This window comes from Ranitomeya imitator, chromosome 2, assembly GCF_032444005.1.
Source record: "Ranitomeya imitator isolate aRanImi1 chromosome 2, aRanImi1.pri, whole genome shotgun sequence".
Lineage (NCBI taxonomy): Eukaryota > Metazoa > Chordata > Amphibia > Anura > Dendrobatidae > Ranitomeya > Ranitomeya imitator.
In genome coordinates this window covers 791,125,626-791,178,606 of record NC_091283.1, presented here as the reverse complement: position 1 = coordinate 791,178,606, position 52,981 = coordinate 791,125,626, and the positions used below count along the sequence as shown (strand labels likewise).

Sequence of the window (52,981 nt, the reverse complement as noted above, 5' to 3'; positions counted from 1 at the left end):
CGAGAAGGACCTTCGTGACGTCACGGCAGGTCCTGGTCGCATAGCAAACCCGAGACCGGACGGCCGCGTGCAGCGCTGAGAGGTGAGTATATCATTATTTTTTATTTTAATTCTTTTTTTTTTACACAAATATGGTTCCCGGGGCCTGGAGGAGAGTCTCCTCTCCTCCACCCCGGGTACCACCCGCACATTATCCGCTTACTTCCCGCATGGTGGGCACAGCCCCATGCGGGAAGTAAGCGGATCAATGCATTTCTATGTGTGCAGAATCGCTGCGATTCTGCACAAAGAAGTGACATGCTGCGGGTTGTAAACTGCTGCGTTCCCGCGCGGTTTTTCCCGCAGCATGTGCACAGCGGTTTGCGGTTTCCATAGGGTTTACATGTTACTGTAAACGCTATGGAAACTGCAGCGGACCTGCAGCTGCAAAATCGCCGCAGTTCCGCGGTAAAAACCGCAAAGTGTGAACATGGCCTTAAAAGAAGTAGGTAGTGAGGAGGCAATAAATAAATACAGAAAATTAAATAAAGTCTGTAAAACGCAAATCAAGGCAGCAAAGATTGAGACAGAGAGACTCATTGCCAGAGAGAGTAAAAATAATCCCAAAATATTCTTTAACTACATAAATAGTAAGAAACTAAAAAATGATAGTGTCGGCCCCCTTAAAAATAGTCTGAGTAAAATGGTGGATGAGGAGGAGGAAAAAGCCAATAAGCTAAATGACTTTTTTTCATCAGTATTTACAAAAGAAAATCCCATGGGAGACAAAATGATCAGTGATAACAAAAATTCCCAATTAAATGTCACCTGCTTAACCCAGCAGGAAGTGCGGCAGCGTCTAAAAATCACTAAAATTGACAAATCTCCGGGCCCGAATGGGATACACCCTCGAGTACTGCAGGAACTAAGTACAGTCATTGATAGACCATTATTTTTAATCTTCAAAGAGTCCATAATAACAGGACTGGTGTATAGCAAATGTGGTGCATATATTCAAAAAGGGGACAAAAACTGAACTCGGAAATTATAGGCCAGTAAGCTTAACCTCTACTGTGGGTAAAATCCTGGAGGGCATTCTAAGGGACGCTATACTGGAGTATCTGAAGAGGAATAACCTCATGACCCAGTATCAGCACGGGTTTACTAGGGACTGTTCATGTCAGACTAATCTGATCAATTTCTATGAAGAGGTAAGTTCTGGACTGGACCAAGGGAACCCAGTGGATGTAGTGTATATGGACTTTTCAAAAGCTTTTGATACGGTGCCACACAAAAGGTTGATATACATAAAATAAGAATAATGGGGATAGGGGAAAATATGTGTAAGTGGGTTGAGAGCTGGCTCAGGGATAGGAAACAAAGGGTGGTTATTAATGGAACACACTCGGACTGGGTCGCGGTTAGCAGTGGGGTACCACAGGGGTCAGTATTGGGCCATCTTCTTTTTAACATTTATTAATGATCTTGTAGGGGTATTCAGAGGGGAATTTCAGTATTTGCAGATGACACTAAACTCTGCAGGGTAATCAATACAGAGGAGGACAATTTTATATTACAGGATGATTTATGTAAACTAGAAGCTTGGGCTGATAAATGGCAAATGAGCTTTAATGGGGATAAATGTAAGGTCATGCACTTGGGTAGAAGTAATAAGATGTATAATTATGTGCTTAATTCTAAAACTCTGGGAAAAACGGTCAATGAAAAAGACCTGGGTGTATGGGTGGATGACAAACTCATATTCAGTGGCCAGTGTCAGGCAGCTGCTACTAAGGCAAATAAAATAATGGAATGCATTAAAAGAGGCATAGATGCTCATGAGGAGAACATAATTTTACCTCTATACAAGTCACTTGTGCGACCACACTTAGAATACTGTGCACAGTTCTGGTCTCCGGTGTATAAGAAAGACATAGCTGAACTAGAGCGGGTGCAGAGAAGAGCGACCAAGGTTATTAGAGGACTGGGGGGTCTGCAATACCAAGATAGGTTATTACACTTGGGGCTATTTAGTTTGGAAAAACGAAGACTAAGGGGTGATCTTATGTTAATGTATAAATATATGAGGGGACAGTACAAAGACCTTTCTGATGATCTTTTTAATCATAGACCTGAGACAGGGACAAGGGGGCATCCTCTGCGTCTGGAGGAAAGAAGGTTTAGGCATAATAACAGACGCGGGTTCTTTACTGTAAGAGCAGTGAGACTATGGAACTCTCTGCCGTATGATGTTGTAATGAGTGATTCGTTACTTAAATTTAAGAGGGGACTGGATACATTTCTGGAAAAGTATAATGTTACAGGGTATATACACTAGATCCCTTGATAGGGCGTTGATCCAGGGAACTAGTCTGATTGCCGTATGTGGAGTCGGGAAGGAATTTTTTTCCCCAAAGTGGAGCTTACTATTTACCACATGGGTTTTTTTTTGCCTTCCTCTGGATCAACATGTTAGGGCATGTTAGGTTAGGCCATGGGTTGAACTAGATGGACTTAAAGTCTTCCTTCAACATTAATAACTATGTAACCAGGAGCTGCAGCAGACCACATAGAAGACGGGCTGTAACATTTCCAATTACAGGAGGCTTTATTCTTACCTGAAGTATGCTTTCTGGTTCTGTGATGTCTTTATCCTTTAACAAAAAGCTACAGTTAAATCAGACTGATCAAACAAAGCACAGGAGAGCAAATTGAATCTAAGCAACAAAAAAAAGAAGATTGAAAACAGATTTTTCCTTTATAAGCTTTTCAAGGATTTGAAAAATTGGTGCGTTTTTGTGTGACAATTTTCCTATAAAAGGGAATTTGTCAACAGGTTTTTGCTACCTCATCTGAGAGCAGCATAATGCTGGAAAAGAGACCCTGAAGCCAACGATGTGCCTCTTAGTTCACTGGGTGCAGAAGTTGTGAAGCAGAGTTCTTACATGTAGCAGAGCTCAGAAAGCTGCCCCCATCCACACCATAGTTCTCTATGTACATTGTCAATTGACAGTAAGCTGCTCATCAGAGGAGGGCGCGTGGTCGGTCTAGAAAGCATGTGAGCACCAGTCCAGACAATGATAATGTCCTGGTGATAAAACTATAATCGTAAGTAAACTAATAGCCTAACAAGTGACATTGCTAAATTTAGTGTTGCATCCCCTTTTTGTGCGGTCCTCCGATCACATAGCAAAAACTTGTTGACAGATTCCCTTTAAACAAAGTGATTTCTTGAAAAAGCTAATAACTAATGATATCAGTTTAACTGATATAATACAAAAGTTGTTTTTTTCTATTAACATCATAAAAGTAAAAAGTGAACAGAGCCCTATGGACCGGATCTTAGAAAGCACATGATGTAAGACCAACCTCAGACCAGATGCGCAGCCACAATTGTCGGGAGACCTCCTCGAGGAACTCTGGATGTGACATATCCACAGCTGTCACAAACCGCATGGCTGAAAGGCTCCCTGTAGAGAGGACCCAAAAATGTGAAATAGCTTAACTTTTGCAAGAAGAAAAATAATGTTTTATTTTAAAGGGAATCTGTCACCCCAAAATTCGGCTATAAGCTGTGGCCACCGCCATCAGGGGCTTATCTACAGCATTCTGTAATGCTGTAGATAAGCCCCCGATGTATCCTGAAAGATAATAATAATAATAATCTTTATTTTTATATAGCGCTAACATATTCCGCAGCGCTTTACAGTTTGCACACATTATCATCACTGTCCCCGATTGGGCTCACAATCTAGAATTCCTATCAGTATGTCTTTGGCATGTGGGAGGAAACCGGAGTGCCCGGAGGAAACCCACGCAAACACGGAGAGAACATACAAACTCTTTGCAGATGTTGTCCTGGGTGGGATTAGAACCCAGGACCCCAGCGCTGCAAGGCTGCAGTGCTAACCACTGCGCCACCGTGCTGGTCCCGGTTCTATTCGGGTCCGATGGGTGTCACGGTCCTTCCCATCTTCAGGCGATGACGTCCTCTTCTTTGCTTCCTGCCGCGGCTGCTGCGCAGACGTACTTTATCTGCCCTCTCTGACCTTTCCCGGCAACTGCGCCCTGCAGTACTTTGCTCTGCCCTCAACAGGGCAGACAAAATACGCCTGCGCCGGAGCAGGAAGAAAAGAAGAGGACGTCATCGTATGAAGATAGGAGGCCCCTGACCGCAACGCCCATTGGATCCAAACAGAACCAGGACCGTCCCTGGTGAGTATAATATAACCTGTTTTTCTTATCTTGCAAGATACATCGGGGGCTTATCTACAGCATTACAGAATGCTGTAGATAAGCCCCTGATGGCGGTGGCCGCAGCTTATAGGCGAATTTTGGGATGACAGATTCCCTTTAAGTGGATTGCTGAAGCGCAGTATATTGCATCAGTATAGGAGTTTTTTTTGTTTGTTTTTTTAAAGCATCACACCAGTGTTTTTTTTTTCTCAGCGCTGGAGTGGTGCAACTAATCTAAGGTCCCTGACCCTAGTATTATACTCACCACAAGCCATCTTCACCTGTTATCGGACCTACTCCGGTCCTGCAATGCCATCTTGTGACCACAACTTCTGATTAACCGAGAGTCAGAAATAATGGTCACAAGCTCTCAGTGCAGGTTCGTGAGAGCCAGAACAAAGCTCTCATAGACTCACATTGTAAAGTGACCTTCAGCTGATCCAGCAGGTCACAACCTGCTAGACACCGACCTGAGCGGCACTGGTCAAAGGTGTAGACAGCAGAACGGAAGCACAATACTGGGGTCAAGGGCCTTACATTAGAAGCACCACTCCATCGCTACAATAAAAAAAAAAAAAAAAAAAGCGGGGATGGTGCTTTAACCCCTTAGTGACAGAGCCAATTTGGTACTTAAAGGGAACCTGTCACCCCGTTTTTGAAAGATGAGATATAAATAGTGTGAAATAGGGGCAGAGCTGGGCTTTACATTAGTGTCCTTTTGGTGCCTTTATTCCCCCGGGATGCTGCTGAAATACCTTTGTGAAGTGTCCGTTTTGTCCTGTCAGTCAAGTTGGTCAGGTCGAATGGGCGTTGTAAAATAGCGGTTCCTCCCCCACCTCATGCGATTCCCTGCGAAGTTTAGTTCCGCCGTTGGCGTTATGTTTAGCGCTTGCGCAGTGAATTTGCCTCCGGCAATCTGTGGGCAAAGCATAATTGACATCATTGCGCATGCGCGGGCCTTCACTTTAGCCGGGGTGCCCCGGAAGTTGTCATATCGGCAAAGTGTTATTCTGGATGCCGTATCTCATCCCACACTGCGAGCGTAAGGCAGGCGAGCGATCTTGGCACAAAACTTACGCTCGCAGTGTGGGATGAGATACGGCATCCAGAATAACACTTTGCCGATATGACAACTTCCGGGGCACCCCGGCTAAAGTGAAGGCCCGCGCATGCGCAATGATGTCAATTATGCTTTGCCCACAGATGGGCAAAACATAATGCGCAGGCGCCGGAGGCAAATTCACTGCGCAGGCGCTAAGAAAAAGCGCGATCTGTGCTATTCACAGATCGCGTTTACGAAAGACAAGCCGAGAATCAGGGGGAGGAACCGCTATTTTACAACGCCCATTCGACCTGACCAACTTGACTGACAGGACAAAACGGACACTTCACAAAGGTATTTCAGCAGCATCCCGGGGGAATAAAGGCACCAAAAGGACACTAATGTAAAGCCCAGCTCTGCCCCTATTTCACACTATTTATATCTCATCTTTCAAAAACGGGGTGACAGGTTCCCTTTAATGACTGAGCCAATTTTTGCAATTCTGACCACTGTCACTTTATGAGGTTATAACTCTGGAACGCTTCAACGGATCCCGCTGATTCTGAGATTGTTTTTTCGTGACATATTGTACTTCATGTTAGTGGTAACATTTCTTCGATATTACTTGCGATTATTTATGAAAAAAACGGAAATATGGTGAAAATTTTTAACATTTTGCAATTTTCAAACTTTGTATTTTTATGCCCTTAAATCAGAGAGATATGTCACGAAAAATAGTTAATAAATAACATTTCCCACATGTCTACTTTACATCAGCACAATTTTGGAAACAAAATTTTTTTTTGTTAGGGAGTTATAAGGGTTAAAAGTTGACCAGCAATTTCTCATTTTTACAACACCATTTTTTTTTAGGGACCACATCACATTTGAAGTCATTTTGAGGGGTCTATATGATAGAAAATAATGAAGTGTGACACCATTCTAAAAACTACACCCCTCAAGGTTCTCAAACCCACATTCAAGAAGTTTATTAACCCTTTACGTGCTTCACAGGAACTGAAACAATGTGGAAGGAAAAAATGAACATTTAACTTTTTTTTGCAAACATCTTAATTCAGAACCGTTTTTTTTATTTTCACAAGTGTAAAAACAGAAATGTAACCATAAATTTTGTTATGCAATTTCTCCTGAACACGCCAATACCCCATATGTGGGGGTAAACCACTTTTTGGGCGCACCGCAGAACTTAGAAGTGAAGGAGCGCCGTTTGACTTTTTCAATGCAGAATTGGCTGGAATTGAGATCGGACGCCATGTCACGTTTAGAGAGCCCCTGATGTGCCTAAACAGTGGAAACCCCCCACAAGTGACACCATTTTGGAAACTAGACCCCTTAAGGAACTTATCTAGATGTGTGGTGAGCACTTTGAACCCCCAAGTGCTTCACAGAAGTTTATAACGTAGAGCCGTGAAAATAAAAAAATCGCTTTTGTTTACACAAAAATGATCTTTTCGCCCACAAATTCTTATTTTCACAAGGGTAACAGGAGAAATTAGACCACAAAAGTTGTTGTGCGATTTCTCCTGAATACGTTGATACCCCATATGTGAGGGTAAACCACTGTTTGGGCGCACCGCAGAGCTTGGAAGTGAAGGAGCGCCGTTTTACTTTTTCAATGTAGAATTGGCTGGAATTGAGATCGGACGCCATGTCACGTTTAGAGAGCCCCTGATGTGCCTAAACAGTAGAAACCCCCCACAAGTGACCCCATTTTGGAAACTAGACCCCTTAAGGAACTTATCTAGATGTGTGGTGAGCACTTTGAACCCCCATGTGCTTCACAGAAGTTTATAATGTAGAGCCGTGAAAAAAAAAAAAAAAAAAAAAAATCGCATTTTTTCTACAAAAATGATCTTTTTGCCCACAAATTTTTATTTTCACAAGGGTAACAGGAGAAATTAGACCACTAAAGTTGTTGTGCAATTTCTCCTGAGTACGTCGATACCCAATATGTGGGGGTAAACCACTGTTTGGGCGCACCGCAGAGCTTTGAAGAGAAAGAGTGCCGTTTTACTTTTTCAATGTAGAATTGGCTGGAATTGAGATCGGACGCCATGTCGCGTTTGCAAAGCCCCTGATGTGCCTAAACAGTAGAAATCCCCCACAAGTGACCCCATTTTGGAAACTAGACCCCCCATGGAACTTATCTAGATGTGTGGTGAGAACTTTGAATGCCCAAGTGCTTCACAGAAGTTTATAATGCAGAGTCGTGAAAATAAAAAATATTTTTTTTTTCACAAAAAGATATTGTAGCCTCCAAGTTTTTATTTTCACAAGGGTAACAAGAGAAATTGGACCCCAAAAGTTGTTGTCCAATTTGTCCTGAGTATGCTGGTACCCCATATGTGGGGGTAAACCACTGTTTGGGCGCACGGCAGAGCTCGGAAGGAAGGAGCGCCGTTTTGGAATGCAGACTTTGATAGAATGGTCTGCGGGCATTATGTTGCGTTTGCAGAGCCCCTGATGTACCTAACCAGTAGAAACCCTCCACAAGTGACCCCATTTTGGAAACTAGACCCCCCAAGGAACTTATCTAGATGTGTGGTGAGAACTTTGAATGCCCAAGTGCTTCACAGAAGTTTAGAATGCAGAGTCGTGAAAATAAAAAATATTTTTTTTTTTCACAAAAAAGATATTGTAGCCCCCAAGGTTTTATTTTCACAAGGGTAACAGGAGAAATTGGACCACTAAAGTTGTTGTCCAATTTATCCTGAGTATGCTGATGCCCCATATGTGGGGGTAACCCACTGTTTGGGCGCACGGCAGAGCTCAGAAGGGAGGGAGCACCATTTGACTTTTTGAGCGCAAAATTGGCTATCGTGTTTGGAGACCCCCTGATGTACCTAAACAGTGGAAACCCCCCAATTCTAGCTCCAACCCTAACCCCAACACACCCCTAACCCTAATCCCAACCTGATCTATAATCCTAATCACTAACCCTAACCATAATCACAACCCTTACCCCAAAACAACCCTAATGTCAACCCTAACCATAACCCTAAATCCAACACACCCCTAATCCTAATCTCAACCCTAACCTCAAACCTAACTCTAATCCCAATACACCCCTAATCCCAAACCTAACCCTAATGCCAACCCTAACCCTAATAACAACCCTAATCCAAACCCTAACCCTAATCCCAACTCTAACCCTAACTTTAGCCCCAACCGTAGCCCTAACTTTAGCCCCAACCCTAAGGTTACTTTCACACTTGCGTTGTTTGGCATCTGTCGCAATCTGTCGTTTTGGACAAGAAACGGATCCTGCAAATGTGCCCGCAGGATGCGTTTTTGTCCATAGACTTGTATTGCCGACGGATCGTGACGGATGGCCACACGTCGCGTCCGTCGTGCACTGGATCAGTGTTTTGGCGGACCGTCAGCACAAAAAAAGTTCAATGTAACGTTTTTTTGTACGTCGCATCCGCCATTTCTGACCGCGCATGCGTGGCCGTAACTCCGCCCCCTCCTCCCCAGGACATAGATTGGGCAGCGGATGCGTTGAAAAACTTCATCCGCTGCCCACGTTGTGCACAATTTTCACAACGTGCGTCGGTATGTCGGGCCGATGCATTGCGACGGCCCCGTACCGACGTAAGTGTGAAAGAAGCCTAACCCTAAATTTAGCGCCAACCCTAACCCTAAATTTAGCCCCAACCCTAAATTTAGCCCTAACCCTAGCCCTAATCGTAGCCCTAACCCTAATTTTAGCCCCAACTGCTCTTCTCCTGCCGGCCGGCACATGGAGACAGATGGCGGGCGCACTGCGCATGCGCCCGCCATTTTCTTTTGCCGGCGGCCAGGAGGAGCAGCAGGAGGACCCAGGGACACAGGTGAGTATGGCAGGGTCCCTGAATCCCCCTATTTCTCTGTCCTCTGATATGCGATCACATCAGAGGACAGAGAATTACACTTTGACTTTTTTTTTTTTTTTTTTGCGGTCGCCGGTAAACAGTTAATTACCGGCGATCGCAAAACAGGGGTCGGTAAAACTGACCCCGATCATGCTCTTTGGGGTCTCGGCTACCCCTGGCAGCCGAGACCCCAAAGATTCTCGCGGGGCCGGCCGGCGCACTGCGCCCGCCATTTTGAAGATGGCGGCGCCCACCGGGAGCCACGAGGAGCACCGGGGGAGATAGGTGAGTATCGGGGGGCTACCTGGGACCCCTTTTCTCTGTCCTCCGATGTGCGATCACATCAGAGGACAGAGAAATTAAAAAGAGATCGCGTTTTTTTTTTTTGCGATCGCCGGTAAACGGTTAATTACCGGCAATCGCAAATGCGGGGTGGGTTAAAAAACCCCCGAATCATGTTCTCTGGGGTCTCGGCTACCCCCAGCAGCCGAGACCCTGGAGAAAATCCGACTCTGGGGGGGGCGCTATTTACTTTTTCCACAGCGCCGTTAATTAACGGCGCTGTGGTTTAAGTACCCTTAGCGGCCGCCGTTAAAAGGCGTATCGGCGGTCGCTAAGGGGTTAATAACACTTATTGTTTATGTAATTCTCGCATATGCAAAACTAATATATTTACCTAACTACTTTTATACGTAGGGGAAAGACAAAGTTCTTGTCATAGTATATACAGGTTTCTGGACATCAATCTTACACCAAAAATCGTACCCCCATTTAGAGAGGACGTCTGACATGTCAGAAATATGACTAAAGTTATCTACTATGCCTCTTCAGCAATTTTGGGCTCAATTTAGGAGATGTCAAGTCAGACTTTTATTAGAGTTTTATTACGCACCTGACTGCCTCTCCTGTATGGATCTGGTGCTAAACAACTTACTGTCCCCTTTCCTGTATTGCTAAAAACAGGAATCCGACCGAGCAAAGGACACCCTTTACCCCATGGAACCTATGCCAGAATGCTACAGGATACTATTCCATTTCATATTAATAATGAAGCAAACATCATAACAGGAAAAAAAAATCTAATGAGAATCCATTATGACTGCAATCAAATGATGAGACCTTCATTTTGCACCACACGGCAATAACCGTGGGAGTGAAGTACCGTAAAACTAACCTTTCTTAATAACAACGTTAAAGAAATCACTTGGCAGTCGTAACGGAACTTGATAAAACTCTGCCATTCTTTCTAAGTCCTGAAACATGTACGCTCCTTTATTTGGAACCAAGGCAGGTGCGGAGTTACCTGTTTGGGAATAAGAAAACAAACTCATGTCTGGTATTTTGATATATCATCACAATTTAGTTTGATTGTCAATGTCTCTGACTGGGCAGTTTAGCAGCGTCATCAGCTTTCATCACCAGGGACGCTCGTCCTAGCGCGCCAGCCATTCATGAATGTGACGGGTCTGCCAGGGCAGGAGCTGCTGGTCTAGGTCATATAGATTTTCCGTTGTGATGGGCATTTGGGCATGATTAGGATACCCTCCTAACTGATCTAGTGCCCCTTTAAAATTAGGCCTAGGACAAGATCTAATCCAATCCAGGATGGGAAAAACGTTGATAATTTCACACGACAAAGCCCAATCCCAACTGGCTCCAGATTTAAATGGAGCTTCGATAAGGTCACGGGTATGAACCACTTTTTTTTTTTTTTAAACACATATTGATGCAGTTTTTTGAGCCAAAGGCAAAAATGGATCCAGCAAGGTGAGAATCCATTTTCAATTTGACTCCAAAACATCAAAAACTGCATAGATGTTTCCCCTTTTCGCTATAAAAAAACAATTTGGAAAACCACCGTAGAAAGGAAAAAAGGGAGTATAAAACTGAAGGCCTCGCCAGTCAGGACCACTGCGCCAGTCAGGACCACTGCCCAATAAAGGAGTAGTTGTGTCGGGTACTTGTTCACTCCATGGTCTATACTTTCCAGAATAACTTACCAGATGCACTGACTAGTCCTCCAAGGAACCCAGGGCGAAGACTAATGTCTACATTCCATATGTTTTTGTAACGTAACAGTACCTGTACAAAAAACCCACACATTAGAATAAACCAATTGTACACTTTTTTTTTTATTGCAATTTTACTTTTTGCAGCATTATCCATTCAGTATGAATAAGGTTTTAACGATATTCTGAACATAAGTATAATTATAGTAGCAGTAAATTCTATTTTCTATATTTTACTAATCTTCCCATAAATCCCCCCCAAAAACAACACACCTTTAAAAAAAGTATATCGCCACGATCTAAGACTCAGAGCATTTATAGTTTTCTGTTGGAGGAGATTCCTCATACATAAAAGACTTCAATACCTTTGCATTGCACCAAATTACACCTGAGGTCATGATGCTGAAGACCATTTTATTAGACCTTGCAATTACTAGGGCCATTGTTAGGTCATCAGCCGCTGTGGCAGATGGAGCCCCCTTCTTCTAACTGCATAGGGGCCACTATTGGCGGAAGAGCACATGTGGTATAAGGACATCAGTCCTCATTCAGCATCTATTCAGGGCATCGGACACCTCATCTCATGCTGACGGGCACAGAGACAGTATGGCAGCAGGTGCAAGAAAGCACGGATTCCTAGTAAGGAGTCATAATAATCTGTGAGCTGTCTCTGTTGGGCGCCATATGTAGAGAAATATTCACATTTCTTATACAAAAACTAATAACCTCAGCATGAAGGCGCATGGAGGTCCAGGTCTCATGTAATTATGGAAGCCCAATCACGGCTCTATAGACAGTGGAGCTGTAATACAGCAGTGTGCAGGAGCCATCACACATCTCCGAGGGATGATGCTTCTTTTCACCATTACATTACCCCAAAACATCAGGCAACGTGTGTCCAGCTTTTGATCGGAGCCTTTGACAGACACGTAAGATGAGCACAAATAACACTGCACACAAATAACTGCACTCCACAGCAGTAATACTCGAACACCACAGTGTTCCAACAGAAGTGAAACAAGTACCAGTCTCATAAATGTGACAATTTATAATCCATTTCCAAATAAGCAGAGTCTTATTACAGAGTGTAATAAGAGGAACAGCACTATAAGCAATTCACCAATGTATTGTTTACCAGATTGGGTAGAATTAAATATCACCGTCACCGGGTTTCCAGCCTCCTTCACCCACTCGTGCTGTCACATACAGCTATCACCATGTTTCCAGGGAGGCGCTGCAGCACCCACAGTTATAAGAAAGCAAAAATAATAAGGGTAAAGGGCACAGAGAGGGCAATAGTCCCCGCACCAAGCGTGGTGTGCTGGGCGCGGACGACAGACCCCGCACCAAGCGTGGTGTGGGGGGGAGCGGACAGGGGGGCGGCAGAACCCGCGCGTCGCAGGGACGACAGAACCCGCGCGGCGCAGGGACAGCAGAACCCGCGCTACGCGTTGCGGCAGGGACGACAGAACCCGCGCTACGCGTTGCGGCAGGGACGACAGAACCCGTGCGGCGCAGGGACGGCAGAACCAGCGCTACGCGTTGCGACAGGGATGACAGAACCCGCGCTACGCGTTGCGGCAGGGACGACAGAATCCGCGCTACGCGTTGCAGCAGGGACGGCAGAACCCACGCGTCGCAGGGACGGCAGAACCCGCGCTACGCGTTGCGGCAGGGACGGCAGAACCCGCGCTACGCGTTGCGGCAGGGACGGCAGAACCCGTGCTACGCTTTGCGGCAGGGACAACAGAACCCGCGCTACGCGTTGCGGCAGGGATGGCAGAACCCGCACGGCGCAGGGACGGCAGAACCCACGCTACGCGTTGCGGCAGGGACGACAGAACCCGCGCTACGCATTGCGGCAGGGACGACAGAACCTGCACGGCGCAGCGACGACAGAACCCGCGCTACGCGTTGCAGCAGGGACGACAGAACCCGCGTGTCGCAAGGACGGCAGAACCCGCGCGTCGCAGGGACGGCAGAACACGCGCTACGTGTTGCGGCAGGGACGGCAGAACCCGCGCGGCGCAGGGACAGCAGAACCGGCGCTACGCGTTGCGGCAGGGACGACAGAACCCGCACGGCGCAGCGACAACAGAACCCGCGCTACGCGTTGCAGCAGGGACGACAGAACCCGCGCGTCGCAGGGACGGCAGAACCCGCGCTACGCGTTGCAGCAGGGACGACACAACCCGCGCGTCGCAGGGACGGCAGAACCCGCGCTACGCGTTGCGGCAGGGATGGCAGAACCCGCACGGCGCAGGGATGGCAGAACCCGCGCTACGTGTTGCGGCAGGGATGACAGAACCCGCGCTACGCGTTGCGGCAGGGACGCCAGAATCCGCGCTACGCGTTGCGGCAGCGACGACAGAACCCGCGCTACGCGTTGCGGCAGGGACGCCAGAACCCGCGCTACGCGTTGCGGCAGGGACGGCAGAACCCGCCCTACGCGTTGCGGCAGGGACGGCAGAACCCGCCCTACGCGTTGCGGCAGGGACGGCAGAACCCGCCCTACGCGTTGCGGCAGGGACGGCAGAACCCGCCCTACGCGTGGCGCAGGGACGGCAGAACCCGCGCTACGCGTTGTGGCAGCGACGACAGAACCCGCGCTACGCGTTGCGGTAGGGACGCCAGAACCCGCGCGGCGCAGAGACGCCAGAACCCGCGCTACACGTTGCGGCAGGGAGGGCAGAACCCGTGCTACGCTTTGCGGCAGGGACGACAGAACCCGCGCTACGCGTTGCGGCAGGGATGGCAGAACCCGCACGGCGCAGGGACGGCAGAACCCACGCTACGCGTTGCGGCAGGGACTACAGAACCCGCGCTACGCATTGCGGCAGGGACGACAGAACCTGCACGGCACAGCGACGACAGAACCCGCGCTACGCGTTGCAGCAGGGACGACAGAACCCGCGTGTCGCAAGGACGGCAGAACACGCGCTACGCGTTGCGGCAGAACCCGCGCGGCGCAGAGACAGCAGAACCGGCGCTACGCGTTGCGGCAGGGACGACAGAACCCGCACGGCGCAGCGACAACAGAACCCGCGCTACGCGTTGCAGCAGGGACGACACAACCCGCGCGTCGCAGGGACAGCAGAACCGGCGCTACGCGTTGTGGCAGCGACGACAGAACCCGCGCTACGCGTTGCGGTAGGGACGCCAGAACCCGCGCGGCGCAGAGACGCCAGAACCCGCGCTACGCGTTGTGGCAGCGACGCCAGAACCCGCGCTACGCGTTGCGGCAGCGACGCCAGAACCCGCGCGGCACAGAAACGCCAGAACCCGCGCTACGCGTTGCGGCAGCGACGCCAGAACCCGCGCTACGCGTTGCGGCAGCGACGCCAGAACCCGCGCTACGCGTTGCGGCAGCGACGCCAGAACCCGCGCTACGCGTTGCGGCAGAACCCGCGCTACGCGTGGCGCAGGGACGGCAGAACCCGCGCTACGCGTGGCGCAGGGACGGCAGAACCCGCGCTACGCGTGGCGGCAGGGACGGCAGAACCCGCGCTACGCGTTGCGGCAGGGACGGCAGAACCCGCGCTACGCGTTGCGGCAGGGACGGCAGAACCCGCGCTACGCGTTGCGGCAGGGACGGCAGAACCCGCGCTACGCGTTGCGGCAGGGACGGCAGAACCCGCGCTACGCGTTGCGGCAGCGACGCCAGAACCCGCGCTACGCGTTGCGGCAGCGACGCCAGAACCCGCGCTACGCGTTGCGGCAGCGACGCCAGAACCCGCGCTACGCGTTGCGGCAGCGACGCCAGAACCCGCGCTACGCGTTGCGGCAGCGACGCCAGAACCCGCGCTACGCGTTGCGGCAGCGACGCCAGAACCCGCGCTACGCGTTGCGGCAGCGACGCCAGAACCCGCGCTACGCGTTGCGGCAGCGACGCCAGAACCCGCGCGGCGCAGACGCCAGAACCCGCGCTACGCGTTGCGGCAGCGACGCCAGAACCCGCGCTACGCGTTGCGGCAGAACCCGCGCTACGCGTGGCGCAGGGACGGCAGAACCCGCGCTACGCGTGGCGCAGGGACGGCAGAACCCGCGCTACGCGTGGCGCAGGGACGGCAGAACCCGCGCTACGCGTGGCGCAGGGACGGCAGAACCCGCGCTACGCGTGGCGCAGGGACGGCAGAACCCGCGCTACGCGTGGCGCAGGGACGGCAGAACCCGCGCTACGCGTGGCGCAGGGACGGCAGAACCCGCGCTACGCGTGGCGCAGGGACGGCAGAACCCGCGCTACGCGTGGCGCAGGGACGGCAGAACCCGCGCTACGCGTGGCGCAGGGACGGCAGAACCCGCGCTACGCGTGGCGCAGGGACGGCAGAACCCGCGCTACGCATTGCGGCAGGGACGACAGAACCTGCACGGCGCAGCGACGACAGAACCCGCGCTACGCGTTGCAGCAGGGACGACAGAACCCGCGTGTCGCAAGGACGGCAGAACCCGCGCGTCGCAGGGACGGCAGAACACGCGCTACGTGTTGCGGCAGGGACGGCAGAACCCGCGCGGCGCAGGGACAGCAGAACCGGCGCTACGCGTTGCGGCAGGGACGACAGAACCCGCACGGCGCAGCGACAACAGAACCCGCGCTACGCGTTGCAGCAGGGACGACAGAACCCGCGCGTCGCAGGGACGGCAGAACCCGCGCTACGCGTTGCAGCAGGGACGACACAACCCGCGCGTCGCAGGGACGGCAGAACCCGCGCTACGCGTTGCGGCAGGGATGGCAGAACCCGCACGGCGCAGGGATGGCAGAACCCGCGCTACGTGTTGCGGCAGGGATGACAGAACCCGCGCTACGCGTTGCGGCAGGGACGCCAGAATCCGCGCTACGCGTTGCGGCAGCGACGACAGAACCCGCGCTACGCGTTGCGGCAGGGACGCCAGAACCCGCGCTACGCGTTGCGGCAGGGACGGCAGAACCCGCCTACGCGTTGCGGCAGGGACGGCAGAACCCGCCCTACGCGTTGCGGCAGGGACGGCAGAACCCGCCCTACGCGTGGCGCAGGGACGGCAGAACCCGCGCTACGCGTTGTGGCAGCGACGACAGAACCCGCGCTACGCGTTGCGGTAGGGACGCCAGAACCCGCGCGGCGCAGAGACGCCAGAACCCGCGCTACACGTTGCGGCAGGGAGGGCAGAACCCGTGCTACGCTTTGCGGCAGGGACGACAGAACCCGCGCTACGCGTTGCGGCAGGGATGGCAGAACCCGCACGGCGCAGGGACGGCAGAACCCACGCTACGCGTTGCGGCAGGGACTACAGAACCCGCGCTACGCATTGCGGCAGGGACGACAGAACCTGCACGGCGCAGCGACGACAGAACCCGCGCTACGCGTTGCAGCAGGGACGACAGAACCCGCGTGTCGCAAGGACGGCAGAACACGCGCTACGCGTTGCGGCAGAACCCGCGCGGCGCAGAGACAGCAGAACCGGCGCTACGCGTTGCGGCAGGGACGACAGAACCCGCACGGCGCAGCGACAACAGAACCCGCGCTACGCGTTGCAGCAGGGACGACACAACCCGCGCGTCGCAGGGACAGCAGAACCGGCGCTACGCGTTGTGGCAGCGACGACAGAACCCGCGCTACGCGTTGCGGTAGGGACGCCAGAACCCGCGCGGCGCAGAGACGCCAGAACCCGCGCTACGCGTTGCGGCAGCGACGCCAGAACCCGCGCTACGCGTTGCGGCAGCGACGCCAGAACCCGCGCGGCACAGAAACGCCAGAACCCGCGCTACGCGTTGCGGCAGCGACGCCAGAACCCGCGCCACGCGTTGCGGCAGCGACGCCAGAACCCGCGCCACGCGTTGCGGCAGCGACGCCAGAACCCGCGCTACGCGTTGCGGCAGAACCCGCGCTACGCGTGGCGCAGGGACGGCAGAACCCGCGCTACGCGTGGCGCAGGGACGGCAGAACCCGCGCTACGCGTGGCGCAGGGACGGCAGAACCCGCGCTACGCGTGGCGCAGGGACGGCAGAACCCGCGCTACGCGTGGCGCAGGGACGGCAGAACCCGCGCTACGCGTTGCGGCAGGGACGGCAGAACCCGCGCTACGCGTTGCGGCAGGGACGGCAGAACCCGCGCTACGCGTTGCGGCAGGGACGGCAGAACCCGCGCTACGCGTTGCGGCAGGGACGCCAGAACCCGCGCTACGCGTTGCGGCAGCGACGCCAGAACCCGCGCTACGCGTTGCGGCAGCGACGCCAGAACCCGCGCTACGCGTTGCGGCAGCGACGCCAGAACCCGCGCGGCGCAGACGCCAGAACCCGCGCTACGCGTTGCGGCAGCGACGCCAGAACCCGCGCTACGCGTTGCGGCAGAACCCGCGCTACGCGTGGCGCAGGGACGGCAGAACCCGCGCTACGCGTTGCGGCAGGGACGGCAGAACCCGCGCTACGCGTTGCGGCAGGGACGGCAGAACCCGCGCTACGCGTTGCGGCAGGGACGGCAGAACCCGCGCTACGCGTTGCGGCAGGGACGGCAGAACCCGCGCTACGCGTTGCGGCAGGGACGGCAGAACCCGCGCTACGCGTTGCGGCAGGGACGGCAGAACCCGCGCTACGCGTTGCGGCAGGGACGGCAGAACCCGCGCTACGCGTTGCGGCAGGGACGGCAGAACCCGCGCTACGCGTTGCGGCAGGGACGGCAGAACCCGCGCTACGCGTTGCGGCAGGGACGGCAGAACCCGCGCTACGCGTTGCGGCAGGGACGGCAGAACCCGCGCTACGCGTTGCGGCAGGGACGGCAGAACCCGCGCTACGCGTTGCGGCAGGGACGGCAGAACCCGCGCTACGCGTTGCGGCAGGGACGGCAGAACCCGCGCTACGCGTTGCGGCAGGGACGGCAGAACCCGCGCTACGCGTTGCGGCAGGGACGGCAGAACCCGCGCTACGCGTTGCGGCAGGGACGGCAGAACCCGCGCTACGCGTTGCGGCAGGGACGGCAGAACCCGCGCTACGCGTTGCGGCAGGGACGGCAGAACCCGCGCTACGCGTTGCGGCAGAACCCGCGCTACGCGTTGCGGCAGGGACGGCAGAACCCGCGCTACGCGTTGCGGCAGGGACGGCAGAACCCGCGCTACGCGTGGGGCAGGGACGGCAGAACCCGCGCTACGCGTGGCGCAGGGACGGCAGAACCCGCGCTACGCGTGGCGCAGGGACGGCAGAACCCGCGCTACGCGTGGCGCAGGGACGGCAGAACCCGCGCTACGCGTGGCGCAGGGACGGCAGAACCCGCGCTACGCGTGGCGCAGGGACGGCAGAACCCGCGCTACGCGTGGCGCGTGAAGGAAACTGGTAATTAGACTGAAGCTTTTTGCCACAGAATCTTGATTGCAGGTCACTGGGGTGGATGGCAGCACAGACAGGGAAGGCTCCTTTAAGAAATACCGTACTTTATACAAGTTACACTCTGTGTGTCCCATTTTTGATGAAAGCCGCTGCTTGCACATCACCATGTGAAGAGTTCTCCCAAGACGTGTCATGTGCTGCAGTTATACAAAACCTCTCACCTCGAAGCCCAGCCAGGAATAGGGGGAGACCACATCGTAGAACAGCTCCAGCACCTTCCTCCTAGACATGTCTGCTGCTTACCCTGCAAGGAGCATTGTGGGAAGAGAGACTTGTCCTCCCGCCTCTTGTATTTGTCTGACCTTCTGAGGTCTGCAGATAGTGAGGACCACCACTGCCATCTGCTGGCAACGTTCACTATTACACAAGCTCGCGGCAGATGGAGGTCACAAGTTTGGAGTTGTGTTTATAGGGAACCTGTCAGCAGAAAAATCGCCATTAACGCTGTGGGGGGAAAAAAAACAAATTGCGCCCCAGGCCCTGACTGACACTATCTGCATTGGGGCTCAGCTGTCAGCAAGGGACAGTGATGCGGTATGGGCACGTGGCAGGGCTGTGTGTGTCTATATGGGCAGTGGCAGGGCTGCGTATGTCTATATGGGCAGTGGCAGGGCTGTGTGTGTCTATATGGGCACGTGGCAGGGCTGTGTATGTCTATATGGGCACGTGGCAGGGCTGTGTATGTCTATATGGGCACGTGGCAGGGCTGTGTATGTCTATATGGGCACGTGGCAGGGCTGTGTATGTCTATATGGGCACGTGGCAGGGCTGTGTATGTCTATATGGGCACGTGGCAGGGCTGTGTATGTCTATATGGGCACGTGGCAGGGCTGTGTATGTCTATATGGGCACGTGGCAGGGCTGTGTGTGTCTATATGGGTATGTAGCAGGGCTGTGTGTGTCTATATGGGTATGTGGCAGGGCTGTGTATGTCTATATGAGCACATGGCAGGGCTGTGTGTGTCTATATGGGCACGTGGCAGGGCTGTGTGTGTCTATATGGGTATGTGGCAGGGCTGTGTGTGTCTATATGGGCATGTGGCAGGGCTGTGTATGTCTATATGGGTATGTGGCAGGGCTGTGTATGTCTATATGGGCACGTGGCAGGGCTGTGTATGTCTATATGGGCATGTGGCAGGGCTGTGTGTGTCTATATGGGTATGTGGCAGGGCTGTGTATGTCTATATGGGCATGTGGCAGGGCTGTGTATGTCTATATGGGTATGTGGCAGGGCTGTGTATGTCTATATGGGCACGTGGCAGGGCTGTGTATGTCTATATGGGCATGTGGCAGGGCTGTGTGTGTCTATATGGGTATGTGGCAGGGCTGTGTATGTCTATATGGGCACGTGGCAGGGCTGTGTGTGTCTATATGGGTATGTGGCAGGGCTGTGTATGTCTATATGGGCAGTGGCAGGGCTGTGTATGTCTATATGGGCATGTGGCAGGGCTGTGTGTGTCTATATGGGCAGTGGCAGGGCTGTGTGTGTCTATATGGGCACGTGGCAGGGCTGTGTGTGTCTATATGGGCATGTGGCAGGGCTGTGTGTGTCTATATGGGCACGTGGCAGGGCTGTGTGTGTCTATATGGGCACGTGGCAGGGCTGTGCATGTCTATATGGGTATGTAGCAGGGCTGTTTATGTCTATTCAAGAGACAACTGGTTGGAGCTAAGTGAAGTACACAAAAGCTCCAAAGAAATGTGAACCTAGGAGAAGGCAGTCAGGCTTGTGCTGGGAGAAGTGAGTAACAACACCCCATCTGTTAAACTTCTTTGACCAAGTCACAATATTCTGCTACATTTACCATTGATACGGTTGCTTTGGTAAATTTAGGTTATGTTCACATGTTGCAGAAAAGTTCTGCTGCAGATTTGGTCCCAAATCCACAACAAATCAGCATACAGAATCAGATTTGGCTGCGGATTTCACCCTACTCCATATACTATGCATTGAATAAGGTGAAATCTGCAATGAACATCTACCAATTAATGAACAAGCAAATCCGCACCATGCTTTCATTTTGCAGTGGATTTTTTTCCACTACGCGTGACTAGGATTTTTCAGAAGAAACCACTTACCTATATTTTACTGTAAACTGATTTGGATTTGTGATGTGGAATCCGCACCGCAGATCAGCAAAAAAAAAACCTGTGAAGCGTGAACTTCGTCTTATGTGCAGCTCCATGGAAGATAATGGCAGGAGTTTAATTACTATTATTATTCATAAGTTATACTGTAATGCTGGAGATACCAGGGATGGTTAAGGTTTGCTTTACGCTACATTTGACATCTGCCAGATCCTTATTGCTGATCTCGCACGAGATGGTTTCTGTGCAATAAGCAGCTAATGCTAAGCAACAAGATACGGTAAATACATCTCGGGATTTACTGACCAAGAGGTTCTCCAGGTCCTGCACTCTGGAAAATTATCAGTTTCCTAGATATGATGTGCATAGTAACCATCAGCCCTGGTGATCTCTTAAGCCATATTTACACGGTCAGTATTTTACATCAGTATTTTTAAGCCAAAACCATAATGGATCAAGAATAGGAAAAGTATAACAGAAACAAATCACCACTTCTGTATTTATCACCCACACTTGGGTGATAAATTGTAGCGACCATTGGAGGATAGTCATTACCATATTGTGGGCATGTCTTGTCATTTAAAGATTTCTTGTTTTTTTTTTTATATTGTTTTTACTTTCTTGTATGTGTTGCTTTTCAATAAAATGCATTCTTATTGGTGATCCCTATTTGTCAGCATGCATCTTTCCTCTAGCTTCTTACTCATGTTATTTGCAAACATGCTTTAGGCCGGCTTCATACATCAGTGCCTCTGGTACGTGTAGTGAGAGCTTTCTCACGTACCGGAGACAATGACACACGTAGACACATTCAAATGAATGAGTTTATGAACATGTCAGCGGGTTTTCCCATTTTTTACGGACAGCACGTACCTTAATACGTCCCGCACACGGAGAACAGTGTACACTCTCCTCCGTGTGCTGTTCCTTCCCCTGCTTGTGGTGCTGAAGCCGGCTGTCATCCATTCTCCCCTGCTCGGCCGAAAGCAGCGCAAGCAGGGGAGAAGGAATCAAAGAAAACCTGACGTGCGGTCCCCCCTAAATTTTCCAACCAACCCAGTAAAAGACACAGGTGCGGGCTGCTATTCTCAGGCTGGTAAGGGGCCATGGCTATGGGCCCCCCCAGCCTTAAAACAGCAGCCCGCAGCTGCACAGAAAAGGCGCATTTATTAGATGTGTCAATTCTGGAGCTTTGCCTGGTTCTTCCCACTGCCCTGTGGCATTGGCATATGGTGTAATAAGGGGTTAATGTCACCTTGCTATTGTAAGGTGACATTAAGCCGGCTTAGTAATGGAGAGGTGTCAATAAGACACCTATCCATTACTAATCCTACCGTTGTGAAAGAATTAATAAAACACATACACACTTAGAAAAAAGTACTTTATTGAAATAAAGAAACACATGTTTTATTACCTTTATTGTACCCTCAATCCAACCGAACCTCTCGTTGTCCTGTAATAAATAAAAAAAAAAAAGCAACAATATCCCATACCTGTCCGCTGTAAAGTCAAGTCCCATGGTGTAAATCGATCTCAAGGGGTTAAATCCATTTACAACCAGGAGCGCTGCTAATGCGAGTGCTCACGGCTGTAAAAGACTGGGGAATGAATGAAATTCAGGGGGCGAAGCTTCGGTGACTGTGTAGTGTGGGAACGTTTCTGAATACTTTCCCACGCTATAGAGTTCATATGAGTTCATGCCGCCAGGGGGCGCAGCTTCGATGACAGCACTGCAAGTCCCCGAAGCTACGTTACCTGCATTTCATTCATTCCCCAGTCTTTTACAGCTGGGAGCGCTCGCATTATCAGCGCTCCTGGTTGTAAATGGATTTAACCCCTTGAGATGGATTTACAGTGTGGGCCTTGACTATAGGGTGGACAGGTATGGGATATTGTTGCTTTTTTGGAGGGATTTTATTACAGGAGAACGAGGGCTTCGGTTGGATTGAGCTTACAATAAAGGTAATAAAACATGTGTTTCTTTATTACGTACTTTTTTCTAAGTGTGTGTTTTATTAACTCTTTCACAACTGTGGTATTAGTAATAAATTACTAAGACGGCTTAATGTCACCTTACAATAGCAATGTGACATTAACCCCTTATTACACCATATGCCAGTGCCACAGGGCAGTGGGAAGAACGGGGCAAAGCTCCAGAATTGGCGCATCTAATAGGTGCGCCTTTTCCGGGGAGCTGCAGGCTGCTGTTTTAAGACTGGAGGGGCCCATAGCCATGGCCCTTTGCCAGCCTGAGAATAGCAGCCCGCACCTGTGAGTTTTGCCAGGTTGGTTGGAAAATATAGTGGGACCGCACTTCGGGTTTTCTTTGATCCCGTCCCCTGCCCACACTGCTTTCGGCAGAGCAGGGGAGAATGGATGACAGCGGGCTTCAGCACTCAGCACCACAAGCAGGGGAACAGTGCTTACTGTAGCGCTGTTTCTCCCGCAGCGGTCCGTGAGGTCCTGATGCTTCCCAGCGGCAGTAAATGTGGCCCTGATGCGGCACACAGCTGCCACACGGATGTACTACGTGAGCACACGGACTCGGATATCTCCGGTACCGATTTTTCCGGTACAGGAAATATCTGGATGTGTGAAACCGCCCTTAGATGATTGCACTTTCTTATTATTGGGTGGTGCCCTCTTTTCTAAATAGGTCCTTTCAGTCAAATAACAGCGTGAGCCTGCAGCTGTGATCGTAGGTAAGAATTTTACCTCCGGTCACTGGCTTCGAGCTGATGGGGCTACAGCTCCCATCATCCTACGCCTGCTACCGATAACAGCGAGAGCAGGCGGTGGCTGATGGGAGTATAGGACTAGTAATGGATAGGTGTCTTATGGACGCCCCTCCACCAGACAATAAAAAGGTGACATCAACCCCACAAATATAAACCCCACTTGCCACCGCTACAGGGCAAGTGGGAAGAGCTGGGCAAAACACCAGAATTGGTGCATCTAATAGATGCGCCTTTTGTGGGCAGCTGGGGGGGCAATATTCATGGCCCCTTACTAGCCTGAGAATACCAGCCTCCAGCTGTCTGCTTTAGCTTGGCTGGTTGTCAAAAAATGGGGGGAGACCCTACACCATTTTTTTACATTATTTAAATAACATAAAAAAATTGCATGGGGCCCCTCTATTCTTGGTAACCTATCTTGCTAACGCTGACAGCTGAGGGTTGTAGCCCCCAGCTCTGAGTTTTGCCTGGCTGGTTATCAAAAATACAGGGGAACCCACGCTATTTTTTTAAATTACTTATTTAGAGCGCAGGCGCCGGCTAATGAATACTCCCATCAGCCACCACCTACTCTCACTGTTATTAGTGGCAGCAGGCGTAGACTGATGGAGCAGTAGTCCCATCAGCTGACGCCAGTGACCGCAGGCAACTTTTTACCTCCGATCACAGCTGTGATAAGAAGCAGTGTTTGCCGTGCTGTCATGCAAATGACCGTGCAATAAACACTCAGTGTTCATGGGGCCGAAACCTGAACAGTTACACGGACTTCCTGGTGAAGTCCATGTTCGGTGTCTGTGCCAGAACAGTAGGTGTTCAGTACAAACGCCTAACTTTAATGTTCGTGCTCGCCCATCTCTAATTAGAATCACGTATGGTTTTATGAAGGAAAAAAAAAAAAAAAATGATGGCAGCAAAACCTCAGCACAATGCAAAGTGTGACGTTAGAGTGTTAACTACAATTATTTAGACAGAATTTATTAAATAAGGCAGAAACGGTGAAAATTATCAGTTCTTCGCCCAAAATGGCCCAGAACTGTCATAACATCTAAGAGACTCCAACTTAAATACAATTTATGTATGAGATCGCTTAGTGACTCCTGCTACAGTATTCTGTTTCTGACAAGGTTGTCAAAGCCTTGATTTTTGTGGCACAGGTCCCAGCCATTTTTCACCTGAAAGACAGGACAGAAGACAAGAAAAGTGTTTTCAGTATTGGGGAGGGTTCACACTGCATCTTTTCTCACCATTTTCTTGCGGAAAGCAAGAGCCACAAAAAAGGCTAAACTTTAAAAGAAGAAATGTACACTCTTCAGGGGTCTTCTGTCAGGAAGACACTTAATTTTTACAGCTGAAGTCAATAGAACAGCTAAAAAACGGACGGAAGGTTTTTTTTTTTTTACAGTTTTTTTTTTGCCGCAAAGAAGCTAGCACTTTCTTTATTGCTTAAGGGAACACCAAAAAAGAGCATTCAGTAAAATTCTGAAAGACAAAAGCTGAAAAAAAGCTAGAGTAAAAAATGCTGGAAAAAAACAATTAGGAAACATCCAAATAAACAGTAGCAAAAGACGCTTCAGGATTACAAAACCATCAGAAAAAAAAAGATTTTCCTGAAGCATCCTCTGCTAGAAAAGGGACATGTTTGACCACTGGAAAAAGTAGTTGGAAGACACTTCTAATCTGCCATCATAATAAAGCATACATTAATGCTTAAAGAAGCTCTCCTACCATCAAAGTTTCTATCTTCTTAATATATTGCAGCCATCATATTATATAGCACTGTGTACTTACAACGGTTTTCCTTTCTACACAGCTTATTCTTCTATTTTCCATTAGGTCTATGACATCAAGTGATTAAAAACTGACCAGCTGAATCCTTCTAAGCTCTATGTAGAAACAGGGAACCTCTTTTCCCTGCATGAGTCGTCATGAGAACTACAAATCTACATTACTGCAAAGTCTCTGGCAGCTCAGTTTCCTCCCTTCTTCAAATCCTGACCCAGCTGTTCTGCTCCCTCCCTGCCAAGGACTTTGCAGTAATGTAGGATTGTAGTTCTAATGATTACTCGTACAGAGAAACGATGCTTCCTGTTTCATCATACAGCCAGTCAGTTTTTAATCATGTGATGCCATAGACCTAATGGAAAAGAGAACAATTAACAGGGTAGAAGGTGCAAAATCAGCAATTGTGAGTAGATAGTGCTTTATAATATCACGCGGCCGGCCAGTGGGTTTGGTCTCACTCCATACAAGTGTACGGAGCGAGGCCGCACCCACCGACTGGGAGTAATTATTAAGTATACATACCCTCCAGTCCCCGCTTACAAACCGATGAATCCTTGCAGCGCACAGAGTGTGCTCTGGGGGAATTCATAAGTATGCAGTCACACCGAGTAAAATTTTGATGGGAGTGCTACTTTAAGGCCGGGGTGACACTTGCGAGTGCAATGCGAGAAACTCGCATCAATACCCGGCACTGCCGCCGGCACTCGGGACCGGAGTGTGCGGCTGCATGTATTTCTATGCAGCTTTGCAGCGAGAGACTCGCGTGAGTTTCTCGTATTGCACTTGCAAGTGTCACCCCGGCCTAAGCAGAAGTGAGAGGTGCTGGATAATCCTTTTAAGTTCTTATGCAAACTGTGAATCAAGAGCGTTTTTCAAGATTATTTACAATGAAATAACTTGTGCGTATGGTTAGTTTTTACTTATTACACATAGAAAAATACAAAGTAAAAGTGCAATATCAGACATGCAAGAGACCAGTCAGCTATTGCCCCACATAACTGTACAGTATATTATATTTAATTAAATTACACATTCACTACAAAATGTTATCTGCACTGATATACTGACCCAGCAGATGAGCTAAAAGTTCAAACCGATCAGATCCAAAAAACAACTCCGGCTTTCCATCTATATGAGCCACTATGGAGGGCATTCCGAAAACCTGCACAGCAACAGAAAAAAGAATTACCGTAAGTAAATCAACAAGGATAGGGAGTTATGGAATGTCTTCCCTTCATTACCACCAAGTCAAGATAAGCTCAAAATCCCCATGGAAGGGGAGTTGCTTTTTTTTTTCTGGGATGTTTTGCAGGTTTTTTTTAAAGTTTAACCATTTCACCCTCCAAGGCTGTTTTAGGGTATGTGCACACGTTGCGGATTTGCCTGCGGATCCGCTGCGGACTGGCCGCTGCGGATTCGCAGCAGTTTTCCATCAGGTTTACAGTACCATGTAAACCTATGGAAAACCAAATCCGCAGTGCCTATGCTGCGGAAAATTCCACGCGGAAACGCTGCGGTTCATTTTCCACAGCATGTCACTTCTTTGTGCTGATTCCTGTTGTGAATTCTGTGGCTGAATTCACTCCTGTGGTCACAAGTGGTACTGCAGCTTCTGAGCTTCCTCCCTCAGGTGTTCTGGTGAGCTCGTTGGCTGCTTTGTTATTTAACTCCACCTGATTCTGTCTTCCTTGCTCCTTGTCAATGTTCCAGTGTTGGATCTGAGCTTCTGGATCTTTCCTGTGGCCTGCTGCTCTGCTTAGATAAGTGCTTCTTTGCTTTTGTTGCTACTTTTTCTGTCCAGCTTGTCATTTCGTTTTGCTGGAAGCTCTGAGACGCAAAGGGTGTACCGCCGTGCCGTTAGTTCGGCACGGTGGGTCTTTTTGCCCCCTTTGCGTGGTTTTTTGCTTTAGGGTTTTTTGTAGACTGCAAAGTTCTCTTTGCTATCCTCGCTCTATCTAGAATATCGGGCCTCACTTTGCTGAATCTATTTCATCCCTACGTTTGTCTTTTCATCTTGCTAACAGTCATTATATGTGGGGGGCTGCCTTTTCCTTTGGGGTATTTCTCTGAGGCAAGTCAGGCTTGTTTTTCTATCTTCAGGCTAGTCAGCTCCTCAGGCTGTGCCGAGTTGCATAGGTAGTGTCAGGCGCAATCCACAGCTGCCTTTAGTTGTGTTTAGGATAGGTTCAGGTATTGCGGTCTACAGAGATTCCACGTCTCAGAGCTCGTTCTATTGTTTTTGGGTTGTCAGATCACTGTATGTGCTCTGATTGCTGGCACACTGTGTCACTGGATTGCCTACATAACAGTACAAGGAGCCAACCTAATGATTCTCAATAGAGGGAAAAAAGAAGTTCTGACATCATTTTTTTTTCTCAGCTCTGTGTTCAGTCTTTTTTTTCCCCTAGACATTTGGGTGTTTCAGGACACAGGTGTGGACATGGATATTCAGGGTCTGTGCTCTTCAATGGATAATCTCGTTACACATGTACAAAGGATTCAAGATACTATTGATCAGAAATCTATGTTATAACCAAGAATTCCTATTCCTGATTTGTTTTTTGGTGATAGAACTAAGTTTCTTAATTTCAAAAATAATTGTAAGCTATTTCTGGCCTTGAAACCTCATTCTTCTGGTAATCCTATTCAACAGGTTTTGATTATTATTTCTTTTTTGCGCGGCGACCCTCAGGACTGGGCATTTTCTCTTGCGCCAGGAGACCCTGCATTGAGTAATGTCAATGCGTTTTTCCTGGCGCTCGGATTACTTTACGATGAGCCTAATTCAGTGGATCACGCTGAGAAAAATTTGCTGGCTTTGTGCCAGGGTCAGGATGATATAGAAGTATATTGTCAGAAATTTAGGAAGTGGTCAGTACTCACTCTGTGGAATGAATCTGAGCTGGCAGCTTTGTTCAGAAAGGGTCTCTCTGAGGCTCTTAAGGATGTCATGGTGGGATTTCCTATGCCTGCTGGTTTGAATGAGTCTATGTCTTTGGCCATTCAGATCGGTCGACGCTTGCGCGAGCGTAAATCTGTGCACCATTTGGCGGTATTGTCTAAGAGTAAACCTGAGCCTATGCAGTGCGATAGGACTATGACCAGAGTTGAACGGCAAGAACACAGACGTCTGAATGGTCTGTGTTTCTACTGTGGTGATTCCACTCATGCTATTTCTGATTGTCCTAAGCGCACTAAGCGGTTCGATAGGTCTGCCGTCATTGGTACTGTACAATCCAAATTCCTTCTGTCCATTACCTTGATATGCTCTTTGTCAACGTATTCTGTCATTGCGTTTGTGGATTCAGGCGCTGCCCTGAATCTGATGGATTTGGATTATGCTAAACGTTGTGGGTTTTTCTTGGAGCCTTTGCGGTGTCCCATTCCGTTGAGAGGAATTGATGCTACACCTTTGGCCAAGAATAAACCTCAGTACTGGACCCAGCTGACCATGTGCATGGCTCCTGCACATCAGGAAGTTATTCGCTTTCTGGTGCTACATAATCTGCATGATGTGGTCGTGTTGGGGTTGCCATGGCTCAAACCCATAATCAAGTATTGGATTGGAACTCTATGTCGGTATCCAGCTGGGGTTGTCAGGGGGTACATGGTGATGTTCCATTTTTGTCTATTTCGTCATCCACTCCTTCTGAGGTCCCAGAGTTCTTGTCTGATTATCAGGATGTATTTGAAGAGCCCAAGTCCGATGCCCTACCTCCGCATAGGGATTGTGATTGTGCTATCAATTTGATTCCTGGTAGTAAATTCCCTAAAGGTCGATTATTTAATTTATCCGTGCCTGAACACGCCGCTATGCGCAGTTATGTGAAGGAATCCCTGGAGAAGGGACATATTCGCCCATCGTCATCACCACTGGGAGCAGGGTTCTTTTTTGTAGCCAAGAAGGATGGTTCGCTGAGACCGTGTATTGATTACCGCCTTCTTAATAAGATCACTGTTAAATTTCAGTATCCCTTGCCATTGTTATCTGACTTGTTTGCTCGGATTAAGGGGGCTAGTTGGTTCACTAAGATAGATCTTCGTGGTGCGTATAATCTGGTGAGAATCAGGCAAGGAGATGAATGGAAAACTGCATTTAATACGCCCGAGGGTCATTTTGAGTATCTAGTGATGCCGTTCGGACTTGCCAATGCTCCATCTGTGTTTCAGTCTTTTATGCATGACATCTTCCGTGAGTATCTGGATAAATTCCTGATTGTTTACTTGGATGACATTTTGATCTTCTCAAATGATTGGGACTCTCATGTGAAGCAGGTCAGAATGGTTTTCCAGGTCCTGCGTGCTAATTCTTTGTTTGTGAAGGGATCAAAGTGTCTCTTCGGTGTGCAGAAAGTTTCATTTTTGGGGTTCATCTTTTCCCCTTCTACTATCGAGATGGATCCGGTTAAGGTCCAAGCCATCCAGGATTGGACTCAGCCGACATCTCTGGAAAGTCTGCAAAAATTCCTGGGCTTTGCTAATTTTTATCGTCGCTTCATCTGTAATTTTTCTAGCATTGCCAAACCATTGACCGATTTGACCAAGAAGGGTGCTGATTTGGTTAATTGGTCTTCTGCTGCTGTGGAAGCTTTTCAGGATTTGAAGCATCGTTTTTGTTCTGCCTCTGTGTTGTGTCAACCAGATGTTTCTCTTCCGTTCCAGGTCGAGGTTGATGCTTCTGAGATTGGAACAGGGGCGGTTTTGTCACAGAGAGGTTCTGGTTGCTCAGTGTTGAAACCATGTGCTTTCTTTTCCAGGAAGTTTTCGGCTGCTGAGCGTAATTATGATGTGGGCAACCGAGAGTTGCTAGCCATGAAGTGGGCATTCGAGGAATGGCGTCATTGGCTTGAAGGAGCTAAGCATCGCGTGGTGGTATTGACTGATCAGAAGAACCTTACTTATCTCGAGTCTGCCAAGCGCTTGAATCCTAGACAGGCCCGTTGGTCGTTATTTTTTGCCCGCTTCGATTTTGTGATTTCGTACCTTCCGGGCTCTAAAAATGTGAAGGCGGATGCTCTGTCTAGGAGTTTTGTGCCCGACTCTCCGGGTTCATCTGAGCCGGCGAGTATCCTCAAGGAAGGAGTCATTGTGTCTGCCATCTCCCCTGATTTGAGGCGATTGTTGCAAAAATTTCAGGCGAATAAACCTGATCGTTGTCCGGCGGAGAAACTGTTCGTCCCTGATAGGTGGACTAGTAAAGTTATCTCTGAACTTCATTGTTCGGTGTTGGCTGGTCATCCTGGAATCTTTGGTACCAGAGAGTTAGTGGCTAGATCCTTCTGGTGGCCATCTCTGTCACGGGATGTACGTACTTTTGTGCAGTCCTGTGGGATTTGTGCTAGGGCTAAGCCCTGCTGTTCACGTGCCAGTGGGTTGCTTTTGCCCTTGCCGGTCCCAAAGAGGCCTTGGACACATATTTCGATGGATTTCATTTCTGACCTTCCCGTTTCTCAAAAGATGTCAGTCATTTGGGTGGTCTGTGATCGCTTTTCTAAAATGGTCCATCTGGTGCCCTTGGTTAAATTGCCTTCCTCCTCTGATTTGGTGCCTTTGTTCTTCCAGCATGTGCTTCGTTTGCATGGCATTCCTGAGAATATTGTTTCTGACAGAGGTTCCCAGTTTGTTTCAAGGTTTTGGCGAGCCTTTTGTGGTAGGATGGGCATTGACCTATCTTTTTCCTCGGCTTTCCATCCTCAGACTAATGGCCAGACCAAACGAACCAATCAGACCTTGGAAACATATCTGAGATGTTTTGTTTCTGCTGACCAGGATGATTGGGTGTCCTTTTTGCCGTTGGCTGAGTTCGCCCTTAATAATCGGGCCAGCTCGGCTACCTTGGTCTCTCCATTTTTCTGCAATTCTGGGTTCCATCCTCGTTTCTCTTCAGGACAGGTTGAGTCTTCGGACTGTCCTGGTGTGGATGCTGTGGTGGACAGGTTGCAGCAGATCTGGACTCAGGTAGTGGACAATTTGACCTTGTCCCAGGAGAAGGCTCAACTTTTCGCTAATCGCAATTAAAATTTTAATTTTTAAAACCAGAGTGTTATGTCACACAAAATAGTTAATAAATAACATTTACCGCATGACTACTTTCCATCAGCACAATTTTCCAACTTTTTTTTTTTAGGACGTCAGAAGGGTTAAAAGTTAAATCAGCAATTTCCCATTTTTCCAACAAAAATTACAAAATCTTTTTTTTTTTTGTGAACACATCAAATTTTAAGTGACTTTGAGATTCTCATATGACAGAAAATTCCAGAAGTGACAATTATAAAAACTGCACCCATAAAAGGTACTTAAAAGCACATAAAAAAAAAAATGTATTAACCCTTCGAAGGCTGGAACTCAAGCAACGTGGTGCACGGCACGGCTCAAAAGGGAAGAAGTGTCATTTGAATTTTGGAGTGCAAAATTGTCTGGTGTCATTAGTGGACACCAGTTCGCGCTTGGAGAGCCTTTGATGTGCCTAAACAATGGAAGCCCCCCACAAGTCACCCCATTTTGGAAAATAGACCCCTCAAGGAATTTATCTGGATGTCTGGTGAACACTTTGAATCCCCAGGTGCTTAAGGGCAGTCCCCCACGTACAGATAATTCCGGTACCGGAAAAAAAAAAAATCGGTACCGGAATTATCCGTGTCCGTGTGCCCTATGTTTCTGTGGTACATCAGTGTGGCACACGTGCGGCACACGTGTGCCGCCCGTGTGCCCACTGGGTACCACACGGAGCGCGCCGGAGACAGCGCTAAAGTTCAGCGCTGTCCCCGGCATCGTACTGAAGCCCCATGCGTTTGCTGCAGGGAAAATATGTATATAAGTGTTTAAAATGCAGATCCAGGTCCCCCCCCCCCCGCTGTGATTAAAATACTCACCTAGCTTCCGGATCCCTCGCCGCATCGCCTCCTGTATGCGGTCACGTGGGGCCGCCGATTACAGTAATGAATATGCATCTCCGCCCCTTTGGCGGACATTTCCTATGTAAATCTCAGAGTGACTTGTTTCAGATGAAACCCCCGAGGGATCCACTTACTGTAATGAGGCAGCAGAGTTACTCTGGACTCCGTCTGGCCTTTGTTCAGCGGTGCCCTTCTTTTCAGAGATGTACAAAACTGTGGTCAACCGCGTTTTTATGCACGCCTAAAAAGATGAACAGTGGCGGATCCACAGTGCCTCCAGCTGCCTCATTTTAGGGAATCTTCCTTCTGGGATTCCGTCTGAATTACGTATTTCACACTTTTACACGGAAACCCAGGTGTAAGCACTCAGTGTAGTGCTCAGGATAAATGTGTGCCATGCTTTACTGCGATCTTTTGGAGGCAGAATGAACAAATGAACACAGGTGAAGAATTGGTTTATTTTTATGACTTTCTTTGTGAGGTATTAGTGATTGGTCAACTTTATTCTTTGGGTCAGTGCGATTACAGCTATAGCAGATTTATATAGATTTTTTTCTTTTTAGCTGCAATAAAAGACACTTTTTATTGCAAAAACAAGTTTTTGCATCACCATATTTTGAGAGGATTCTATAATTCTGTCGACAGTCATGAGGGCTTGCTTTTTGCTCGACTATTTGACGTTTTTATTGGTACCACTTTTTCGGTCACATAACCTTGTTTTGATCGCTTTCTATTCTGGTTTTTAGGAGGCAGTGTGTACAGAAAACAGCAATTCAGGATTTTTTTATGCTGTTCTGCGTGTTGTAAAATTGATAAGGATAAGGCAGCTTTATTTCTTGGGACAGTACGATTATAGCGATGCCACAGTTCAAATAGAGGGATTGTTTGGTACTTACCGTAAAATCTCTTTCTTGGAGCCTTCATTGGGGGACACAGATAACCGTGGATGTATGCTGCTGCTAGGAGGCTGACACTATGCAAAAAAGGAAAAAGAGTAGCTCCTCCCCAGCAGTATACACCCACCGACAGGCACCAAATACCTCAGTTGGTGTAAAAAGCAGTAGAAGCGAACAGAACTCAGAAAATAAAAGTACCAACTCAACCAGGGCGCTTAGACCCAAACACGGTACCAGAAAAAAAAAACAAGTAGGGAAGGAGCTGTGTCCCCCAATGAAGTGAAGGCTCCAAGAAAGAGTACCAAAAAATCCCTCTTTCTTTCTCGCTTCATGGGGGACACAGATAACCGTGGGACATCCAAAAGCAGGCCCAGAAAAGGGTGGGTAGAAAAAGAATAAGAGAAAGGGCTGAGGTAGTATGATGCGCAACCGCCGCCTGAAGTACCTTCCTACCAAAACTTGAATCAGACGAGGCCTGGGTATGAACCCTATAGAACCTCGGAAAAGTATGCAAGGACAGCCAGGTTGTGGCCTTGCAGACCTGTAAGGTGGAAGCCTGGAGGCGAAGAGCCCAAGAAGCTCCGACAGCTCTGGTAGAGTGGGCCCGCACCCCTGGAGAGGGCCGTTTCTCTTGAATGCGGTAGGCTTCCTTTATCGCTGAACGAATCCAACGAAAGATCATGGACTTGGACGCCTGAAGACCTTTCCGACGACCCTCAGAGATGACAAACAGAGAATCGGATTGGCGAAAGGAGGCAGTTCTAGAAAGATAGACCCGAATGGCCCTGACCATGTCCAGTTTGTGAAGAGACTTTCCCAGGGGATGAACCGGGGAAGGACAGAATGAGGGAAGAACGATGTCCTCATTGATGTGGAAGGCAGACACCACCTTGAGAAGGAACCAAGGGAAAGGTCTAAGAACTACCTTGTCCTGATGTAGAATCAGAAATGGAGAACGGCAGGATAAAGCTGCCAACTCAGAGACCCTCCTTATTGATGTAATAGCAATCAGAAAAGCCACCTTCCAGAAAAGAAGGGAAAAGGAAATGTCCTGAAGGGGTTTGAAGGGCACAGCCTGGAGAGCACCCAGAACCAGGTTGAGATCCCAAGGTTCCAACGGGGCCTGGAAAGGAGGGGCAAGATGCGCGACGCCTTGGAGAAAAGTCGGTACCTGAGGGATGGAAGACAGGTCCTTCCGAAAAAGAGCGGAGACCTGGACAGAGCGGAGACTTGACCCTTCAGGGTACTGAGGGATAGTCCCGAGTCGAGACCTGCCTGAAGGAAACCAAGAAAATCCGGAAGGGAAAAAGACATCAGAAAAACCTGGTTTGATTCGTACCATCGGAAGAAAGCCTTCCAGTACCTGTGGTAAATGCGGGAGGAAGCTGGTTTTCTAGTTCTGATCATGGTCTGAATGACCTGGTGTGAAAAACCGGACTCCCTTAAGACCGCGGCCTCAACGACCATGCCGTTAAACTCAGAGACTGAGAACTCTGGTGGAAGAGCGGACCTTGTGAGAGAAGGTCTGGGAGCCTCCAGGGGGTATCCGAGAGCATAACCGGCAACCAGAATGCCCTCTGCCTTGATCTTTTTTATGACCCTTGGGATCAAGGGAAGAGGAGGGAACAGGTAAGGGAGCTGAAACTAGGACCACAGAATTACCAGGGCGTCGTTGCCGATGGCCAGAGTATCCCAGGATCTGGCTACGAACTGAGCTACCTTGTGGTTCATCCAAGACGCCATGAGGTCGACGTCTGGAGTGCCCTAACGCTGACATATCTGATCGAAGATCGAGGGATGGAGAGACCACTCGCCCGCTGCCAGGGCTTGATGGCTTAAGAGATCGGCTGCCCAATTCTTGACCCCCGAATGTGAACGTTCCGCCCAACGCAGAATCTTTGCCGTTTCCACCATCACCTGACTGCTGCGAGTCCCGCCATGGTGGTTCAAGTATGCCACGGCTGTGGCGTTGTCCGACTAAATGCGTTCGGGCCCGCCTGTCAGGAGAGACAGCCAGTGTAATAGGGCAAGGAAGATCGCTCTGATTTCCAGAAGGTTGATGGGAAGAAGAGCCTCCTGGGCGGTCCAGCAACCCTGAGCTGTGTGTTGTCGAAAGACTGCTCCCCATCCGAGCAGACTGGCGTTAGTGGTGATGACTTGCCGAAGGGGGAGGAAGGACCTCCCTACCAGGACTGAGGAGGACAGTCCACCAGGTCAGGGACTGCCATACTGAGAGAGGCAGACGAACTGGCCGGTCCAGCGAAGTCGTGGACTTGTTCCAAGTGGACAGAAGGAACAGCTGGAGGGGGCGAGTGTGGAACTGGGTGAAAGGCACGGGTTCCATGGATGCAACTATCTTTCCCAGGACTCCCATACAGAATCGTAGGGGACGGGGGATGGGTGTTTTAGAGATCAGACTGCCTTGCGGAGAACGGAGAACTTGTTCTTCAGGAGAAAGACCCAAGCCAAGTTCGTGTCAAACTCCATGCCCAGGAATGTGAGAGGCTGGGAGGGGATCAGAGAGGACTTATCTCTGTTAATGATCCAGCCGAGACGAGTTAGGGTGTCCAGAGAGATCTGAAGGCTTCGCGCACAGTCTTGATGAGAAGAACCCTTGAACAGCAGATCATCCAGGTAAGGGATAATGAGAATCCCCCTGGCACGAAGAATGGCCATGACAGCAGCCATGACCTTGGTGAAAACCCTGGGGACAGACGCCAGGCTGAAGGGAAGGGCCGTGAATTGGTAGTGATCGTCCTGGATTGCAAACCGAAGGAATCTCTGGTGCCTCACACAAATAGGGACATGCAGGTACACATCCTGAATGTCGACCGAGCAGAGAGATTACCCCCGGTTCCATGGCGGCGATCACTGACCGTAGGGCTTCCATCCTGAAGTGGCGGAGACGAACGTGACGATTCAGCAATTTCAGATCCAGAATTGGACGGAGAGAACCGTTTTTTTTTTTTTCGGGACTACGATTCGAGTAGAACCCCGAAAAACGTTCGTTTGAAGGAAGGGGAACGACTACACCAGCGGTGACCAGAGAAGATACTGCTCGGAGAAAACCGGGTAATTGGGACGGCTGCTTTGGTGGGCGAGAAGGAAAGAAGCGATTTTCTGGGAGGGAAGAAAACTCGATCTTGTAACCGGAGGTAACGATCTCCCTGACCCAGGCATCGCTGACCACCGACAGCCAGGCGTCCTTGAAAGAGAGAATCCTGCCTCCCACCCTGGAAAGACTTCCAGGTGGGGGCGACCTGTCACTTAGAACGGAACCTGTTTAAACGGGACCCAAAGGACCTTGAGGGCTGGCCCTTAGACCTCCAGCTGGGGGCTGGTTTGTAAGAGGGTTTCCTTCGTTCGCCTGTGGCAGAGGGACGCGCCTTCTGTGAAGAGGAATCCGAAGCTGCAAATGGGCTTTCTGATGAAAAAACGCTTGGGTCTAGACTAAGGGAGAGAGGTGCTTTTGCCTCCGGTAGAGTCCGAAATGATCTGGTCTAGCCGAGCCCCAAAGAGCCTGGAGCCCTGGAAGACTAAGTTGGTGAGGAACTTCGTGGAAGCGGTATCTGCACTCCATGCCTTCAGCCAAAGGATGCGGCGTATAGCCACAGTGTTGCTACTTGCCCTGGCTGAACAAGCTGCTGCATCCAAGGAGACAGCTAAAACGTATTTGCCAGCGTGGCCAATCTGGTCTGCCAGTTCGGCTAGCTCGTCTGGAGAAGCCGAAGCTAAAATGCCCCGGCGAAGAATCTTGGCCCAGGCGGAGATGGCCTTTGCCACCCAGGTGGAGGCGAAACTGGGGCAGAGGGAAGCGCCAGTTGCCTCAAAGGCAGATTTGGCTAGTGTCTCGATCTGCCTGTCCGTCGCGTCTTTTAAGAGATGCACCATCCAGTAAGGACAGAACCGTCTTGGAAGAAAGACGAGAAACCGGCGGATCCACCTTGGGGGACTCTGCCCACCTGACAAGGAGATAGGCACTAAGAGTATAGGACGTCTAGGTGTTTTCTGCCCGGAAAGCGCTTTTCGGGATGCTCCCAGTGCTTAGACAGGGTAGACTCAAACTCCTCGTGGTTGGGAAAGGAGCGAGAGGGACGTTTTAGCCGCTTAAAGGAAACGGAAGGATCCTGGAGAGGAACCTCGTCCTGTTTAAGTTTGAGGGTTTGAGAGATAGCCGAGATGAGACTATCAACCATTACCTGCATACTGGAAGTCTGGTCTGAATCAGAGTCAGATCCGGACTGTGAATCTATATCCAACCCAAGGTCCTCCTCCGAAGAGGGGAATTGGGAAGAAGAGAGCAGCTTGGGTGCTGCGGAGGGACCCGGAGAGCTGCATGAGGAGCCAGACAGAGTCCTCTTCCTAAAACGGCTGGCTGGTCTGTCTCTTTGAGGGTCAGTATCAGGTGCGTGTGAATCGCCATGAGAGACGTTTGGAGCACTGGGGGCTGCAGACAGCTGTGGAAGTCGTTCAAGCGCCTGGATCAGAGACTGTGATACCTTAGTCAGGTCAGAGACTGACTGGGACATAGCAACAGCCCACTCTGGGGGAGGGGGAGTGCACTCATCCCGGGAGTCTGAGGGCTCCTGTGGGGCAGACATGGTAGGAGGACTGCAGGACTGACAGAGAGACGACGACTGGCCTGAGGAACACTTTTTCTTACAACGTGCACAGGCGTAATGGATTATAGTGGGCTTGGAAAGAGAAGCCCCTGCAGAGTTGGACATATGTAGAGCCTGTTGTGCTATCTGCCAGAGGTGTCTGGTGGCTATACTGCGGAGAGGAGGCTATCCGAAAAATTAGGGGCATATAGAAAGCCGAGAACAAGAGCCTACCCGTCCAGCAATAGCAGCAACAGACGTTATCTGTGTCCCCCGAGCCGAAAGAATCCGTCCAGGCAGAGCGGTGCACGAGGTGCTGCGCAGCTTCCAAGATGGAGGAACGCAGGAGACCTCGTGTGAAGGAGAGGGGCATGGCCTCGTTGTGGAGCCGATGTGATAAGACGGGTGGCAAGAGAGGGGCAAGTCTTTGTCAGGGACGACGTCTGATTGGCCCTCAGAGGCGCCAAGAAGGGCGCGCACAAAGGGTAGGGGGGTGTGGAAAGAGAAAGTGAAAGTGCCGGGGAGCGCACCTGCAGTGGAATGAGGTATGGTGCGACTGAAAGAGGATGAGGGGACACCAGAAGAGGCGCTGATAAAGTAAGCGCGGGTTCGCTGGGCGGGAAATTAAAATTTAAGCGCGCTCCTGCAGGTCTCCTTTACCTGACAGCTGTCCGGTCCGTGATCGCTGAGGATCGTCCGGGGCCAAAGGGTGGGAGGGTCACTGGAAAATCGGATCCTTCTTCCCACACCGCCTCCAGATGGTGTAGAAGACGGCATCAACCCCCTAGGGAGGCGGGAGGTCGCCGCTGGCAACCACCGTCTTCCTTTCAGCCCTCTCCGAAATGGCGAGGACTGGCCACCAGAATCTGCCCTGGAGCACCTGTGAAGGTGACAGGGGATATTGTCCTGCCGGCGGGCCTGAGAGTTGCGATGTGGGTGACACCACACAGCTCGCTGAGCCGCCTATAATGGGAAGACAGGGTGAAAATAACACCCTGATTCCCTAACGCTGTATCTGAAAAACAAAAAGAGTTAATAAAACACAACAAACCTGTAAGAAAAAAAAAAGGTTAGCTGCGGATCTGGGGAGATCCAGGTCCACCTCCTACAGACACTTAGCACAAACTGAGGTACTTGGTGCCTGTCGGTGGGTGTTTACTGCCGGGGAGGAGCTACTCTTTTTTTCCTTTTTGCATAGTTTCAGCCTCCTAGCAGCAGCAGCATACACCCACGGTTATCAGTGTCCCCCAATGAAGCGAGAAAGACATTTTATTTTATGTTTTGGCGCTTTTACACAAAAAAAATTATTATTTTTACATCACATTATTCTGAGAGCTATAACTTTTTTATTTTTCTACTGATGGAGCTGTATGGCGGCTTGTTTTTTTGCGGAACAAGATGACGTTTTCAGAGATACCATTGCTATTTATATTTGTCTTTTTGATTGTCTTGGATTCCACTTTTTGTTCGGTGGTATGATGAAAAAGCATCTTTTTTTTACCCCTTTTTTTTTTCCAGTGTTCATTGACGAGGTTAACTAGTTTGACAGTTTTATACCAAATGTATAAAAAAAAATTTCTATTACATAAAAATACTTACTGTATTTGTGGGCACAATTTATGTATGTAGGTGTTCATTTTTTTACTTTATAACTCAGTCCCTCTATGGGACTACACTTTTTGCAGTCTGATCACTGGTATACAGCATTGCTATCCACTAGCATTGCAATGCTTTCTAATCTGCCAGTCTGCTCTCACACAGGCTTCTTAGACAATGCTCTGACAATGATCTAACAAGCTTGCTAGAGCCTGGTTACCCCGATGTCATCATGAGAACCTTGGGTCACCATGGCAACGATCAGGCCCTCGCGATAAAGTTGCGGTGGCGCCGATCGGAGAGGGCGCTCCCTTCCTCTCCCTGTCTTCCAAATGCTGCGTTTGTTAGCCATCGCAGCATTTAGGGGGTTAAATTGTCGGGAGTGGTGTGGGCACCGCTCCTGGCAGTCAGAGCCGGGTGTCAGTACGATGTTAGCTGAATACTCGGTGGCAATTGCGCATGCACAGCTTCTGTGCACGCAAAATCACCATGACGTATCCATACGTCATAGGTCGGGAAGTCCTTCCCTTCCATGAAGTATGGATACGTCTAAGGTCATGAAGGTGTTAAAGGGCTTGTCCTATCTGGGAATTTATGGTATATCAATTTATCTGAGAATGCAGCGAGGGACACGCACGTGGTTCCCAGAGGGAAAAGGGAGAGAACACCACTGATGACTCTTATTATTCTACTTACCCCATATGCCAAAGCTTTTTCAGTTGTTTCTTTGAGCTTGTTTTTGACTTCTGGTGAAGTGATTGTGGTCAGTAATTTTTTAGCTAGGTCTTCGGGCATCCCAGCTTTCTTAGCAGCCTAAACAAGGTTAGAAACAAAAAAAATTATTATTATTATTATTAAAGAGTCTATACTGTATTTTGGGTAGTCAAAGGGTCCGATATGACTGACCAAAAACCAGACTAAATGGTCTCTTAAAGGTATGAAATACATCAGCTACGTAGATGTGAAAAGGGGTTATTAAGTTAAAGATGACCTTTCACAGCCCTGCTTTGCTCTAGCATGTGTCATCACTCTGCAGAGAGGAGAGCAGACGGATTGTCACCGCTTTTGTGGAAGTATAAGCTGACTGCTTATGATTGGTCAGCATCAAAAAGAGGAAAAAGTACACGCCCCCAGTGAAATCTCTCTGGTAGTGCCCACTTAAAAAAGTAACAGTTTTGGTGCCAAATACTTTGATCACTAATATCTCCGCAATGCAGATGCAAAATGAAAACAAACCAAAATATTCTATTCTGCTCTGCAGCGTTTATTACAATGTGCATCCAGCTCAACAAGAAATATTCGGTGAAAGGTCTTCTATACTATTGATGGCCAATTAAGGGTTCGTGTACATGACTATATGAATTGGAAGAGTGCTATCCATCGTTTTGACAGATAGTACTCGTCCCCATGTTATTCTATGGGGCTGTGAACATGTCCGATTGGAATCGCAGTATGCAAGATTTGCCTCCGAGAATCACCCAAAAAAAAAAGCATGAACCGCACCTCCAAAAATCATACATTGATCTAATGCCGCGAGGCAAAAATATATATGTAACTGAACATATGAGGTTCTTAGTTTAACATTCTGATCAGACTGTGTGAAGCCCACTGCTACTTTGAGGTCAACCTCTTAGTGGATCCCTATCGCCCTAAAGGTACCGTCACACTAAGCGACGCTGCAGCGATACCGACAACGATCCGGATCGCTGCAGTGTCGCTGTTTGGTCGCTGGAGAGCTGTCACACAGACCGCTCTCCAGCGACCAACGATGCCGTTAACCAGGGTAAACATCGGGTTACTAAGCGCAGGGCCGCGCTTAGTAACCCGATGTTTACCCTGGTTACCAGCGAAGACATCGCTGAATCGGTGTCACACACGCCGATTCAGCGATGTCAGCGGGAGAGCCAGCGACGAAATAAAGTTCTGGACTTTCTTCCCCGACCAGCGATATCACAGCAGGGGCCTGATTGCTGCTGCCTGTCACACTGGACGATATCGCTAGCGAGGACGCTGCAACGTCACGGATCGCTAGCGATATCGTCTAGTGTGACGGTACCTTAATGGAGTGGAGCTGTGTGCCGACCATCACCGCAGCGACAATGCACTGGCCGGGCAGATGGCCTGATGCATCACAGCGCCCATGCTGCAAGATACTAAGAAAGGGATTCAACTAGATTTCAACTTCAGTCCTATCATGTATGTCACTGAATGCCATAAAAATCTTCAAACATATTTGCGGGCGCTCAGTGCATCTCTACATGTCAGAAAGCCTTCAGGATACTTTTTTTTTTAAAGCAATTATCCCATAAATATTTATCACCTGTCCACGGGAAAGGAGATGCAACAAATGTAAAACTACGACTGATCCGAATAACAAGGGACAGGAACACTCCTATTTGAATGGAGAAATAGGGCGCACTGTGGGACCCACTGCTCTTTTCACTTCCCACCAGAGATGGTGGATGAGCATGCTCACTAATGTTTCATTCAGAGGACTTTGAGACCCCCACTATCATGACTGCTGGGTTTCTCAGTGGTGAGACTCTCAGCGATCAGTCACTTATCACTCCTCATCTCCTGTTTATAGGTGACAAATGTTTATAGGACGACCATTTTAAAGGATGCGGAAAAAACTCTGTTTCCTTTTGTATGAAGTCAGACATATGGAACTATAATCGCACCCCATAGAAGTTGGTCGGTATGCAGACCTATGTCCCAATTTCATAAAGTATTTTTTTTTAACTGAACTGAAAAAAGGACTAAAATCAATCAATAAAAACATGTCCAGATACAAAACGCACAAACAGAATGCAACATCTCCATGACAAAAGCAGGGGCAGCACAGGTGGAAAATACTGAAAACGACCACTTACTAACCGAACAAACATCCGTGGGACGGCTGCCTAGTATTCTAATTGCACATACGTCAGCATCGGGAGCCATTTACACCTATGCATGAGATGCACCTCTGTCCCTATAACAGCCCATTACCAATGCCCCTCCTATTACATCAGGTGGGCTGCTAGTACCGTATGTGCACCCACAGGCCAGAGACCCCAAATTAGATTCAGCCTACACCCTGCAAAAAAGATGTATATAATAGCTGAGGTATTGGTCGATATTTTGGCCAAAATACCCAAGCTCGCAACCCGCGTCAAGGGTCCTCGTTATCTTGCGAGTATCAACACTAAATTCAAAAACAATTTACTGAAAAAAGTACTTAGTCCTTGCAGACCTGTGTGCAATTAGAATACTAAGCAGCCGTCCCACAGATGTTTGGTGGGTTAGTAAGTGGTTCTTTTCAGTATTTTGCACCTGTGCTGCCCCTGCCTTAATCATGGGGGTCCTGCTGCATCCTGTTTGTGTATTTGTGTCTGGACATGATATTGCAAGTATGGCTGATTTTTCGCTTTCAGTAATTTTTCTTTTTTTTTTTACCTGAAGTATGCTCTCTGGTTCTGTAATGTCTTTATCCTGGAAGAAGAAATCACAGATGAAAAAAAGAGATATCACAATTCACAAGAGACCATAATATTAAAATGGTCGTCCGACCTTAATCTTCAATGTCTGCAGACTTGTGAATCCTCACATCGTGTGTACTGCGCCCTATGAGTATTCTGCACCAGGAACAGTAGTCATGTGACCCCAAGTATGCGCTATGCCATCTTCCGGTCACATTCCGACTAGATGTGGAAGCTTCGCTCAGCATACTTGCATTGAACAAGGCGGAAACAGTCTAGTCGCAATATGTGCATATCGCATACTTGGGGGAACATGATGACACCGGAGAATTCCCACAGTGCGCAGTGCACGCGATGTGAGGATTCGTGATCCTGTTGTCACAGAGTGGCTGCAATCTTGTAGTTTTAGAATGGACAACCCCTATAAAGAAAGTTGAATGCATGCAAATGGATTACAGACAGATGCTTCCTTTTCAGACAATTCAAAGATTTATAAATTCTAAAAAGAAATGAAAAAAAATATATATTTTTTTAACAAGGCAGAAAATCATAATGCATTGCAAAATTTGACTCATTAAAAACTTGTTTCCAGTTTCAATAGACTCTTCAACAATGAAACTGCACTCTAAGAAGGTAAAGGAGTTGAATTCTGGAAATCACAGGATTGATATGCAAATGATGAAAAAAAAATGAAAACAAATTTTTCAAAACATCTCGATTTATGCAATATGGTGTATCAGTGCCATGTGCAGAAATCCCCTTACTTACACGCCTTGGCTGTCATCAATTAGGTTATTATTGGTTGTCTAAGGAATGTTCTGTCACTTGGGCAAATCATCAAGATCCGCTGCTGGCAGGTCCCTGTGTAATTGTTGACCAATGACGTTCCAAATGTGCTCAATGGGACACAAGTCTGGAGACGCTGCCAGACATGGAAGCATGTTTAGATCAACAATTACAATTTTTCATAATTTGCATATCAGTGACTTGTCTATCGATCCTGTGATTTAATTAATTCCTTTTTGGTGTTGCAATTTTAATGTCGAGGTGTGTACTTGATACAGATGAATCATTATCTAACCTAAATCATGACATGTTAATTACACCACAACGTCGAAAAATATCCTGATGCAGAAACTGTAAATGTACTTTACCCCACAGTAGAAGAATAAATAACTAGATTTGTGTTCTTATCCTTTAATAAGTAATATAATGGAACAAAAAGTAAAGTAATCAGCAACTAATGGAGAGAATATTATAGCACAAAAAGCAATAACACCAACCTCAGACCAGATGCGCAGCCACAAATTCCTGGAGACCTCCTCGAGGAACTCTGGATGTGACATCTGAACAGTAGTCACAAACCGCATGGCTGAAAGGCTCCCTGTAAAGTCCAAAGAATTCAAAGACCTGAACTGTGCAAAAACGGATTAATATTTATTCTTTGGCTCTTTGACAGGTTCCCCAAAGCATTCATGAGCAGAGTGGTAAACGCAATAAACACACAAAAAAACAATAAACCTTAGCAGGCCCAAAGACTCAGCAAAATACAAAACAAAGACCCACCTACTATACACTTAAGCTTTATTGGACCAATAATTAAAAAGGAGGAGCTTTTATAATGTACCAAAAACAGGGGGGAGCTAACAATGTGAGTAATTACTGGCCTTTATTGCGCCCTAGTGGTTGCCCTACCTTGCCGCGGAGGTTGGCACCCAAAAAGGTGAAGTGGCGCCCCCGCTCAAAAACGGCTTACTCTCATTGCCCCTAATAAACCCTGTAAAGAAACAAAGTGGTGGCGTTTTCTTCTTCTTCTTGGATAATCACTAGGCCACAATTAGGGCCAGAACCCCTTCTTCTAACATCGTTAACTGCCCCTAAAAGCCCCTCCTTTTTAATTATTAGTTCAATAAAGCGTAGGTGGGTCTTTGTTTTGTGTTTTACTGGTAAAAGCATTATCCTGCTGAAAGAGGCCACTGCTATTAGGGAACATTGCTGCCAAGCAGGGGTCCTTGATCTGCAACAATGTTTAGGTGTGTATAGGGTTCACATGCTCCTGCCCACCAAACTTATAACATTCCTCACCCAGGAAAGGTGAGGGTTACATGATACATAGGATATAAGTATGTGTAAATGGTGGATTTGCAGTCCATATTTTGCACCACACGGCCATCGAACCTTCCTATTACTTCTCTGGCAGAGCAAATACTAACCTTTATTAAACATAACATCAAAGACATCACTTGGTCTTCGTAAAGGAACCTGATAAAACTCGTTCAGCCTTCTCAGGTCCCTTCCCAAGTAGGCGCCCCTCTTTGGAACCAAGGCAGGGGGCGAGTTACCTATGGATAATAAATCAGGGTAATTTCTGATACTGTAACATTATTGGATCTGTTATATTGTGAAACTGACACATTTTAGAGTGTATTTCAATTCCAAGATAAATCTGAACTATGCAGCAACAAGGCACCAGTATGCACATGTAATCACCTTACAAAAATTATCGTAATCTTCTGACTATAAGACAACCGGACCAGAAGACGCAGCTTGGTTTTAGAGGAGAAAATTAGAAAAAAAAATTGAAGCAAAAAATGTGTTCAGTTCTGTACTAATATTATCCCCTATCCTGGTATATATGGTCCGTCCCCTCATCCCCATCCTGGTTTGCATAGACCTCTCATCCCTACCCTGGTATGCATGGCCCCCTCATCCCTATCCTGGTATGCATGGCCCCCTCATCCCTATCCTGGTATGCATGGCCCCCTCATCCCTACCCTGGTATGCATGGCACCCTTATCCCTATCCTGGTATGCATGGCCCCCTCATCCCTACCCTGGTATGCATGGCCTCCTCATCCCTATCCTGGTATGCATGGCCCCCTCATCCCTACCCTGGTATGCATGGCACCCTTATCCCTGTCCTGGTATGCATGGCCTCCTTATCCCTATCTTGGTATGCATGGCCTCCCCATCCCAATTTTTGTATGCATGACCCCCTCATCCTTATCCTGGAATGCATGTCCCCCTTATCCTTAGCATGGTGGGCATAGCCTCCTCATCCCTATCCTTGTAGGCATGGCTCCCTTATCCCTAGCCTGGTAGGCATGATCCCCCTCACCCTTTTCTGGTATGCATGGTCGCCTCATCCCTATCCTAGACTGCATGGTCTCCTCATCCCTATCCTGGTATGCATGTCCCCCTTAGCCTGGTAGGCATGATTCCCCTCATCCCTATCCTGGTAGGCATGGCCCCCTCATCCCTATCCTGGTAGGCATGGCCCCCTCATCCCTTTTTTTGGTATGCATGGCTCCCTCATCCTTATCCTGGTATGCATGGTCGCTCCATCCCTATCCTGGTATGCATGCAGGGCCATATTTGCCACTAGGCACTTGAGGGCACATGCCAAGGGCGGCAGGATGCGGGGAGAGCCATGTATACAGGGTGGGAGGATGCGGGGGGAGCCATGCATACAGGGTGGGAGGATGGGAAGCCATGCATACAGGGTGGGAGGATGGGGGAGCCATGCATACAGGGTGCGAGGATGGGGAGCCATGCATACAGGGTGGGAGCCATGCATACAGGGTGGGAGGATGGAGGAGCCGTGCACACAGTGTGGGAGGATGGGGGAGCCATGCATACAGGGTGGGAGGATGGAGGAGCCGTGCCCACAGGATGGGAGGATGGGGGAGCCATGCATACAGGATGGGGGAACCATGTATACAGGATGGGAGGATGGGGGACATGTATGAGGAAACAGTACTAGGGAATGGGGGGCATGTATGGGGGAATGGGGGCATATGTGTGGAAACAATATGGGGGATGGGTGCAGACAGTATGGGGAGCGAACGAGGGAATGTGTGTGGACACAGTATGAGTAGCGATGTGAAAAATGGATGTGGACAGAGTACGGGGAGTGAGGGTGATGGGATGTGTGCAGCCAAAGTATGGGGAGTCAGGTGAGCAGGCAGTATAGAAAGTGAGGGGGTAAATATATGAGACAGGATGGTGAACAGGGGGGATGTGAGAGGAGACAGTATGAGGAGGGATGGGAATAGTGTGAGGAGACAGTATGGGGGCAGAAAAGTGAGTGGACACAGAATAGAAACGGAGTAGTGGGGGCGTAGCATGGAGGGACAGTGTGAGGGTACAGCCAGGAGGGGACAGTATACCAAGGAGGGGGGAGTGTGATGAGAGAGTACAGTATAAATACTGAGCCCTATAGAGGGGGACACAGTGTGAGAGGACAATGTGAAGAGGGGGGTCGGTATGGAAAAGAGAAGTCAGTGTGAAGAGCATGTACCATAAGAGGGACAGTGTGGGGGTCATATTTTGTGCAGACAATATAGTGAGGGGCAATTTTTTATTCAGGAGCATTATAATGACACTTGTATCTTTAAGGGCGTCATGTGGAGATTTTCTGCAAAAAAGCGGAGAAGATGCAAGTCTGCAAAGATGGCTGTGGATGAGAAAACTCATCATGGGGTCTGGACAAGATGAAGAAAAGAAGGAGATCGGCTCCAGAGACGACATCAACTATAAGGTACCTGGATGTAAATGTTATTTGTGATACTGACTAACTCTCTTTTTTTAATTTATGTTAGGAGCATTAAAAGGGATGTCCAGGTTTGTGATGAGTCTGCAGTCATTCTTTGTGACTGCAGACTTCTGAGTTCTCACAGTGCGCCCTGCACGCTGTCAGGATTCTCTCGTGATGGTGATTTACATACATGCGGTCACGTGCTGGCTAGACATGTGTGGCCTCACTCAATGAAAATGAACTGAGCGAGGCCGGGCACGTCTAGTCGGAATGTGGTCAGAGGTATACAAATCACATACTTGGGCTGACATGACTGTCGACCGGCAAGGGAGAATCCTAGTAGTGTGCAGTGCATGCGTTGTGAGAATTCAGAAGCTGCGATGTCAGGATTCAGCTCTGCAGGTTCCAGTAGTCGTCACACGGACACTTCACTCATATGTGATTTTCATACGTATGGTCCTGTGACAACGAGCTTCTCTTCTGCTTCTCTGTTTTTCACTGAACATTGAGAGCATTAGGGAGAGGAGCTTGTGGGTACATGACTAAGTGTGCAAATCACATATGTCCTGGGGGGGCACCAAAATGAATTCTTGCCCCTGGTGCCAGAAACCCTAGATACACCTCTGCCGGTATGCCACTGCGAGCGGTGATTACCGGGTCCGGTGGAAGGATGTCTGTGCACAGGCAGTGAGGCAGGGACTGGGGGTGTGCACAGAGAGAGAATGGAGACCCGGAGACTGCCCGTCCCAGTCTATAGCCTGGAGCCCTCATTATCATAGGAATATGTCAGTTAATAAATTGTTTTTCTAACGCTTTATAGTGTAGTTTTAGGTCAGAGTGGGATGGTTAGGGATGAGCTAGGAAGGTGCAGGGACAGGTAGTGATGGCTACTTGCGGACATGTGCGACAGTTGTGGTTTTGCACTTGCGGTAATAAAAAAAACACTGCTAGCAGTGTTTTTTTCCATTGCAGCAAGTACCGCATTTGCTGGATCGCAGCAAAACCGCAAGTGCCGCACATGTCCGCAAGTCCCATAGGGAATGAATGAGGCCGGACGCAGTGTTGCTGTAAGTGATCCGTTACATGGCAGATGCGGAAAAACTGCCGGATCTGCTGCAAAAGGCTACTTTCACATCAGCGATTTATGGCAGTCACTGCCGATAGTGTCATACTTACCAAAGGGGGAGGCAGCACTAAACGTGCCTAGGGCAGCAGAAACTCTAAATACGGCCCTGTATGCATGGCCGCCTCATCCATAGCCAGGTATGCATGGCCCCCATCTCCATCCTGGTATGATTGGCTCCCATCAGAAAAACATAAAAACATTATACTTGCCTTCCTGAATTCCCTCACAGTGTCTTGTTCCGATGCCAGAAGCTGCTTTATGCTTGTAAGCAGCAAGCAGCCCGTGGCAGTGACGTCATGTGCTGCTTACAAGCCGAGGACAGCTGTCAGAATACTCACTGCTCTCCACGTCGGGACTATGTGTGTGGAGAGCACTGAATATTCATTGCAGCTTCCTGTAGCTCCTGGTGTGCCTGCTACTAAAGGGAATGAATATTCACTGCATTCCACGCTTATCGGAGTGGAGAGCAGTAAATATTAATTGACTTAAGTAGCAGGCACACGCGAACGACCGGCAACTACAGGAACTCGGTGGCTGCAGCTAACAACGTGTCTGCTATTAAAAAGAAATGAATATTCACTGCTTTCCATTCTCATGGGCGTGGAATGCGGTGAATAATCATTTCTCTTTAGCAGCTGGCACAGGAGTTAGCAGCAGCCGCCATCTCCTGCCTCCTGTGACCTGCTGCTCAGCTGCTGACACTCCGCCACCTCCAAATCCACAGCGACAGCAGGTATATCCAGACAATAAGACGCACCCCCCATTTTCCTCTACATTTTTGGAGGAAAAAAGTGAGTCTTATAGTCCGAAAAATACGGTAATGATATGACTGTTACAAAGGAACTTATGGGTACATTTTGCTAAGGCTACGTTCACATTAGCGTTGCGCGCCGGTGCGTCGGCGACGCAACGGCGACGCAACGCACCAAAAACGCGCGCAAAAACGCTGCGTTTTGCGACGCGTGCGTCGTTTTTTGACGAAAATCGGACGCACGAAAAATGCAACTTGTTGCATTTTCTTGCGTCCGACGCTAGTGTCGGAAACGACGCACGTGTCGAAAAACGCTACCAAAAAAACGCACGCGTCCCCTATGTTAAACATAGGGGCGCGTCGCCACTGCGTCGCCGACGCAACAGCGACGCACATTAGCGGAACGCTAATGTGAACGTAGCCTTAGAGGGAATCTGTCATAGGGTTTTTGACAGCAGCATATTATGGGGCAGAGACCCGGATTCCAGCGATGTATCACTTACCGAGCTCCCTGCAATCAGTTTGATAATAGCATTGTTTTTTCTGAGCTCTGTATAACCCCACCCACACCACCAATTGTCAGCTGTGTACAATGTGCATAGGCAGAAATCTGCCAATCAAGTGTTGGGTCCGGGGTTATGCAGATCTCATGAATATGGAGGACTACTTGGCAGCAGATTTACTAGCCCTCTAGTGGTAAAATCACTGCTTTATCTGCAGGAGATCTCAACACTACACTACGTAGCCCAGTAAGTGATACATCGCTGGAATCAGGGTCTCTGTCTCTATGTTATGTTGTTCTCAGATTAGGTAGAAAAAAAATCTGATGACACATTCCCATTAATCAGACCACTGAGCTGGCGTAGGGAGACTTATAAACCAGGCAATGCTCCCTGGGAAATAAAATATGCAAAGAGCCTCTTCATAAAGGAAGCACAAATGGCCTCTTACTCATGTAAATAGCAATCCCATCAGTCAATACTGACCTGCGGTATATTTGCTGATTATAAATTGCACAGGCTCTATTACGGCTACAACATTATTGAGCAATTATGAACTAATATTTTAATGTTACACCGAGTTCAGGAGATAAGAAAAATACTTGAGGAGTATATTTACTTTGAGCATTTCTTTTGACCACAGGTGTTGAGACCCCTACATCCCCTTCATATGTCTCATGAGTCCTGGTGTAGGGTAACCTGTACTGTTGTGCTCGCATGTTCTTTTATTTTTTCCATTTTGGAGAACATTTGGATTCATTGTGTATCTGAAGTCATTTGTTAAGGCTCTTACAAGGGTTGACGTTGACTTATAGATTTGCGGCCTCCAATAGGAGGCACTTCAGACCCTGTTCCCTTCCGCTGTTTGCACAAGACTATTAAGAGACACCTGTAATGTAATTTACCCATTTATTCCCTTCCATCTTGCCGACCTTGGGCTTACAGATATGAACTGTCAGATCAAGTGGCAGATAATCATTCGCAGGACCCTCGCCCAGTGGATACGTCAGTGGTCCGAGGTCGTTGGACAGGAGCCGTGCGAGACTCGCCTCCTAACTGCTGACCCCCAGTGACTCCTCAGACTTGTCGGCACAGCGCAACAATATCGCTACAGTGTGACAACTACTGATCAGAAGAGATGCTGCGGATTCCAGCAGTTAAGAGGCCGATTTCAGGGCTGCAGTCCGGCAGCCATAAAATACTGATGTGACCGCTGGACCCAGATCCTGCACATTGATTTGCTCATCTCTAAAAAAAAAAAAAAAAAAAAAAATATGTCTGTTGTACTACAGATCTGCTGATCATGAAAAAAAAAAGGACTAAACGCATCTATAGTTAAAGGGGTATTCCTAAAACTACTACTTGAGTATCTGATTGCTGGTGACCACCACCGATCAAGTCGTCTGTTTGAATTAAAGAGGGATTCCAATAGCAAACATCCTATACTAATATGTATTAGGTGTAATAATAATAATATTAGCAAACACCTCCAATTAGAAGTGTAGTACAGTTTTTCTGATTTGCTATTTCTCTTACCCCATGCGCAGGCATTGCAGGACCTTGTGTATCCATGGTTACGACTACTAGCAACTGGCTGTCACTATATGGTCGTAATCATGGATACCCAAGGTCCTGCAATTCCCTGTACATGGGGAAAGAGACATAGCAAATCAGAAAAACTATACTACATTTCTATTTGGAGGCATTTTCTAATATTATTATTAAACCGACTACATGTTGGGATAAGATGTTGGAGATGGAAATACTCCTTTAAGCAGAAGTTCTGCATCAGCTGTGGCACGCCGTCCAAAGTCTATGACACTTATGGAGAAAGCCTGGAACATTGATGGCCAATCCTTAGGACCTTCGGGCCCACCATACATTGCAGGTACGGATCAGCTTGATATTTACAGGTCATCCCAGTCATTTATGTTAGTAGGAACAAGCTGCAGTTCTAGTGTTACGTACCGGTTGTATTCATTACTCCTGCAAGGTACCCAGGGCATAAACGAATGTCTACGTTCCATATGTTCTTATATCGTAAAAGTATCTGAAACGTAAAAATAAAAAAACAATTTAGAATAGAAGTGTTAACTCCTAGTCCTGGAGCTGCCACGTCATGTATCATTTGTGCAAATCATAGGCCAGATATGATCGTCATATACCATTAATGAAAGGTAAAAACGGATCCTACCCGTGGGATCTGGGTATGCAGTGGATATAAAAAGTTTACACACCTGTTCAGCACCACTGCTGATCAGCTGTTCCCGCTGTCGTTGGCGCTGGGAACTGCCACAGTTTCAGAGCTGCACAGCAAACCTCTGACAACAGAATAGTGGCCGCGGACGAGAACTGCACATCCGGCCCCTATTAATATGAATCAGGGAGGATGTGCGGTACCTGGCCGCGACCATTATACAGTCGACCGAGCTGAGCAGCTCCGCAAATGTGGCTGCTCCGGCTGCCGACACTAGGAACAGCTGATCAGCAGAGGTGCTGGATCTCGCACCTTAACCAATCAGATATTGACAACCTATCCTAAGGATCAGCCATCAATGTTAAAGTCCCCGACAACCCCTTTAAGTTTATTGGCTGTACTGTATTCCCTTGGGTTTTCTGGCCGTGTCATTACAGATTGGCACAATGTCTTAATGATTTAGAACTCGCATTTACTTTGATTATCTTACATACCGTATTGTTCCACATTAATACTATGTCCACTGTATTGATTTTACTCCGATACTCTGACGCACATTTATTAACTTTATTGTTATCAGGTCATGTGATTGGTGTATTTTCCTCCTGCCACTTTCTTGTCCTGTGGAGCCCCCTGCTGGTCTCCAGTTTTGTAATCGGCTTTTACAAAGTTTTTTTTTCTTTTCTATAGCTTTACCTTTTATTAATTTTGGGTTCTTTGCGCATATTTTTTGTAGGCTCCTAGGGAAGTTGAGGGGTACAATATGCACAAAATCTATAGTGCACATAAATAACACCGCAATATAAAGCGATATTATTAGAAAGCGTAATCGTCAGATTACAAACGACAAACCCTAACGTAACACTGGGGACGGTCACGCACACCTGTGCAATGTACAGAATCGTGCAAAACACAAAACCTCTCACCTCGAAGCCCAGCCAGGAATAGGGGGAGACCACATCGTAGAACAGCTCCAGCACCTTCCTGTTAGACATGTCTGCTGCTTACCCTGCAAGGAGCATTGTGGGAAGAGATCAGATTCCTCCCTCTTGTATTTGGCTGACCTTCTGAAACCTGCAAATAGTAAAGGCTCTTGCTGCCATCTGCTGGCAAGTTTCATAATTGCATTTTTTGTCATAAAAAAGCAAGAATACATTATCATTATTATTTATTTTTAAAGTTGCAGTGATTCTATTATTATCTAATATATAAAGCTGAATGTGTGTGTATGTATGTGTGTATGTCCGGGATTGGCATCTGCACCGTCACAGCTACAGCCACAACATTTTGCACAATCACGTCTGGACCCCGAGAGCATCAT

The 52,981-nt window shown here is 48.6% G+C and overlaps 2 protein-coding genes across 2 annotated transcripts in view; both read right to left on the bottom strand.

Annotated features, from left to right (window-relative positions):
- The window catches only part of LOC138665802 (glutathione S-transferase kappa 1-like), a 26,841-nt gene extending 7,993 nt beyond the window's left edge, over nt 1-18,848 (bottom strand). The window contains exons 1-5 of the mRNA XM_069753646.1: nt 18,657-18,848; nt 11,133-11,214; nt 10,307-10,435; nt 3,349-3,449; nt 2,598-2,633 (exon numbers count right to left, since the gene is read on the bottom strand). Of these exons, the coding sequence (XP_069609747.1) occupies nt 2,598-2,633; nt 3,349-3,449; nt 10,307-10,435; nt 11,133-11,214; nt 18,657-18,725 (417 nt within the window). The 5' untranslated portion in view covers nt 18,726-18,848. The remainder of the gene's footprint in view (nt 1-2,597; nt 2,634-3,348; nt 3,450-10,306; nt 10,436-11,132; nt 11,215-18,656) is intronic.
- Nucleotides 18,849-24,277: 5,429 nt separating this feature from the next.
- LOC138665800 (glutathione S-transferase kappa 1-like) lies at nt 24,278-52,745 on the bottom strand. Its single transcript, XM_069753642.1, has 8 exons — nt 52,587-52,745; nt 51,432-51,513; nt 44,764-44,892; nt 43,834-43,934; nt 42,528-42,563; nt 39,786-39,902; nt 26,169-26,262; nt 24,278-24,490 (listed from the first exon to the last, which is right to left on the bottom strand). The coding sequence occupies exons 1-8, from the start codon at nt 52,653-52,655 to the stop codon at nt 24,447-24,449; spliced, it is 672 nt and encodes a 223-aa protein (XP_069609743.1). The 5' UTR covers nt 52,656-52,745; the 3' UTR covers nt 24,278-24,446.
- Nucleotides 52,746-52,981: the final 236 nt, after the last annotated feature.

Bases quoted from the DNA above. Each gene is read 5' to 3' on its own strand.
- LOC138665800 (XM_069753642.1), bottom strand. From the start codon at position 52,655: ATGTCTAACAGGAAGGTGCTGGAGCTGTTCTACGATGTGGTCTCCCCC. The intron at 51,514-52,586 runs GTGAGAGGTTTT...TTTACGTTTCAG, and splicing joins ATTCCTGGCTGGGCTTCGAG to ATACTTTTACGATATAAGAA. The intron at 43,935-44,763 runs GTTAGTATTTGC...TGGACTTTACAG, and splicing joins TGATGTTATGTTTAATAAAG to GGAGCCTTTCAGCCATGCGG.